This window comes from Triturus cristatus, chromosome 2_2 (genome assembly GCF_964204655.1).
Source record: "Triturus cristatus chromosome 2_2, aTriCri1.1, whole genome shotgun sequence".
Lineage (NCBI taxonomy): Eukaryota > Metazoa > Chordata > Amphibia > Caudata > Salamandridae > Triturus > Triturus cristatus.
Window position 1 is genome coordinate 260,662,816 of NC_140582.1, and position 72,089 is coordinate 260,734,904.

The 72,089-nt window shown below is 44.1% G+C and overlaps 1 pseudogene; it reads left to right on the top strand.

The window, feature by feature from the left end:
• The first annotated feature begins 27,068 nt into the window (after window positions 1–27,068).
• Window positions 27,069–54,993, top strand: LOC146862111 (uncharacterized; annotated as a pseudogene).
• Window positions 54,994–72,089: the final 17,096 nt, after the last annotated feature.

Sequence of the window (72,089 nt, forward strand, 5' to 3'; positions counted from 1 at the left end):
TTGGACCATTTCTTAGCATCTGAAACCGTGAGAGTACTCACGACGGCTGTTGAGATTGGGGTAGCTACTCTGTCGGATCACGCTCCTGTCCTCGCTACCCTTGCCCTCCCGCCCAGGTTGCAGCTGATCAGGGTTTGGTGACTCAGGGACACCTTATTGCATCGAAAAGACACTGCTCAATGCATACAACATGCTATTGAGGACTACATCTCACATAACGCAAACCCAGATACCACACTGGCTACGCAATGGGCAGCCCTGAAAGCAGTCCTTAGGGGGGAATTCATCGCGTTGTCAGTGGCTGACAATAGGGAGAGTGGCCGCAAACGGGAAGAACTCACACAACAGACCCAAGAGCTGGAGCGGATACACCAGAGAATGGGAGCCCCGAGGGTGTGGCGACAGCTTAAAGCTGTGCGCCACCAGTTAGCGGCACTTAACCAGGACAGGGTGGAATTTGCGGCTTTACAGCTGAAGCATGCGTTCTATGCAGGGGGGATAGATGTGGACGTCTCCTCGCCCATAAATTGAGGGAAGTCCATCAGAAATGTGGGGTCAAAGAGATCATCCGAACAGATGGCACATGCGTGTCTGAGGACGGTGCAATAGCGGAAGCATTCCGAGATTTGTACGCCACTCTTTACGCAGGGGACACATTGGATGGTTCCGAGGCGTTGGCTTTCCTCGACTCGGTTACTCTGCCAGCCCTGACTAAGGCCCAAGCGGACAACCTGGACAGGGATATACAGAAGGAGGAAGTCATAGCAGCTAGTTCTCGTCTTCAGTTGGGGAAGTCCCCAGGCCCGGACAGTTTTTCCGCTATTTTTTACAAAACATTCTGCACCGTGCTCACTCTGATTCTCACTCAATTGTTTAACTTCTTTACAGTCCAAGGGGCGATACCGGGGGATCTTTTGGAGGCCTCTATAGCGGTGATACCCAAACCTGGGAAAGATAGATCTAATTGCGGTGCGTACCGCCTAATATCCCTCCTCAACATAGATTTTAAATTATACACGGGGATTTTGGCTTCTCGGCTTGGCCCCCATATGCCTGACCTCATTGACCCAGACCAAGAAGGGTTTATCCCAGAGTGGCAAACGGCAGATCATACTAAAAGAGTTTTGCTTCTTATCGAGATAGCCACCCGAGTGCCAGGGGAGTTCATGATGCTGGCCATCGATGCGGAAAAAGCATTCAATCGTGTACACTGACCCTATTTAGAACAGGTGCTAGGAAGATTCGGGATGGGGGAGTGATTCCGCACGTACATACTTAATTGCTATAGGTTTCCTACTGCAACAGTCTGTGTGAACGGCTACACGTCCTCTAGATTTCATATTGAAAGGGGTACAAGACAGGAATGCCCATTGTCCCCCCTCCTTTTTGCCCTTTATATGGAACCCTTAGCTCAAAGAATACGGCAGAACCCACAGGTGCAAGGGATTAAATTTGGGGGCTACACTCACAAGATTAGCTTATATGCGGACGATGTGTTAATATCGCTTATGGAACCGAGGACTGCACTGCCGGCGTGTATAACAGAGCTAGACGCTTTTGCCCAAGTTGCGGGATTCAGGATGAGGCTCTGGACCTCTCTCTGGCGCGACTCACCCGGGATTACCCGCAAGCCCTGCTCCCCATCCAATGGGCGAAGGACACGGTTCCATATCTAGAGGATACAGTTGGCTCCCTCTCTCACTGCGGTGGTTGATACTAACTATGCGCTATTATGCCGTAAGATCGGTAACGAACTGGGCCGGTGGAAACACTACCCCTTGTCATGGTTAGGCAGAGTGGCAGCGGTGAAAATTACCATTCTACCACAGATACTCTATCTCCTCCGCACCATACCTCTGCGACCGCCTGTTGGGTGGATTCGACAGACTCAATCCAACCTGGCCCAGTTTATCTGGAATGGTCAGAAACCGCGAATGCGACGAGCATTGGCAATGCTTGCTCCGGAGCACGGAGGGCTGAGCGTCCCTGATCTTCAGCTCTATCTCCAGGCGGCACAGCTACGGTACCTGTTGGAGTGGAGCAGATGGGAATCCGAAAAACATTGGTTGTTTCAGGATCAGGCAGTGGCGGCTCGACCTTTGCAAGAAATTCCCTTTCTGCGCAAGGCCCACAGGCCTCCTAATTTATACGCTTCATATATTACACGAGTCCCCTTAGAAGTGTGGGATGCCACTAATGTCAAACACGAACTCACAACCTTTACGTCTCCGCTCACCCCGCTGGCTGATAACCCTGATTTTACTCCTGGGATGGATAAAGCGGCTTTTGCAGGATGGAGATCGGCGGGCTGCCGATTTCTGTACCACATTTATGGCGCTGACGGGGTCCACTCGTTTGCCCAGTTGAAGCAGGAATTTGGGTTTCCGGAGTCAGAGAGACTCCGATATATTCAGGTGAGGCACTGGGCACTCCAGCCACGGGTTCGCTCCGTGCCTGAGAGACGCTTCTCCCCCTACGAAAGATGGCTTCTCACTCGCACGTCAGATCAAAAACTTATTTCTGACCTTTACAAAAGACTGCAGATTTTACACACATATAATCACAACCCCAGTAAAGAACGGTGGGAGCGCGAGCTGGGCAGAACACTCAAGCAGAAAGAATGGGAGGAAATATATTACAGTGCCAGGCATTCAGCATACCATATAGGACTTACGGAGACACTCACGAAGATTGTGACATACTGGTACTACACCCCAGAACACTTGCACACAATGAATCACACCCGAGTAGCGACATGTTGGAGGGGTTGTGGCCAAGTGGGCAATCTAGCACATCTACTGTGGGAGTGCGTACACGTTCAACCATACTGGACTCAGGTGCTGGACGAGGTGGATAAACACTTTGAGACTGAGATACCGTGCTTCCCGGCCTATGTCCTGCTGGGGCTCTCCAACCCCTTGACCTATCCATTAAAATCTCGTAGGGGTAGGCAGATAGCTATTGCACTGGAGTCGGCGACACAAAACATACTTATACACTGGCGCACGCCCACTTCCCCACTTTTCACGGGTTGGTTGCACCGTCTGTGGCATGTCCTTGGGATGGAGAAGCTAGCACTCACCATGGCAGGGAAGGGAACTAAATATGAGGAGTTGTGGCGACCCTTTCTGTCACTGTTAGCTGTTTAATTTCGAGAAGTCACATGTCCCAGGTATCTCCGGTTGCTGCGACTTACAGAAGTGAATCGGGCGGGAGATTGAGGGGCCAGGTGGGGAAATCACTCAGCTTGAGTGGTGGACGTGGAGCATGTAAAAGGGAAGGGGCGGAGGGATGGGGCCCGAGGTTCAAGGGGGAGGGGGGGTACTCTTGCTTGAGTTTCTTTTTTTTTCATTTTGCCCTTTTCCCCTCTTTTTTTTTTTTGTTGGTATGTTACTGTTACATTTTATATGAATTACTTCGCAACAGGGCGCATACAGTGGGAGCTGTGCTTTAAAGGCACGGGACTTAGAGGTAACATTAGGGCTCCATAGGAAGACAGTTGAAGGTATATGGGTTTGTCTTTTGCTTTGTAAACTTAATAAAAACATTTAAACCAAATACGCTATTAAGGAGTCGCAAAATACAATGTTGATACATCTGGCCCCAAAATGCCAACCTCGCGTGTCTGGTTGTGGAAGAACAGGACAAAGTCAAGAGTTAAGATTGACCACAATAGAGCATAAGTCAGATACACAAGATGGATTGGGCCTGGTCTTGGCTGAACTTCGGACTGAGATTTAATTTTTAACAAAAAGTCCAGGAGATGGTAGAGTTCACCAGGCAAAGAAGCAGGTTGCATCCAAAGAGTAGTCATCATCGCCAGGGAGCGCTGGACAAAGTCTCGGTGAAGCCATTGACAATGGCAGAAAAAAGCCATGAGAAGAAGAAGCAGGATGTTCAGGCTGAGCAGTTTGTCATCATCAATGGGGAGCTGGTCACAATCAAGCAGGGTGATCATTTTTACCTTCGGACTTAGACAAGATTTTGGAAGCCAGAAACCTCCAGTGTGACAGAGCTACAATCTGTAGCAGAAGAGGGCTCCACGAGGCCAGACACTGCCATTGGGAGGTCCTGGTGAACAGGATTTGCTCCTGTGTGGAATACTGTAGCAGGAGCTACTGCAAAGTCAGACCGAATGGCAATTCTCCTTGGGCAGATCAACTGTCAGGTAGCTCCTTGTCTTCTGTCAGTTCTTCTTGTACTTTCAGTAAAACATTTTCAAATTCCCACATTTTAAGGCTAGGCAGTTGCAGGACCTTTAACACCACTTCCAAGAGTGCAAGACCTGGGAGGAACCATTTGATGGGGGGAGGGATTAACACTCCAGCAAAGATGAGATGTAGATTTCAAGGTCTCTGGAGCTTGTTATGCCCCTGTATCTCACAGAGAAGGCCAGCCAACTAACCCTTGGACTCACGTCTGGTGGTCCTGTTTTCATGGAGATGATCCAGTCCTCCTTCAAGCATCAAGGCAGGCCTCAGGCAGCAGGGAAGTCCGGTGGGAAGCAAGGCATTCCTCAAGCAGTAGAACAGTCCTTTGGTAGCAGCAGTGCAGACCTCCAGGAACCAAGGCAGTCCTCAAGAGCAGGGTGGTCCTCTAGCGGTCCAGGAAGTCATTCTGAAGTCTTCCGCAAGTTCAGAAATGTACCGAAGAGGTGTTCTGGGGTGCATAATTTATAACTCGTGCCAGCCTTTGAAGTGGAGGAATTTCCCATGCTACTCCAACATCTGGTTCTGGAATGTTCTTCCCTTAACCTGAGGAAATATGAATTTTGTGATCAGTTATGTCCCCTATCGTAGACCCCAACGGCTCCATGTGCATGCTATAAGTACATGTATGTTCCCTCCAGTTCCAGTTATGAAGACGCAAATATATGTGCGTCCACCGTCAACATGTCCTCTTTCAGATCCGCCATGAATGGGTCAGATATTCCATTCCTAAGTATGAAAGGCCACCGACTTTATGTGGTTCACTTTCCACATTTTACAGATTCAGGCGAGTAGGCCCTGAATTCTGCCATCAAGCCTTTTCCTGCCTTCTGCCTCTGAAAGCTCCAGTCCGAGCCTGCATCTGTATCCATGAACTTTGTCCTACTCCCTGCGCGGCTAACGGTGCCTGATCCAGCCTGTTGCCTGCCAAAAACTGTATTTCACCTTCAAGATTATCTGCTCCGCTCCTCATCCGATGCATTCCTGTCTAGTAGTTTAGGTAAACATTCTTCCAGCCACCGTGCAAAAGGCCAGGCCTCACTGTCCTCATGCAAGTAATTCATAGCCCCTGTTACCATGGAAGATTCCTGCCCCCTCGCATCTCATGTAGACACTTAGACGCTTGTACACGCACTAACAGTCAGTATAGAATAGATTCCATCCTAGAGACCTTTCCTTTTGGATAATACAGTTCTTTAAACATAAGATATTAGATATGATTTGGGATTAGGTTGACATGACCCCCCAGACTTCTGTCTCCACATGTAGAGCTAAATGTCAAGTCCCCTTCACCCTCTAGTTGCACGTCAATCACACGTCATGCGGCTGCGCGCGCATCTCTGCCAAATATTTCTGCTGACATTGCAGGATTCTCTTATGGATCCACCCACTTGTGACATCATGTTTAATGACGTTTTTAGTTACGCCTATGTTTACGCCTTTTTTCATTACGTATGTGTATCATTATCTGTACTATCAGTTGTTACGCCTCTTGCATCTGTCTTAATGTAATACTTTTCATATAAATATCATTACTTGTCAATAATGTATTGCCTTCCCTTCCTGAACCTTCGTGGTGATGGAATTTGAAGCCTGCAGTTCGAACTGTAATTCCTTTGTAGAGGAATAAAGCCTTTTAGAACCTCTAATACCACGGATTCTGCCTCTTATATTTACTGAGTTATTCTTACTAGACTTTACCGCATAAAAAATAGTACCGGTAATGAAATATTTACCACATAAATTGGCGCCCGAACAGGGACACTTTCTCATCTCACGCGCCGGAGGTGCGTTGCAGGCCCGGTCTCCTGCCACAGCTGAACGGACAAAAACGCGTACCTGCAGGATTTCCTGTATCTCCCTCCGGCCAAGCGGGGGCGACTGAGGCTGCGATCAACACCCAGACGAGGCGGTGAGAAGTGCGAAGTATCCCGACCAGAGCCTAGCTGAGAGAGCAAGATCCGAGGTATACAGAGGCCCACCAGGTTCCGAAGTTCCGAGTCCAGTCGAGTCGAGTCCAGTCCGGTCCAGTCCAGTTCAGTTCCGAGGCCTTCCGTTCCGCGCTACCCGGTGAGTACCATTGCCGGGGAGGCATTTAAACGTGCACATAGGTTGTGCCGGTCAAGACGGGTTTGGGTACACAAATCCGGTCTGCACTGTTTCAGCAGTGTATCTGTACTGTTTAGCAGTATATCTAGTATGTCTTGTATATAATTCAGTATTATCTAGTGTTAGTATTATGTCAGTAACTAGTTTCCTATTAATTATTATCGTTCGTTAAACTGTTAAATGTTAAATGTTTTAATACGTTCTACATATTGTGGTGTGAATGATTGTTCATTATTGTGTTTTTTGTATTAAGTGTGTTCAAGTAATAAGGTCTAAAAATGCCGCTCTTTTCGAAATTAAGACAGATCAAAACCAGAAAAGGGGTACTCGAAGAAGCTGTTCCCATTCCACCTAGGGACACTCCAGGATACTTTATGTATCATAAGCATGGCCTAGATGCCGTATTATTTCTTGATCTATGGGTGGACTACACCAAGGATTTACCAGAGAGTCAGAGATGGCCCGCAGCTGGGACCTGGGATGCAGATTGCATCATGAGAGTAGAAGAAGAATTATGGAAAAAGAAAGCCAGACAGTCACAGAAAGATGCCATTGAATTATGGCGTAAAGAATCATATAGACGTACAGAAAAAGCACTCAGACAGGAAGAGAAAGGTAGGGAGAATTCGAATAAAACCCGAGAAAATGTATTAATTGAGGAAGGTACCCGAGTAAAAGCAGAACAAGTAGATAGACAACAAAACACTCTTATGAATGGTATGTATCCTCTTCTGGCCGAAGGGTTACCTCAGGCCACCCCGGAAATACCGAAAAACTTGACACCCCCATTACTCCCGATAAAAGCACATCCCAAAACAGCAAAAGATATTTCCTCCTTTCCTCCTATTTAGATGACGTAGCTCCCGAGTATGCTAATGCCACACCACACACACCGCATGACGATGGTGTTCAACGTCAAGATCATCCGTCTGTATCCCCGCAACAACAAACTCCTACGCCCATTCCCACAGGTCCGTCCGTTTCTACCGTTTTTCCCGCATCTACAATTTCTATTTTACGTCCAACAAATCCTTTCTTGCCCAGCACCTCAGATGGTGCTACAGGAGGTACGACAGACATGTTTGCCACACCGCCGCGAAATAAACAGACCCTTAGAGATTTAGCACTCCAACGTACTCCCCAACTAGCGACATCCGACATGTTTAAAGAACATCTTGTGGATTGTAGATACGATCCAGTGCCAGGTAAACAGGACAGATTACTACTATCATCACTACGTATACCACGAGCTACATTGTATTTAATGACGATACCAGGAATGGTTGAACACCTAGACAATATATATCACTTTGTCCAAACAGGGCGAGGCCCAGAAAGTATTAACGAAGCTATGGAATACCAGAAAGTGGATGTACAAAGACAACTACTACGTTTTTTCATAAACTGCGTGATCAGAAACCAAGACAGGCCTGAGGCAGATCATGATACCATGCAAAAACTTGCCAAATGGGGTCAGAACATATCAGACGAGAAACATGATAGACAGGCGTGTATAATCGCCATGTATCGAAAGATCCGCAAGGAAGTAGAACGAATACATAAAGAAAGACGAGAAGCAGACAGAATTGAATCAGAGGGAGAGGAGGAGCAAGAATCAGAACAATTAGAAACGATAGCTTACGTAGGTAGAGGAAGACCCCATAATAATACTAGAGGCTTTAATGATCCGATACGTCCGATACGTCCAGAATGTAACAGACATTTTCAAACCCCTATGTTAAATACAAGGTCCCCTGAACACCTATTCCAAGCCGCTGATAAATTACTCCGAGATCGAAGGGGGTACCATATGCTCGATTCCATGGACGAACAAGAATTAGCCAGGTCAGCAGTACAATGGGCTGACAGTCCCAGCAAATACAGTGATGATGCACTAGCACACACGTTTCTGAATCTTGCCCCAGACGAACAGCGTTTAGCTAGTATATACATGATTCAACACCTCCTTATATTATATAAAAGCCAACACTCCGATCCTGGACCCTTACCTGACATATTGACAGAACTACTCACGAATAAATGGAGAGGGTCAGGTACTGATTTGATTAAAGAAATTCTAGAATTTCGAAACCAGTATATAGTTTTCGTATGCCCAGAACACGTTCCAGTTCCCACTATGGGAAGAAAAATGTATCACATAGATAGACAAAATCCGTTACGCGAAGTACACCCAATAAGAGGTGAAGATAATAACTTTACACGCGTGTTTGTGTACACGCCTATAACTAAAATTGAATTATTAGAAATGAAGAAAGTAGTACCCAGCCATGACAAAGATCCAGCAGGTTTCCACCGTGAGATAAAAGACATGTTACTCATGGGAGAGTATACCTACCCCGACATTATGAAAATATTGAAAGTGTTAATGCCTGCCGGTGTTTACGAGAAACTCAAAGAAAAGGAATGGGAGGTGGGAGACCAAAAGATAGATTGGACAGCGTTAGAAAACGAAGAAAAGGCCCGAGCTGCAGGATCAGGGCTTGGGGAAAAGACTACAGCACTACCAGGATTACTAGTGCAGGTACTGCCACGTTTATTAACTACGAAAAAGGAGGACTGGGGTGCAATCTCAGCCTGTAAACAAAAGCAAGATGAAGACACTAGTGATTTCTATTCCCGATTTGAAAAATGTTTTGGTATTAATAGTGGCATAAAAGCAAGTAGCGAGTCATATCCACATCTGTTTGTGACAAAATTAGTTGAAAATTCCCTGCCGCAAGTTAAGAATAGAGTATTGAAATTTGAGAGTACCTGGCAAGGTAACACCCCATCACAGATGTTACAGATGTTACAATACCACCACAATAGAATTAGAGAAGAACAAGAACATGAACAAAGACGTATGAAAGATACGAAAATGAAAATGCTTGTTGCCCAGTCAGTTCCAGCTGATGGTCATAAAAAGGGTGATGCCACAGGTCCGGCGAAAGGGACATGCAACTATTGTAAACAACAAGGTCATTATATACACGATTGTCCAGTTCTGAAACATAATATAGCCACGTGTAGAACACAGGAAAGACCGCGTCCACCTAGACAGGATCAGAATCAACAACAAATCCCTCAGCATGCACAACCTAGGTCAGCTCCGCAACAACTAGCTCCGCAACAGGCAGCTCCACAACAGATCGTAGCACCACCACAAGCGCAGCCTATTGCTGCAACACAAGCAACGACACAACAGATGTATCAGTATGCACAAGCTGATTATCCCGATTATCAGCGATACACATGAAATAGCCTAGAGAGGGAAGTTGGCTTACCCCTTATTGAGGTTCCTGTAGATCAAGAGGGACCTTATGTACATAGTGAACTATTAGGGGAAGACAGAAAGTTTTTACTTGATACAGGGGCAAGCAGAACAACTATACGACGCAGTGAAGTTCCAGGGGCACCCCTCTCAGGCTCACAGAATATTTCCCTTGGATTCTCAGGAAAGCCTATCATTAATGAAGTAACGCAACCCCTTCCACTTACGGTTGGTCCATTGACACGTACTACAGATTTATTGCTTACTAAGTCATGTCCAGAGAACTTGTTAGGTATAAAAACATTGAAAGCTCTAGGAGCTATAATATGTTGTTCTCCGGAAGGAGTACGATTATTTTTACGTGACTTCAAAGGTCACTACGTGTCCAGAGACATGGATCACCGGCTACAGAATTTACCTACACATTTATGGGCACAAGGCCCCACTGATGTTGGTTGCATGAACATTACACCATATCGAGTCACACTAAAAACAGGAGTGGTACTACCACGAATGCGACAATACAAGTTACCCCCAGATGCTGTTGTGGCTTTGCTGCAAATCATTGACGAGCTCATTGCACAAGGAGTGGTTGTCGAAACCGACTCCAATGTATGTAATTCCCCGATAATTCCGATTCTTAAAAGAACGGATCCAAAAGCATCACCAGTATATCGATTAGTTATTGATCTGCGCGAATTAAATAAATGTATTGTACCACAATACCCTGTGGTCCCAGATATCTCTTCATTACTAACCGCTATTGATTCAGAAGCAACGTTCTTCACTGTAATTGATCTCAAGAATGCTTTCTTTAGCGTCCCAATAGATCCGGAAAGTCAATATTTGTTCGGATTCAGTTTAAATGGACGAAGTTTTAAATTCACACGCGCTCCTCAAGGATTCACAGAAAGTCCCAGCATCTATAGCCAAGCACTGAAACGAGAACTTGACAGTATCCACATGCCAGTTAACACTGCCTTGCTTCAATATGTCGATGATCTACTGATCACCGCCCGAAGCGAACCTGAATGTGAAACAGCGTCACTGACGGTTTTGAAATTTCTGGCCGACAAGGGGCACAAGGTGTCCCCTTCTAAGCTGCAATTCTGTGTCCAGCAAGTTGTTTACCTTGGGAACTCGCTGTCCAAGGAGGGAAGACAGCTTACACCTGATCGCATCCAGTTAATCGCTAACATGCCACCACCCAAGACACAAAAGGAGGTGCGGGCTTTTATAGGTCTCACTTCATACTGTAGGCAGTGGATCCCTCAATATGCATTTCTAGCAAAACCACTCATCCAGTTGACAACACAGGAGGCAGCCACATCGACTGTCCTCCCTTGGACTCAAGAACATACACATGCCTTTGAAAGCTTAAAGAAAGCTTTATGCCAAGCACCTGTTTTAGCAACACCATGTTACAGTAAACAGTTTACACTCTTTGTTACAGAACGCGACGGTACTGCCTTGTCAGTACTCACTCAGGAACAAGCAGGATCACACAAACCATGTGCTTATTTCTCTAGTACATTAGATCCAGTAGCTCAGGCTCTTCCTGCGTGCCTGAAATCGGTGGCAGCAACAGCTTTAGCAATCAGACAAAGCTATGCCATAGTGTTAGGACATCAATTAACAGTACAAGTACCACACGCAGTAGAGGTTCTCTTGAACCGCACACAAACACAACACTTGACTATAGCGAGACTCACCGGTTATGAATTGACATTGTTTCAGCCACACATAGAAATCAGACGTTGTAATACGTTAAATCCTGCCACACTGTTGCCAGTAAACGGAACAGATCCATTAGCACATGATTGTATTGAAGTCATTACTATCACGACGAAACCCAGACAAGACTTGACAGACATCCCTTTATCAGATCCAGACCTGACATTGTATGTAGATGGTTCATGTATGAGAACAAGTACAGGAGAGTTAGTGGCCGCTTACGCAGTCACAACAGACACTGAAGTCATTGAAACAAATTGTATTAACACTTTGTCAGCTCAAGCAGCAGAGCTCATCGCTCTGACACAAGCCTGTATTCAAGCCAAAAATAAGAAAGTCAACATATACACAGATTCACGTTATGCATTCGGAGTCGTCCATGACTTCGGCGTACTGTGGCGAGAGAGAGGTTATTTAACTTCTCACGGTGCCCACATCCAACACGGACCCCTCATTCAAGCCCTATTAGACGCGATTCATCTACCTACTGCAATATCGATTATGAAATGCAAAGCCCATACAAAAGTTACCGATATCATTTCTCAGGGTAATGACCTAGCTGACAGAACAGCTAAACAGACTGCTCAGAACCAGACTCATACAACTGACGCGACAAAGACAATAGTTCCGACACCAACACATTGCATGACAGTTAAGGATCCCGCCCTTGATGTAATTGACATACAGACACATGCTACACCAGAAGAAATAAAGAAATGGACTGAATTAGGAGGGATCCAAACGGATCAAGGATGGATGACGAAGGAAAAATCTATATGGTTTCTTCCCGACTCCATGGTTCAAGTCATCATTAACACAATACATAGTCCAGCGCACCTAGGAGAAAAAGCTATGCTAGACAGTATTCAACACATTTGGTTCAACAAACACTTTCGAGCAGCGGCCAAACAGAAAGTACGTACCTGTATGATATGTTGTCAGTTTAATCCAGGTAAAAGCATCCCCGTAGAGCAGGGTGGATTTCAACCTCCCGATCATGCTTTTGAAGTCCTCCAGATGGATTATATCCAGATGGAACGATGTCGAGGATTCAAATATGTTCTCGTAGTTGTCTGTGCTCTTTCCCGTTGGACAGAAGCCTACCCGGTTTCAGATTACACTGCCCCGACTACTGCCAAACAGCTAGTTCGAGAATTCTTCCCACGATTCGGTTTACCACGTGTTGTATACTCAGATAACGGCCAGCCATTCTCATCCGAACTAATGAAACACGTTTCACTTCTGTTAGGTTACCAATGGAAATTCCACTGTGTCCGACATCCCGAGGCAGCAGGTCTCGTGGAACGCCATAATCAAACTCTGAAAATTAGATTGTCCAAAATATGTAGAGAAAAAGGTGTCGATTGGATAGTAGCCTTACCAGTTGCGCTCTTTTACATGAGAATGGTAGCACATTCTCGAACAGGGCTATCCCCGTACGAGGTGATCTTCGGTAGACCACCAAATATGTGGGGGACGCCTATACCTCGCAAAATCACTGATGTTGACTGTAATATGCTGACAGATTACCTGGCTTCCTTGATGTCTGCACTACAATCTTGTCGTTCACAGGTAGCTGCAGCTTTTCCCGATAACACTGAGGTGAAGCCCCATGACGTGGTTCCAGGTGATCTGGTTCTTGTGAGGAACTTCGACCGGAAGACCCAGCTGGAGCCCAGGTGGAAGTCGCCCAAACTCGTCTTGCTGACAACAAGGACAGCCGTGAAGGTTGAGGGACGTAAAGGGTGGTTGCACTCGAGTCATATCAAGAAATTTTATGGACTACCGTCCGATGTGAACACTCAGCCCTGCATTCCCTCACAGACGGACTCAAAGCTCCCCTTGGTTGAACAAACAAAACACGAACTCTATAAACTGAAGCTAAGGTCTAGCAAGTCAGACAATTTGATTGTTTAAGTCCTCTCCAAGGTGAATCGGTTGAATTTGTCTCTGACATGTATCCTCTAGACCGAAATAGAGAGAGAAATAGACAGATAAAGCTTAAAAAGCATGCGTATTGTAAATCACTTCGTAGTCACTGCACAGTAACATTATTAATTTTGTTTTTTCTAAGTTTTCTGATCATTATAACTAGTGTATTGCTTCATATGTATTACCCTATTTCTAAGCGTGCTTACAATGTTACTGCTGAACATTCTTTTAGCGAATTACCTCCGCATGAGTTGTCCTATAGATTTGCGCTGCGCAATAACACTTTTATTAGTATGTTACATCATTCCCATCAGACCAGCAATGCTACCAATTGTTGGATATGTGGCCGACTCCCTCCCTATCAGAACTATAAGGGAGTTTTGCCCCTCTTTCCGTATCCGTTCACACACAATGGCTCCTGTGGAGCATGGTTTAGTTTAATTAATTCCCTAGATTCAAATTCCGCAGTTTATCAAGACAACTGGGTATGGGGAAACCTGAACTTAGTTTTGCTTAAAGTCTGCTACCCTAACAAGGAGGGACTTCCCAAAAGAACAGGAACTGATCTAGAAAATGAAGTATATGGATTAGGTAATTTTACACTTAACCTCATGATTCTGAATGTTGAATCCGAAGCTACGCCAATCTTGCCCGCTATGTCAGTATTCCCAGTTAAAGGGGAATTATGTGTAAGAAAGAATGGTTCCATACACATGGGCCATAGTAAATGCACCACTGTAATAAAATTCAGTGATCAAGGCAAGTCTACATTTAGAGCTTCCCGTCATTCCTAGTTCATATGTGGCCAGACTGCATATATATGTCTACCTCTAGATTGGGATGGTACCTGTTACGTAGCATTCCTTCTACCACCTGTTTTCCTAGCCCCTCCTGACTATCACAGAAATACCCATTTAGTACACAATAGACAGCAGAGAGATCTCCCGATTGTCGATTACACTGAAACGGCATGGGAGCAATACACAGATTTCAATAAAGGTTTCTTTCCCTATATAGGTACAGTCACTAATAGTAAGCTGATACGTAGATTAACTAGAACCCTTGAAGCAGTAGTGAACGAGACTACTTCCGCCTTAGGCAATTTAACAGAAGAGCAGTCTGCTATGCGGATTGTTGTGCTTCAAAATCGTCTTGTCCTTGACGTCATCCTGGCCGATAGGGGCGGAGCTTGTAGGGTCATCGGATCAAGTTGCTGTGTTTTTATACCAGAAAATTCGCCGTCAGTATATAAAGCCATAACTCGCCTTCATAAGATTATAAGCCAGATACACCAGAGTCCAGGCACCTGGACTTGGTCCGGTTGGTTCTGGAGCGTGTTGTCAGCCTGGGGATGGAGGATCCTATCCTTCCTAGGTATTGGCTTTCTCATACTATTCAGTTGCTGCTTATGTCTACAATGTGGGCCAGCGATTTGTGGTCTGTGTGCCACATCGTGTATCCCACATCCAAGTTTTCGTTCAAGATCCCGGAAGAAGAAAGAAGAACAAATGATGCTATATGAACAGATCGATGGATTGATGAAGATCGATATCTCCTGAGGGTCCGTAGGGGACAAGGAGGGAATGAGGAAATATGAATTTTGTGATCAGTTATGTCCCCTATCGTAGACCCCAACGGCTCCATGTGCATGCTATAAGTACATGTATGTTCCCTCCAGTTCCAGTTATGAAGACGCAAATATATGTGCGTCCACCGTCAACATGTCCTCTTTCAGATCCGCCATGAATGGGTCAGATATTCCATTCCTAAGTATGAAAGGCCACCGACTTTATGTGGTTCACTTTCCACATTTTACAGATTCAGGCGAGTAGGCCCTGAATTCTGCCATCAAGCCTTTTCCTGCCTTCTGCCTCTGAAAGCTCCAGTCCGAGCCTGCATCTGTATCCATGAACTTTGTCCTACTCCCTGCGCGGCTAACGGTGCCTGATCCAGCCTGTTGCCTGCCAAAAACTGTATTTCACCTTCAAGATTATCTGCTCCGCTCCTCATCCGATGCATTCCTGTCTAGTAGTTTAGGTAAACATTCTTCCAGCCACCGTGCAAAAGGCCAGGCCTCACTGTCCTCATGCAAGTAATTCATAGCCCCTGTTACCATGGAAGATTCCTGCCCCCTCGCATCTCATGTAGACACTTAGACGCTTGTACACGCACTAACAGTCAGTATAGAATAGATTCCATCCTAGAGACCTTTCCTTTTGGATAATACAGTTCTTTAAACATAAGATATTAGATATGATTTGGGATTAGGTTGACATGACCCCCCAGACTTCTGTCTCCACATGTAGAGCTAAATGTCAAGTCCCCTTCACCCTCTAGTTGCACGTCAATCACACGTCATGCGACTGCGCGCGCATCTCTGCCAAATATTTCTGCTGACATTGCAGGATTCTCTTATGGATCCACCCACTTGTGACATCATGTTTAATGACGTTTTTAGTTACGCCTATGTTTACGCCTTTTTTCATTACGTATGTGTATCATTATCTGTACTATCAGTTGTTACGCCTCTTGCATCTGTCTTTATGTAATACTTTTCATATAAATATCATTACTTGTCAATAATGTATTGCCTTCCCTTCCTGAACCTTCGTGGTGATGGAATTTGAAGCCTGCAGTTCGAACTGTAATTCCTTTGTAGAGGAATAAAGCCTTTTAGAACCTCTAATACCACGGATTCTGCCTCTTATATTTACTGAGTTATTCTTACTAGACTTTACCGCATAAAAAATAGTACCGGTAATGAAATATTTACCACAAACCTACCAAGGCTCCAAGAAGTCTGGGATGAAAAAAGGCCAGTGTCAGGTTCCTTGGTGTGTGTTCTGGAGACAGTCCTTTGAACTGTAGGTGGGCAGGGAACAGCTCTGCCCTCAGCTGTCCTGGCAGGGTGGCCATGTCCGTCAAAACCGAATCCCCTTTTGTCTCACTGGGAGGAATACACAAAAACCAACAGTTAAGTAAATCACAGTCATGTGACCAGCCAGCCAAGTACCACGCATCAGGCAGTTGACTAATGCATGTCAGTGTGGTGGTCCGCATCTCTGCACTGAATTGCATTATCATGCATTTATAGTGCCTCCTTAGCAAGCCGGAGCTGAACGCTGCAAATTAAGCCACACTGATAGAGTAAAGCCTGTTAGCTGGCAGCAGCGCATCTGCACTGCTTGTGGTTGGCTTTGGGGCTGATTCAACTCACTCAGCTGCCTCCAAAGTATAACATGATATTCACTCGACACTCCGGCGCAGCACCTTTGATTAATGCAGGACGTCACGAGCGCCATTGCTTAATCGCTGCTGCAAGGAAAGCCTTGCAGGGCACACTGTGTAAGACCCACTCCTGTAGGCCGCAGGTGCAGCACAGTTTAGTTTGGAAGCTGGGAGCCTGCTGCCAGTGCTGCAACTCCCATTGCATTGTACTTCTAGAGCCGGACGGGACCCAGCAGCATAATGATCACCCATACGGACTCCCAGCTTGCTTGTGGCTTCAGAGCCTGGCAGCTTTCTGTAATGTCATTCCTTTTGTAATTCACATATTTTCCTCTGATATCCTACATATTCCTTTGGGCAAGGATTACATTTTTGAAAATATTTTTTACATCAAAATCAGTCCACCCCAGCCCCCCCACCTGAGACAGGTAAAAACTTCAATACAATGGACATAATTGATCAAGTGTAGTACATTACATCAGTAAGAAAAATATCCTCCGGAGAAAATATCAATACATTACAAATCCGTTAAAACACAGCCTATGTGGCGTCGCTAACATCCTAAAGTGACATGTGCAAACCCCCTGTAACAAAATAACAGCCATTTTATCACCCAAAAACCACAAGGGAGAATACAAACATATGTTCTATCATACCCTACTTTGACCTTGACTCCGCATACACAAGGGATCCCAAATTTTCATGCCTTTTTGGCATAAGCAATTACCTTTCCGCTTATATATTGCTGATTCCAGACTACATGTTGCTAATAACCTGGCTAACCATTGCTGAAATAGGAGTGATCTAGAGTCCAGCCAGGTGGAGGCAATACAAAGCCTTAAAACCGCAATAGAAATAAAAATCAATTCATGTCCCTTCCCCAACCGATTTAGTTCAGAAATCCCTAAAAAAATTACATCATTTGATAATATTATTTCAGTTTTTAAAACCTCTAATAAATAATTTGATATATCCTTAATTAGATTTTGCAAAACATTACATGATGCAAAGATGTGCATGATATCTGCATTATAGAGAGCATAACGTGGGCAAACTTTTCCCTTTCCAGTCCCCCCATTTTGCTATCTTGTCGGGTGTATAATACAGGACAAAACAGATCTTATAAAACTGTGCTTGTACCCTAGCGGACATCAAAATAGATTGTGAGATCTCATACGCATACCTGAAAGTCTCAGCTGAAACCCCCACTTTAAACTGCCTTCTTTGAAAACATTTATCCAAATCATCCGGCATATCAGCATTTATAAGGCCATAGATCTCCCCGATAGAACTTACTTTATCTTTTACTATTCTTTCAATGGTTTCAACTCTCTCAAACTTGGCCCGTCCTCCTCCTTTTCGAAAGAGAAAATCTCTGATCTGGAGAAACTTAGAAAAATCCCTCCAATCAAGAGTATATTCCTTTTTCATCTTGCCAAAGGACTGAAGTCATGAGGGAGAGAAAAAACAGCCAATCTGATCAATGCCTGCCCTAATCCACTTTCCCATATAGAAAGCTCCAAAAACTTTCGGAAGATTGTGATTATTAAATATGGGTGTATAAAAAGATAAGGCTTCCTGATGTGATTTTGGTCACTGTGGTGCCCCAATACACTACGGAGGCCTCAGGGTGAGCCTAGAAGAAGAAGGAGCCAGTGACAGGTGAACCTTGGGAGGGGACGCAGTGCATGCAGCCTCTGCTTTCAAATCATCGGTGTAATGTAGCACCCCCTCACTTTGTCAACGTAGGTGCTGCGGGGGCAGAGTGCATGATCCTGTAACCTAGTCCGGTGTCATTCAATGGTCTAGTGGAACCCTTGCTTACCTCTTAGAGGCAAGAACCTCCACTGTGCAGGACTGGGTCCCCCGTGGCCTGGCTCCACTTGAACAACGCTGCCAGTAGAACTCTGGGCCAGTCTGTATACATGTGTAGCCCCCCAACAGCAGGATCCCTCTGCAACCACTAGAAAGGTGAGAGATGCCACAGATTAGGCAAGGGTTGCAAGCAGTAGTACTTATGAATAAGGGCAGTGACCTGTCTGTGATGTTATATGTGCAGAAAGCGAGAACGGTGTACTCCAATTAATAACACAGAGATCTAGCGGGAGATAATTTGGTAATAAGGGTCCATGCATGAGCAATAAGAACATGTTGGGTGAATTCTTTCTGGGAATAAGGGATACGCATGCTTTAAAGAACCAAAGAATTAGCTACAATGCACGGTGTCAGTAACATGTACAAATAGGCTCTCTCATGAGTACACAACGTGCAGAGCATCATGTTTCGAATAACGGAATACATGACATGTTGTCTTGTCTTTAAAGCAACTTTTGTTTATCATTACGTAATCTGTTGTATCAAACATCTTCAGTAAGGTCTGTCTTTTTAGTCAACAGTACAAAGAAAAGTTAAACCATATGTCCCAGAATGCAACTTTATATTGGATAAGAAATGTAGTAAATGGCTGATATTTATCACATTATGAGGCTACTTTTGGAAAGTAGTTTACCTGCCTTGGCACAACTTAATGTTGCTCTATAGCCATCAGCTCAGGTCTAATTCCCTGCCCTTCACATGTGTGCACCCGGCTCCCGAATGTATTCAAAATCAGCAATGCAGCTTTTGTACTTTATGCTCTAGTTCATATTTGAATATTTTAGAAGATATTTTTTCCTTCTGCTTGTGCTAACATCACTAATCCTGCAGTCTAATAATATCATGATTATACATTTATTTCACTACAATGAAGTTGCAAAGTCACCAATACCCTTCCATTTCTCGTACTTTAAAGCAGTTTTAAAAAAAAACATATTTTATTGAGTTTTGATAGTACCAGTTGGGTGTGTGCCTGAAATAAACCATTTGGAGACAGGATAATGGCAAAGTACCAAGAATGGAAACATCATTGGGTGCAGGTTGCATATATAACAACAATGAAAACCAAAACTCTGTGCAGACTTTCCCACCCCACCCACATTGGCAGGCATGTTTAGATATCAATGTATGCACCAATAGAGAAAACAATATAAGGTACATTATGGCCCATAACAACCGATGAAAACTGCTTTCAAGAGGTTTGTGAAGGAAGATAGGGAAGGTCTATGCCCCGGTATGTAGCAAATCTTGAACAGATGTTCCTGTGTATCGGAGGGCAACCCCGCACCTGGAAGACTGCTATCTCCGCACCCATGCATTTGTCTATTTCCTTTCGCCATTTCACTATTGTCGTCGGGAAGTTCCCTTCCATAACTGGGCTATATCACGCTTAGCGATTGTGAGAGCAAGGAAGAGCAAGTGTTGTTTGTATCAATTCTCTCCTATGTCGTCAGTTCTATGGAGCAGGAATAGTCTAGGGTCATGTGGGTGATCTCAGGACAGCACCTTTTTTAGACAGGTCGAGACTCTGTGCCAGAAGGGCTGTATTGCGGTGCAGCACCATACTGTGTGAAAAAATGTCCCCTCCTCCCTTTCACAGCGTAGTCATTGAGGGGATACAATAACCCCCATCTGCCAGAGACGGAGACACGTGTAATACACACGATGGACATATTTAAATTAAATAAGACGGTATCTAGAAGCTTTAAAGCAGTTTTAAAATCTTTTTAGAGTTTCTTGTTGCTCAAATGGCCCATGGGTGTAAGTCGTGATATTTATATATGTTTCACTCATCTTCATTGTTTGATTTTGCTTGCAAAAAAGTGTCACTCATAGTCATCAAATGTCACTCATAATTACACTGAGATTATGAAAATGCCACTCATAAGCAATCTGAAACTTTGGCAGCTATGTATGAACCAGGACACAGGCAGCAGGCACAAAATGCTCTACCTTTCTGCTCATCTCTGCTCTATCCTGATATTTACGGCCAGAGCTGTCGACATTGGAACTGGGTATCCAGGTTCAAGTCTCAACATCTGGTCAACATTGTAGGATTCTGGGCAACTCACTTACCCTCCCCATGCCAAAAGAAATATGATCATGTTTAATGTAAATATTGCTGCGACAAAGCACCCCAAGGCCTTAGCGTTGAGTTTGCGATATATAAAAATTGGAGAAAAATGCACAAAGAGGTAAAAACCAAACCATAACATAGTAAGGAGACAAAATTATACCCATTTAGTGACTGATTTTCACGAAGTAAAACCAGAAAGCCTGGAAAATTCACAGCTTCATTTTTAAATTTTGAGATCTTAGGCATATATTTTATTTTACAAGTATTTTAAAATACGTGAATTCAGAATACCAGCTTCACAAAAGCCTACTGTGTTTTATTCATTAGACCATAATGTTGCTTGATAGTGATCTGGGACGCAGACAGGATTCACATAAAAACTGTCCTGCCTCTTATTTTACTAATGGCACTGTCACCAGTGTACGGGCAGGGGAGAAATGGTTCTAAATCCATGCTTAAGAAACTATCCCTTTTAATAAGTACTTCTAGGTGCAGGACTGTCATGTTACCTCTAAATATCTAAGCTTCCAATTTTAATACAAACATTTTCAAGGTCCAGCTCGTGCACGGGCTCTAAGAACCAAGGCAGACCCTTGGCTCGGCTGTCCATGTTAATTGGTTTTACAATCATCTCGGGGTTGAATAGAGAATCAGAGATGTGTCATAGAAGATATCACCACCAGGCACGTCTACATGCAAATAAGGAAGGCTTCTGCGGTTTCTGTCCATGTAGTATCTTTGAGGCTTTGAATATGTATTTTTATTAAAAAGCCAAAATGCTTTCTTTCTCTGTTTTCCTGCCATGCATTCTCTCTCCTTCTTTTTCAGTCCAGAAATTATTCATTGTTCTATCTTTAATTTTTGCATTACTTCCTTGCTTTTTCCATTACTGTGATACTTTCACCTCCCTTTTAATTATGTTTATTTAACTTGTGGTGATTTAATTCCAAAGTTTTAGTTTCGTTTTGTATTCAAGATATTCCTTTATTTTTCTCTTTTGTTTTATATGTACTTAATAACTCGAGGCTTTCCCTTCAAATAGTCGGAGGTCACAGCAGAGTAAACAAATTAAATAGTTAAGTTATTTATTGACACCTTTTTTGCATGTTCCAGTATGGTGGGCCCCAGGGGAAGCAGAGTCGCAGACTAGTCTTCCCCCGGGGTCTTTCGTGCAGGAGGGCCAGGCTGGGGGTCAAGGGGTTGGGTTTGGGGTATAAGAATGCAGGGGAGCAATGTGACTTCCTCTTTCTGCATTCTGGCACCATCGGGAGGGTTAGGTTTAGAAAAGAGTGTTTTAGGAGATAGGCGGGGACGGATCACAATGGAGCCACTGGTCGGTGTTTCTGGCAGTTTCTGTGGGTTGCGGTGGAGCGAGCGGGGCATCCGGAGGACCGCATAATGGCAGCCGTGTCTGGAGATGAGGTGAGGGAGGCCCTCACCTTGGGCCGCGCCGGCCGAGAGGACCTTCTTCGGCCTGGCGTTTTGTGGGGAAACATGGGTGGGGCTGTCTTGGGCCCTGCAAGAGGTGCATCTGGGAGGGGGCGGGACGAGCCTAAGAAGGAGTGGGCACCGCGGGGAGGCTGGCGCCGGAGCCTGCCTCTGTGCCTAGGAAACGGTCTGGGAAAGGCGGGAGGGCCCCAGGGTGGTGGGGGATAGCCAGGAGGGTTGCAATGGCCCTGGGGTGGGGACACTGTTTGCGGGGGCGGGCCCTGGTCGTAACACGGGACCTGTGGGGTGCCTGGGGGGGCGCGAGAGGGGCGAGTGGTACTCAGCTGCCCCTACTGGTGCCGGGGATCCCAATCTAAGCAGCAAAGAGGGGCAATGGGAGAACGCTCCCATTGACCCCTCACAGGGGGCTCAAGTGAGCGGCAGCAGGCTCGAGGGGGGCGCAGTGAAGGGGCTGGGGGATGCGGCCCGGGTGGGGGACGGGGGGTCTCTAGGCTGGTTCCTTCTGGGGCGGGGCCCGTGGATTTGGAGCCTGAGGTGGGGGCAGTGGGGCATTCACCTCCCTCCCTTCCCCGTTGGGTGGGCATGTCCCTGGCTGAAAAGATCAGGGAGTAACGCCTGATTATTATTCAGGAAACTGAGGCGAGGTGGGCAGCGATGAATGCAGCTGGGGGTGGGGCGGTTTGGGAAGAGGAGGCGGAGGGGCCCCCCACGCCCACCTCTGAGGAGGAGCAGTGGGCTGAACAGGAAGAGAGGGACAGGGAGACTAGGGGCAAGTGGGTGTGGGTAGGAGAGGATGTGAGTTCTCAGGCAGCGGCAGGGACAGCCAGGATGGCTTTGAGGCCCGATGGTGCCGGGGCCCGCCCAGTTTGGAGCGACCTGGGGGGCAGGGGGGGATCCCAGCCGGCGGAGGTCGGCAGAGTGTCAGGTGGTCAGGTGGGGTGCAAGCCGGCCCCGGGACGCCAGCTTGAAGCAGTAGGGGGGTCCACGGTGGCCTTCGTTCCGGCGCAGGAGCGGGCAACGGCAGCGTGTGTGGCAGGTGGTAGTGGGTTGAGTGCAAAGAAGAACAAAGGTGTGAAAAGAGAGGTGCGAGAGGTGTTGTGGACTCCTGTTGAGGTAGAGCCTGAAGTGGAACTGGATTATGACACGGAGAGTGAGGAGCTTGAAGAAGAGGAGGTGAGGAATGACAAGGACAGGACAAGGGGGGTGAAGAGCAACAGCAGACTTGGTGTTTTGCAGGTAGCGAAACCAACAAAGGCAAGGCGAAGGTGGATAGCCAGAAATTGAACAGCACCAAAGGAAGGACTGGAGAGACACAGACGGCCTTGACAGGTGAGGGGGCATGGTGGGCGGCTTGGGATGGTGGGCCAAAGGAGGGGCGGAAGAAAGCCTGCTGGTCGGTAGGTGTGGGAGATGGGTCAGTGAGGGACGCAATAGTGATACTGCAGGGTGGAGCAGGTGGGGGTGCTAAAGCGGAGGGGGCGGGCAAGAAGGTGTCCGTAGCGGGAGTACAGACTGACAAGACGGATGGGACTGATGATAAAGGGGAGAAAGGCATCGACAAGCATCACAAAACATTGCCGTATATGGGACTGGCCATGCCTCTGGGGTCGCACTTATCGGATAAGACTAAGAATAGAATATGGAAACACGAATATGTGGACGTGTTTAAGCTAGTGCACAGGGAATGGGAGCTTAAGAGATGGCCTAGGGTGCCGGTGAATATGGAAAACTGGACATCGGCTTTTCACATTTATCCTAGTATCTATTGTGAAAAGCATCTGGACAGGGCCATAGCGCTCCTGAAATATATGGATATCATTAGGAAAGCCCAGATGAATTTTGGGGGGTTTGCCTGGCTGAGTTATGACGAGGAATTCCAGGCACGGATCAGCGTGAACCCAGATAAACCTTGGGGTGAAGTTGATCAGGGACTGTGGATGCAGTGGATGTCATCCACGCAATCATCAGCATCCACCCACACAACCAGTGGCCTGCCAGTCACTTACCGGTCCTTTCCGCAGCATCCCGCCCACGGTGGGGCGGGAGGAACTAATGCCAGTTCTGGGAGTGCAGGGCCACCTTCCGAACCGGGAGGCAGCAATATAGGAGCGTGTTGGAGTTACAACAGGGGTGATTGTTCCCGTTACCCCTGTAAGTTCAAGCATGAGTGCTCCAAGTGTGGAGGACGACATGCACTTACACAATGCTTTACCTTGGCCACGCCATCAGAACAATGGCCGGCCACGAAATGGAGGGGACAGTCTGGGTAGAGGGGCGCCTACACCATTTAAGATTGAGGCGATGGGCCCTTTGCTCTCATGTTACCCCTACAGGGAGGTGGCATTGAAGATTCAGTGGGGTTTCACAGAGGGCTTTCAGGTGGAGTATCAGGGCCCTAGAGAGAGGAGATGGGCGGATAATTTAAAATCAGCCAAGGAATTGCCAGAGGTGGTGGCTGCCAAACTGAAGAAAGAGGTGGACGAAGGCAGGATAGCGGGCCCATTTGTCGACTGGCCCGTGGACGATTGATTATCTCCCCACTTGGAGTGGTGCCCAAAAAGGAGCAGGGTGAGTTTTGCATGATACATCACCTCTCGTGGCCTGAAGGCAGTCTGTGAACGATTTCATCGCTGAAGCAGACTCAAGAGTGCTCTATGCCTCTGTGGATGACGTGGTCCACCTGGTGCGGGTGAGTGGGCGGGGGCGTAACTGATGAAGTGTGATGGGAAATAGGCCTTCCGCCTGCCCATACACCCTGCAGATTTCTCCCTCCTGGGGATGCATTTTGCAGGTGCCATGTACGTGGACAAGGTGCTGCCCATTGGGTGTGCGCTTTTTGCGCACATTCCTGCAATGGGTTTTTACACAGATCAGCGGGCATCGGGAGGTCTCTCACAACCTGGATGACTTTCTCTTTTTGGGAAAGGTACATTTGGGGGACTGTGGCAGGGTGCTGTCATAGTTTCAGGAGATGACATATCGATTTGGAGTCCCTGTGGCGCCTGAGAAAATGGCTGGTCCAAGATGTAGGCTGACATTCTTGGGAATTGAACTAGACTCGGTTTTGGGGTCTTCTGGGATGGCAGGTCGTGCGCGGAGGACTGGCCGGCTCATTGGGTGAAGCAAGGGAGAATCATTGCGTTTCTTGAATTTTTTCCCCTGTTGGTAGCACTGGCGGTGTGGGGTTCGGAATTTCAGAATCGGTCGGTACTGTTTCATGTGGATTACATGACTGTGGTCGACTTGATCAACCGGCAGAGAGCAAGGGATTTGAGAGTGCTGCGACTGTTGCAAAGCTTTATGCTGAAATGTCTGAGATTGAATGTGGTGTTTCGAGCAAAGCATGTCCCTGGGGCGAATAATTACACTGCGAATGCTTTGTCTCGTTCGACCGGCACCTGGAGCAGATCAGTACAAGACCAAGCTGTCGGACGGCATCTGGGCCTGGGGGGAGTGAGGGTGATAGGCCTGGTGGAGAAGTCTATAGCTGACACCACGAGACAGACCTACAGATTGGCCTGGGCGGCGCTTGGATCCTTTATGGGCTGGTGTGGGGAGACGGCGACCCGAGCCCGCCAACTATGGAACAGGGAGTGTAGTTTGTCTTACATTGCATGGACCAAGGTCTGTCTTTCGCGACGATTGCAGGGATGTTGGCAGGGGTGCCTTTCTACTGCAGTTTTTTTGGAGGGTTTCATCCCACAAAGGATGTGATTATTAGCAGGGTACTCAAGGGTTGGAGCAGGGGGGGGGGGAAGGAGTGCTAAGGGAAGCGATTACTTTTGAAATATTGGTCAGGTTGGTTGAGGCGTTGCCTTTGTGTTGTTATGACAGTTTTGGGTTGCGGTTTTCTGTTTATGTACGGTGTGGATGTTTTTTGGGGCTTTCAGGGTGTTTGAGTTGTTGGGTAAGAAGGGGTAGGGGGGGGAGGTATGAGGAGGTCAGTTTGGATGAGGGTCGCCTGGGGATTTGGCTGGGGCAGTCCAAGACGCATCACTTGGGGCGTTGCAAATGGGTTTGGTTGAGCGAGAGTGGTTGTGTGTGAGCATGTCCGGTGGCAGAATTGCAGAGTTTTCTACAGGCGACAGGAAATCTTTTGTCATGCGTCTGGGATGAGGGTGACGGCGTCACAACTATTGGCGGTTTTGCGCATGGCCTTGCGACGGTTGGGGATTAATCCGGCGGGTTTTTGGGACTCATTCTTTCCATATTGGGGTAGCGATGGCGGCAGCGCGTCTGGGGTGGTCCTGGGATAGGATTTGGCAGATTGGGCGGTGGAATTCTAGGTGCTGCGAGCGCTATGTGCGTAAATGAATGGGACGGGGATGGGTCATTGCCTGGCGGGCGGGAGATGGGGGTACAAGAAGTGTGGTACTAATGCTTTTTTCTCGCCATAGGTTGCGCAGGTGGACCGGTGGCCAAGACGGTCAAGTAGATTGTCGGTCACTCGTTTGTGCATTGGGCCTCCAAGCATGCAGAGCGACAGGTGTATGGCCGTAACCTGGGACTCAAAGGAAGTCATCATGAGGTGCATCGGTGGGGGAAAGGGGGCATGCGATGGGGGGCATTATTGCCCTGGTTCGCGAAGATGGTCTCCCAGAAAGGACATGTTAATGCTGCATTTGGGAGAAAATGATCTGATTCGACTGTCGGGTTTGGCGCTCTTACAGCTGATGCAAAGAGACTTGGAGATCATGAAACAAAGTATGGCGGGGACCTGCATAGCATGGACAGAATTTGTTCCCCGGAGAGTTTGGAGCGGGGCAATTAAGCATGGGGCTGTTGAGAAAGCCCGGAGGAAACTTAACAGAGCGATGAGGGTCTTTTGTGGGGAGAGAGACATCAAGGTGATTGCTCATACAGGACTGAGACTGAAAGAACGATTACTTTTCAGGGATGACGGTGTGCATCTTTCGAGACTAGGAAACGCTTACTATATGATGGAAATGAGGGACGTGGTCAGCAAGTTGTGGAACAAGGCTATTTGATGTAAGAGGAATGTCTGAGTAGGTAGTCGAAAGATGCAGTTTGACCCGGGGGGGCAGGTAACCAAACTAAAGGGGGTTCCCTGGTTGTTGGGAGGGGTGGGGGAGTCACTGACGGGCGCACCCATCCCTCGGGGAGGGAAGAGTTAATGATGGGGGGGCTGGAGGCATGAGTGTAATGCCAGGTGATACAGGGGAGGATGCTAGAAAAGAATGAAGAAGTGGATGAAGAACTGAACGGGGCATGGATTGGAATGAGAGGTGAGTTTGGAGTGGTGTGAAGGGAGTGAGTGGATGAAAAGGTTGATGTTTGGGGTTTAGTATTGGTTATTTGATGTTATTGTTATTTAATATGTTGTGCAGCCTTGTCCTAATAAATGGCCTTTTACGCTTAACATCAGTGTGGACTGGTTATTGCGCGAAGCGCTAAGCCGAGAGATGTGTGCATTAGTGACAGCTGCTCGGCGCGCTGCTGCTTCTGTCTGCTAAAGCCGAGGCTCGCCTCTGCTCTCCTGAGGTGGGTGGGGATGATCGTGGGCTCCTCTGATCTCGCCAATAGGCAGGACGTCTGAAGTCTGCCAAAGCTAGTGGATACACGATCCCAAGGGGATACCGAATATTACACAACACCCGGACTGATCCTAAGTTTCCTCTTTGCGCATTGAGCAATTTCCCCATTAGATGTGCAAGCATTGCTTTCCATGCACCCACTTTACTCCCACTCATGCCCCCAAACCGCCCCCAACCATGTATAAATCCGGTGGTTGATTACACCAAGGAGCCAGTTTTGTACCCTGGGAGAATGTTTGCGAGTACCCATGGAGATCGTCTTCTAAAAGTTTGTAACCAGTTTTGAAAATCAATGCTTGTAATTATTCTTTAATCCACTGTGTGGCGCCTCAACTAAAGACTTCAATATTTTGTCGGAGCCATTTTAAATTCAAAGCATAGGGCGGGCCTTCTCACAAAGGTGACATAAATAGAACTCAAACAGGATTTATAATTAAAGACCATGGAATGGAACCAGGGGAGAGTTTATTTAAAGTTTCCCATCGAGTTGTGCAACATGCACCAGTGACTGTGTATGCAGCAGCTGATATACTGAACTACATTCCTATAAACGGACCACAGGCGAGAGCTTTGCTTGGGACGTTAATTGTTCAAAAGAGTGTATTGGCACAATGAGAGGGTTTCGATCCAGGGGCCCCAAACAACTATAAATTGAAACCTAGGGCCCGATTCACAGAACTAACTTAAGACAAAATCCTAAACTTACTACCATTTTGGTATTTACAGAAGGCACTTACTCATTTTGGTATTCACAGAAGGCACTTACTCATTTCGGTATTCACAGAAGTTAGGAGTCCTGACTTTAGGACTCCTAAATGCCTTCTGTGAATACCGAAAGTCTAAAAGTTAGGATTTTTCGCAGTTTAGGAGTAGTAAAGTTAGGACTCCTAACTTTAGGACTCCTAAATGCCTTCTGTGAATACCGAAAGTCTTAAAGCTAATGGTCAATGTAATTAAGGGCGTGGCTTAAAAACACATAAGCTACAAATCTGTGTTTAGCATTGTGTGCCGCCCGACTTGTATTTTGCTGTTTCTGTCATTGCATCCAGATATATGATACAACAAGTAGCATCATACCTACATGTCCGGACTATTGGCTTTGTCGATGTTTGTCAGTTGTATGAGATAAATAATCAGCAACTATGGCTTGTATATAATATTTAAAAAGCTTCCACTTAAAACCCTGGTGACACCACGACAATGTTGCTGCTCCTAAGTCTCAAAAAACCGAGGGAAATCCAGAGAGAAAATGACTCTCTTTAAAGGATTTCCCTTCCCCTACAACACTCTCCTGGCATGATGGCACGCTGTAACTTCTCCACTAGTGAGAAGTAAGTAGTGCGAGCACGCGCACATCGATGTGCTGCTGTCACTACAGTCCGGAAAAACGCGCACATCGATGTTCTGCTGTCACTGCAGTCCGGAAAAGAACATACGCCTGTGCCAGGGCACAAAACAGAGCCCGATAGGGACCCGTTTCGAGGCCCCCTTAAAAAACTGATGAGACCTGGCCCACTTAAAGCCCTGCAATGGCTAATGCAAGGAAGGAATATGGACCCCACGCCCTGATTTGGTAGTAAATAACAACCACTAATTAGACTGGGCAAGAGGGCCCCTTGAACCGATTGGCCCGGATGCCACAGCACCTGCTGTACTATTGAGATCTACACTGGCCAATTTGTGTAAAAGGATCATTGTGGTAATGTGATCCCTGGCATTAGTGGTGACTGGTACTGGGCACCAGCGCGACACCGGCCTCTTTTATTAGCATGGTCACCTGACTGGAGACGCCAGTGTTGGATGGGGGAGAAGTGGGTGGTAGCACAGCCTCTAGGGAAGGGCTGAGGCATGACATGTCCTGCAGAACTCTACAATAATGTATATGGAAGAAATGAATGTGGATCGTCCGAATCAGCCATGAGAGCTATGGCCTTCAAGTCCCTTCCTTCTACCTAGGGTAAGTTTAGATGGGAAGATGGCATATGTTTGGATAAGATTATAAAAACAGGTCTCAGTATTCATAATTCAAGAATTTTTATTTTAAACCAGTCCCATGAAAGCTTTACAGGTGAAAATGATCCAAGCTGTCATTTTTCTAGAATAAATACTCGCCTCAGTGCGGCTGTCACAGAATACAACATTTCTTATTTTTCGCGTTTGAAAGTTTTTCAGTGAAGTATAGTTCATTCGACCTTGGGAGACCTAGGGTGGCACAGTGGTTCTTCAATCAGCTACATACAATCTTTGTGACTGATACAATATTATCAGAAAGTGCTGCCTGCTGGGATATGTATAACACTTTTTGAGTAATGAGTGCAATAAAGATTAAAACTCTGGAAGTCAAAAGTAAAAATGCACTTTGAGCTGCGCTTGTACAAGGTGCAACGTGCCGTTGCTGGCAGGATCTCGTATAAATGGGTGCCCAGCCCCTATGGGAGCTGAGCCAACAGGAAGATGTTCCTTTGCTAGGAGTCAATGGTTGTTCATTAACCCACTGCTTTCAAACTGCATTTTCAACCACTGCAGCCGCGAAGAAAGCCATGAAATGACGTATGCAAACCATATGCACTCTATAAAAAGGGTGGGCGGGACACATCCACCAAACTGTAAATAACCCACTCGATCTTTAAAACTTCATCTCCTTTCTCGTCCTAAGTGGGATAGATATGCCCAGATGTGGGTCCTGTGTTCACTACACCACCAGATTCAAGCTATCCAGGCTGATGTGGGGTGAACCTCCGAAACCGGTCCATCATCTGTTCGTTTTTGTATTTGTTGCCCTGAGTGGGACGGTTATGCATCATACACAGAGCCTATACTTTCCCAGGCTGTAGTCTCCCTAGTGCTATGAACGAGCCTATATCATGCATATGTGTCCCATGTCTATGCCTTCAGATCTATAGCCATAAATTCTTCCAACATTGCGTTTCATTTTAATGAAATGGGTATCTTTCGCAACCCCCTTTGCTCCTCCCACTTAAGCTCGGCTCCCTCCGCTCTACCCCATCTGATCATCAGCGATCAGGCGGCCTTCCATCTCATAGTTATGTTTCTTTTAGCTAATATCAATGCCAGATTAGCAAATTTGCGGGCAGGGCTTCCCTTCTTTCCCTTTTGTCCTAATCCCAGTAGGCAATACTCCAATGTCCTAGTGTTCATTACTGGGGCTACACTATTCACTAGTTCTTGTACTGATGACCAGTAATGGTTCAATCTCGGGCAGTCCCATAACATATGCAGTAAGCCGGTATTTGAGCAGTGGCATCAGAGGCAGTTATCCGTTACATCTGGAAACATTAAGCTTAGTTTGTGCGGAGTCAAATACCTCCGGTGAACAATCATAAGCTGTATAAACTTAAATTTGGGATTCCTGGATACTTTTTGCGGGTGTTCCAGTAGTGTCTCCCACTCCCTATTTGTGAGCGCATGGCCAATGTCCGTGTCCCACTTGTCACGGGTTGTCTGAAGTGATACCAAAGTGTTTGTACGAATACCCCGGTATAACCATTTTGTCAGGTGACTACCATTGCCCCTCAAATATTGCATATATACCAGTGCGTGTGTTGACGGTTCCTCTCCTTCTGGGGCCCATACCGTTCGGACATAACGAGAGATGTGTGCACTTTCTCCAAGATGGCCGAAGGAAAGGAGGTCTGAGATGGAGCTCCGGGACACCGGGATCACTTTTCTGTGTAAATCCTGGTGCCCCCCCCGTACGAACACACGAACATGGAGACAACAATGATAAAAAAGCAAAGACTACAGGAACTTACCGGACAACATTGTCTCACCGAAGCATGAAGTAGAGGGGATATAATGAAATGAGTGGCGTGCCCATGGCAGAAAACGGCAGTGGATGTCGATCCACACGTCATTGCCTCCAGGACTGGAACAGATGCCCCGGAGGTGCGACCAGTAAATCACACAACTGACGGATCCAACTCTCCCTCAGATCGATCCAGCTAGAGTCCCGGAAAGCTGCTGACTGAGGGGCGGTCATGGCAGGCTAGAATACGGCAGCGGATACGGCAGCTAGAAATTCCAGTGAGACCGAGGAACGTTGGACAGGTGGCGCCGGTAACGCATGAGGAGAAGTAATGTACACAACTTTGAGTGGCTCCAGCATTGTCCCCAGAATCGATAGAATAAGGAGCCCCTCCAGCGCATTACGCCTCCCACTCACTTGCAACCAGAGATGGAAGATGGCTCCGGTGACTCGCTTGCAGCCAGAAATGGAAGACGGCTCCGGTGAGTGAGGAAAAGAGTAGAGACGTCGAGTAATGCACCGGATTCCAGGGGCGGCCAAGCGCGACGCACGGCCAGCGTCTGTACAAAATACTCCTGCACGGATCCAAAATATCCTGGATACCTGACCGCAAAATGGCAGCTCCTCAGGCTCAGGCAAAAAACGGCTGCAGCGTCCTCTACAATGAAGAGGCACGACTTTATTAGTAGAGCGCAGCACGGCTCTCCTAACTGAGTCATGACACCGATCGCTTGGAGACACAAGGCAGCACTGTATGTCTATGAGACAAGGTGGTCTCAATATAATTTTGATGCCTGACTTTAAGATGGCGGCTCCTCGAATTTGTTTACCCACGTCAAGCTGTCCCTAACAAATGCATGCAGAGCGGTACTCGACCAATGAACATTGCTATAAGGTGAGCGGAACTTTGATTATCTCTACCTTGAGCTCTACTCAACTTGTGATCCTGAAAGCTTGGGTGCCTGACAATTAGAGAATCGCTCATTATTACATAAAGGCCCTGACCCTAAGATGGTGGCTCGTCAAGTGCATTCAATCCATTGCATGGTTCTTAAATTTGCCACAGAGCGGCATTTGGTCACTTCTTACTTCTGTATGGAGAGCGGAACTATGATCAGTTCTTTTCTTTAAGCTCTAGACGGAGGAGTACCTGCAGGCGTAGAAACTGTGTTGCCTGGCACTTAGAGGGCTGCGGAGACCTTCCGAGTTCTTTCTCATCTCACTGTTTCTTAACAACCACGCGAGGAGTGACACCTAAACACCTGATACCTCTGATTTGTGAGCTTAACTGTGATCAACTATATTATGAGCTCTAGCTTGAGGCCTACTTGCGGTCATATAAACTTAGGTGCCTGACACTTAGATGAACGCTCATCAGAACACTAATACCTGACCCTAATTTAGCAGCTCATCGAGTCCTTTGACATCCATACCGCCATCCGAAATGAAAAGCGCGAGGAGCGATACCGGATTACAAACCCATTCCCGGAGAATGTGAAATTTAATGATTACAATAACCAGGAGGCCCTCTTGAAAAATCCTCAACTGCTCAACTCCCCTAGAGATCGCCTCATCAGGTCATGAAGGGAAGGTGGGCAAAGGCTCACCGGACACCTCCTCACAGCATCATTGGCGCCGCAGCAAAAAGACAACCGTCAACCTGACATCTCCTGAGGACCAATCCTATACTAGACAATGCAATCTTGACAAGACAAGAGGACCATTCTTATATTTGACATTGCAATCTGTCATAATACCCACTTACTGGAACAACCACAAGCCTAACGTTCCTCACTAACTCGATCACCAAGAGAAGAAAAAAACTCAACCCCGCCTCCCAGTCTAACCCTCTATGACCGACAGACTGAGGTAAAACCTAGGTGGCAACCTACACTGACAACAGGGACAAAATGATTCCGATCACCTCATCTTCCCTCCGCGCCCTTACACCGAACTACATGAAACCCCACAGCCACAACTGTTTCTCCATCCTCTTCCCCCTAACCTCTCACTCAGAGCGAAAAGAAACTTCAAACAAAGGATGATCAGACAACACCCGGAAAGATTATTCGTAGATATTTATCACTGCTCCTCCAAAGGCCAGCAGAAAATGGATCTCATATTCCACACCCTGAACCCCGAGGAATGGAATGCCATTTTGAGAACCCACCTCCACATATCCAAAACAACCAGCACCCCTCTCAGCTGCAAACTGACGATCTCACTCTTCAACCGCCCAAAGCACAGAGGCAACACCTCAGCAACCATTTACAGCAACGGTACAGTATTGATCCAAGCCAACAATGACATTCTTGACTCATTCGATGCCCTCTTCCCCACACTACACAATCCCCTCACCCATCTCCGACATGCCCACTCGAACAACCCCCTAGCCACCAACAGACTGACCCCCCCTGGAGAATTCACAAAGCAACCCCATGACACACCACACCAACCCCAACTTACACCCCCGACTCCACCTTCTCCCCCTTCCACTCCTCCCCGGACTTGCACAATACATACCTCTCAGCCAGAACCAATCAACAGTACGCCACAGCCGAAACTGTCCAAACCGATGCAGAACTCCACCTCCCCACATCTCCACAATACTATTCCCAACAAGCAGCTAGCGTAATTAACCCTCAGTCATTGTCTCCTAACCTTCTCCTTTCACCAACTCTCAAAAAATTGACGCGTGAATCACGACGTGCCTTCCCACGCCACATGACCTCGACCACCCCCAAGGGCAACTTAACAAACACCCACACTGTGGGACACTCTCTCTCCGGCAAGCTATCTCCATCCCTGGACAGACCCATTTGGGAAAGCAGAAACCTGAACTCCACCATCCCCTATTCTTTGATCATGACTCAGAGACTGACGAAACTAGAAAACCAACAAGAGACGGTAATACAGGGCATCAACAATATCATATCATACCTCTCATCACCTCTGGAGCCTTCCCAATGCCCTCACAGTTACCAACATTAAACTCACAAGACGACCCAAGGATCAATGGCACAGCTGGACTACAACTCCCCTCCTGAATGAGCCTCGAAGATCCAAAAGAACAACCGCAGCAATGTCCATGAGTAAGGCGTTTGACCTTGCCAACTCCTATAACGCATCCTCAGTGGTCAACTCAGGCTCCAAAATCCAGGTGATCACGGGACTTGGAAGAGAACGCTCCCCACCTAGAACTCTGAGGCCTCCAGCTGTCCTCACTAATATCCCCATGATCCCCCAACAAAGAAACTCAATGACAAGGGGTTGACCAAATGCATGCTCATTAATTGTAGATCGGCCACCAAGCATGCCACTGAACTGCGAGAAACTATCCTCACCAATGACATAGACATCACATTGATTACTTAAACGTGGTTGAATGAGTCCTCCCCCCCAATCATGGACATGCTTGTCCCCCCGGGGTTCTCAATCATCAATAAAGATAGAACGAACCACCGGGGTGGGGGCATTGCGATCATCCATAAGAGCAACATCTCCGTAATGGAATCTGACTCTTTCAAATATAACTCATTTGAATATCTAACGGCCATGAATAAGACGAGCGACAAAAAAAACCTAAACTGCCATCTCCTCTACCATCTTCCTGGCAACACCCAGGCATTCGAAGAACACCTTTCAGACCTGATAACCCACTGCTCTCTCCTAGACTCCAACAACATAATACCAGGCAACATCAGCTACATTGGAACGATGAAGACAACTCGCTTATCCAATCCCTGAATGAACTTCTTCATAACAATAATCTTACCCTGCACTGCACCGCACAAACCCATAACAAGAGGGCAATTCTAGATGCCATCATAGCTCACGAAGACACAATCACTATTGTACATATCCTTCCTGTTGACTGGTCAGAGCACCATATCATTCTATTCCACATCAATCAGACATGCCACCACCTACCATGTACACAGGAATCCCCACATTGGGTGAGAAATCTAAGACAGATCCCCCTTGCCGACCTAGAAGAAATGGTAAGCTCACTCCTTCCCATTACTGCATGCGACCTTTCGACAACTGAACTCATCCTGCACTACAATGCAACAATGTCCTAAACTCGGAAAGAAGAAAACTAAGAGCTGCAGAAAGACTCTGGAGAAACAACCCGACCATACTCCATCTCGACCTACTCAAGTCCGAACGCAGGGAATATAAAAAACACATCACGAACGAAAAAACCTCATTCTTCTGTAATGCACTAAACAATGCCAAAAATCAACCCAAAGAACTCTTTAATATCATCAGACAACAAACTTCCATGCCCCCCTCTTCCTCACTGACGGCCACCAAAGAACTATGCAATTTCTTTAATGAGAAGATCACCAAGATTGAGCTCTCTTTGGACGTCAACCGCAGATTGCCCAACATAATCCCGCCACCCAGCAAAGAAGACCACAACCTACCCAGGCACCCTCCCATCAACTGGAAATCTTTCACTCCCATCTCTGAAGCAGAGATCACCCATCAACTGGAAATCTTTCACTCCCATCTCTGAAGCAGAGATCATCAAATTGATTACCAGTGCCAAACCCTCATCACACTTCTCGGACCCCATTCCTGCGCAACTGGTTAAGCAGCTCAAACTCAGCCTTGCTCCACTGTGGACCAAGATTATAGATAGCTCTCTATGAACTGGATATATGCCAGACTGTCTCAAAATTGGTCAAGTAACCCCACTACTGAAAAAACCGGGCTCTGACCCCCACGATCTCAACAACTTCAGGCCTGTATCCAATCACCCATTTTTATCAAAAATCTTTGAAAGATGTGTCCTCCTGCAACTAACCCAACACATCGACAGCAACAACCTCCTAGACCCCCATCAATCAGGCTTCAGAAAAGGGTGCAGCACTGAGACAGCGATCCTGTATGTCATTGATGATGTTCATAAATCACTAGCCACTGATCGATGCTGTCTACTCATTCTCCTGGACCTATCGGCAGCCTTTGACACAGTTGACCACAAACTGCTCATCAATGTACTGCGGGAAAGGGTCGGAGCATACGAGGTGGTCCTACAGTGGTTTTCCTCCTTCCTGCAGAACCACACCCAAAGAATAAAAATTAAAAACTGCACGTGAGCAGGGGTGTCCAGCAAGGCTCAGTTATCTCCCCATCACTATTCAACATTTACATGGAGCCCCTCTCCATTATACTCAAAAAAGCTAACATCTCCTTCCACCTATATGCGGATGACACCCAGATCTACCTAGAAACTTCCTCCATTGACGACATACAGAGACTAAACATCACCCTAAAAGAAATCAAACACTGGCTATCCCTCAACCACCTGAAACTCAACTAAGACAAAACGGAAATCCTCATCATAGCCAACAAAGACCAAACCCCTCAAGTCACAGAATGGTTAAAAACCATTGACGCTCTCAATTGCAGTCTCACCCCGGCAGACTCAGTAAAATGACTGAGAATCAGTCTGGACCCAAACTTAGACATGGTCAAACACATCAAGAAAACGGCAAAGAGCGCTTTTTTTAACCTAAAACTGCTCAACAAAATAAAACCATTCATACCTACTAATGACCTCAAACAAGCAACTCAATCCCTGGTACTATCTAGATTTGACTGCGGGAACGCTACCCTCACAGGCACAGCAAAATCCCACCTAGCTCCCCTCAGAACTACTTTAAATGCAGCAGCCAGGATGTTCACTGGAATAAAAAAATATGATTTCATCTCTCCTGCTCTTAGAGAGCTAAAATGGATCCCAACAGAAATGTGCGCCAGCTTCAGACCAGCCTGTCTCACACACAAAGCCCTGCATACCGGTAAACCTGCATACCTGACATCTAAACTTAACAAAGCCGGTCAGACGAGGAACCTCAGGACTAACACTCTACTTCTCATTCCTCCAAAAACTCGCAAACAAAAAGCCCTATTACGCTCCTTCTCTGGAAATGCGCCCAAAATTTGGAACTCCATCCCAGTCCATAGGACTAACCCCTCCTTTCCAAAATTCAAAAGCCACCTCAAAGACCTTTTTCTCAACCGATCTCTCCCGAATGGATAGCTGACACTCTGCACTGTATCTCACTCAGGGCAGCACACACTCACTTTGCTAAGAGAACCTATACGTCACCTAACCCTTGTCTCATTCCTTTGTGTATTCGTCAAGAACTCTATGTGTTTATTTGTTACTCTTTATGTCTAAACTGTACTCGTCATGAATCAATATGTTCTATTATGGTCACTTGACATTCTGATACAATGTTGTAAAGCGCCCGTTTACCCTCGGGTCTGGCCAGCGCTATATAAAACTCTCTAAATAAATAAAATAAATAAATGGAGCAGAAATAATCTATTCGGCACTCCCGTTTCTCTCACAAATGTATCATGATTCATTAGTGTACTGTTCGTAAAGAACGTGCCTAATGTGATCAGCCCCGTCTCCGCCCATGCCGCTATATGCCTAAGAGTTACCGTCCCCGATGGCAGAGGGAGTCCCAGTAAGGGTATGTTGGAAGCGCAAGCCGCCGGTGTCTTTGCCTTCCTCCAATACAACAAGGCAGTCTGCAAGAGTGGCGGCGCCATTGAAGGAATTCTGCTGTCTGGTAGCAGCAGTGCGTGTAGGTCACCTCGTTCCCATGCTTGTTGCGTCATAGTGATTTCTCGCAAATTGGGGCCTGCAATCCAGTACGCTAACCATTGCAGTTGGCCTGCATAGCAGTAAGTTCGCAGGTCTGGAACTCCCAGTTCCCCTTGTTTCGTAGCCAGCTGTAAATTGGGAAGGCCTATGCGTCTACGTCCTGACCCCCATATTAATTCAATTAGAAGAGTGTCCAGTAGCTTAAACGTCTGTAGTGGAATAATGATAGCGATACCAAAGGGGATGATGGATGGAACGTTTGACAGCCTAGAGAGCATCCCCATTTTTTGATTTGCTCAAACGCTCCGTCCATTATCCCATTTGGTATCGCTTTGTTCGCCCTAAGTTGGCAGGGTATGCCCAGACGTGGGTCCCTTGCTCACTTTGCCACTGGATTCAAGATAGCCTGGCTGATGAGGGTTATGAACCCGAAAGCGGTCCCAGGATGCTTGTTTACGGTCCAGAGAAGACATGGCTTGGCAGTTCCGGCTGGACTGTTCCCATGAGGCACAGGGTCAGACTGATTTGCATATGGCCATGTCTGAACTGGGGTGGTGGAGTGAGCTAAAGAATGTTGATGGATTAAGCCCAGATCAGTTGACTGGGGCTGAGTGTTTGATTTGCTCAAACGCTCCGTCCATCATCCCCTTTGGTATCGTGGAATAATTATAGGCAGATTGATGAAGTAATATAACAGCCTAGGGAGCATCCCCATTTTTGCAATGACTGCGCGCCCCTGTATCGATATGGGTAAAGAAGTCCAGAACCTTAATTGTTTTCTAAGCGTTGTAATAGCTCGAGTCAGATTCCCGTCTAGCATAGCTGCCACATCTCGATAAATCTGGACGCCCAAATATCTAAAAGTAACGGTCGCAGTTTGAAACGTCCAGCGTCCAATGCGAATTAGTTCGGCCCTGGCCATGTCATTAAAAAAATATACATATGATTTGTTTTCATTAATGTAAAGCCATGAAAGCCATTGGAATGTGTTAAAAAGAGTGGGTGTTAGGTCAATTTCTTCATACAAATTGTTGAAGTATAATATGAGGTAGTCCGCATATCCCGAAACGATCTGCACCTCCCTGTTTATACGTATCCCTCTGTTTCCTGCCATGGTACGGAGCTTAAGTAAGAGAGGCTCCAACGCTAAAATAAATAATAATGGTGAGAGTGGGCAGCCCTGCCTAGTACCCCACACTATCTGGTATTGTTGTGAGATGTGGTCTCCCGTACATGCACGCGCTGTCAGGTTCGTATACAGCAGTTACACCCAGTGCACGAACTCCTCCGGAATTCCAAACTTGGATAGTGTACTCAACGTATAACGCCATTTCAGGTAGTCGAATTCTTGACGTAGGTCCAGGGAAATGTAGCCCCGTGGATGAGCAGCTGCGGGAGTATGAGACATTTGTAATTACTATTTTAATAAGGAAGTTGGCCTATAGGATTCTCAAACCTTGGGATATTTATTTTATTTGAGAGTTATATTGATGGTGGCCTCGTACCATGAGTGCGGAAGGTCCTGTCCTTTAACAAACACTCCATTGAGCACTTCGGTTAGAATGGGGATCAGCTCATCACTCAGAGTCATATATATCTCATTTGGGAGTCTATCATGTCTAAGGGTGGGCAGAGTTAACGGAGTTGGACTATGCATAATTCTGCGTAGTTGAAAAAAACTCTGTGGAATTCAGCGGAGTTCCGCTCCACCCTGCACTCACCTCGCAAGCTTCTGCGTTGCACCTGACATGGCGACTTGTTGTCGTGATCTCGGTCTCGGGACAGTTTGTTGGCAGAGGCACCTGAGGCCTCTGGACAGTCCCTTCTGCTCCACACAGGAGGATGTGAAGCACACTGCTTGTCTGGTTCCTGTTGCATTTTGGATGCCCCACAGTGATGTCCTCACGTCCACCCGGTGCCCGTAAAAAAAAAGAAAAATAAGATCACCTAGGTTCACTTCCTTGTTAAGCAAGCCAGAGAGCCGGAGTCTTTGGAGCAGCATGTCCGAGAGGATTTTTGCGCTGACAGAAATGTTTCTACATGGTGGCCGCTGGAGCCTGGACAACAGCATTGGGGAACTTCAAAAACTTATACACGGTAAGCATCCGCGTCCTAGAAAAGTGTGTTGTGGTTGTCGGCGGTCGAGTGGTGAGTGACAGTTAGGCATCAGAGGAGCATTGGTGCGTTGGAGGTGGCAGAGCTGAGCTGCCCTGAATGCTTTGAAGGCCGCACTGGGTGAGACACATCACATTGTTCCCTGCGGACCAGCTGGAGGCCCTCCGATGCTGACAATGGAATACGGGGCTCACCTTCAGACTGGCGCGGGTTGTGAGGCCAGGGAAGGAGCCTGCCTAAGCTTGTAAAACTCTGCTCCACTGACGGTAGATGGAGTTGACTTAACTCCGTTCTCCAAGCAGACCACTGGAGTGGCAAAACTCTACCAGCGAAGGGGAGTATACCACCCATGCTTAATCAGGTCCAGCTGCCTTCCTTCTTTTTAATTTCCAAATGATATTGGAAACTTCTTCAGCACTAATCTCAGAGTTCAATTCCGCCTTTGAAGCTACTTGTATACTCAGGACTTCTATCTCCTCAAGATATCTATTAATCTGCTCTCCCGTCACTCCTAGGTTTTCTGTGTACAGAGTTTGCATGAAGTGTGTAAAGGCCTGTTCTATCTCTGCATCCTCAGTGTGTAGTTTACCTGTGACTTTATATAGAATAGACTTAATAGTATTTCTGGTATGTTCTACCTTGGTTTTCCAGGCCAGTAGCTTACCACACCCACCACCCTGTACTCATAATAGGAGAGTTTACTAGCCTCCCATTTTTTCCTTGTTATTGCCTCTAGGTAGATTGCCAACTCAAGCTTTGAACTTTTTAGCTCTTCATTTATCAATGTCTGTTTTTGAGGGTTATGGGTACTGTCTGCCTCTCTCAGCAAGCTCTGTATTGTGGATTTAAGTTTACTTAACTTAGGCTTGGTCACCTTATCCTGTGTTGCAGATAGGCCAAATAATCTGCCCCTTATGAAGGCTTTATATGAATCCGAAACAATATGTTGAGGGGCTAAAAATGTATTTAGAAGAAAGAATTCCTTTGTTGCTTCTTTCAGGTTTTCTATTATTTGTGGGTCTAAGAGGAGTGCCCGAATTACTGTCCATCTCTGGGTATCAGGTGCTTTGGCTAACATAATCTCTAAGCTGACCGGTGAGTGATCAGACGGATGCTCCACCTTATGTTCCACTTTTTTTTTTTTTTTTACTAAATCTACTGTCCACAAGAAATAAATGGATTCTTGAAAAATGCCCATAATTTGTGTTATGGGATGTAAACCTTTGCACTTTGCTTCCCTTTAACCTCCAAATATCAACAAGACCTAAGTCCCCCATTGTCTGTTTCACTAGGGCCCTCATTTTAGGTGAATTGGCCATATTTCTAGTGGTGTATTTATCTTGAGTAGGCTCTAATATTACGTTAAAGTCCTCTCCTAATATTATTGGGAATTTAACTTCTAGAAACTGTTTATATAGTGCTCGAAGAAGGGCAGGATATTCTATATTTGGCCTATAGTAACCCACAAAGACAAACCAAGTTGCTTTAACTATTACCCATCTCTCCCTGCGGTCCACAATGGATTTCCCCAGGGCAGCTTTCTTTAAAAGTACTGCCACTCCCTTAACACAGCATGACTGGTTAGTACATATACAGTGTTCTACCTATCTTTGTCCCTTTAAAATGCCTTCCCATTCCTGTTTTAACATGTGAGACTCCTGCATAATTATAACTTCACTTACCAATGTTCTCAGATATTCTGGAATTCTTATCTTTCTACTTCTAACCCTGAGGCCATTGACGTTCCATGTTAAGATCCTTAGGGGCCTAACAATTGGCAGCTCTGTCATGAATTAACTTGGGGAGGGGGGACTGAGTTATATCTAACTGAGTTCCTGGCACGACTACATGATATCCCTTTAAAAATGAGGGCTTGAAAAATTAAATTTTTTCCCCACATGCTCACACACCCAGTGATTATAAGAAACAGTCACTGTTGTGAGTTGTTGTTGTGACCCTCCCACCCTGGGGGGGGGCCCTCCTTGATCCACTGGGTATTTATGAGAGAGCTGCCCATTTGAACTCTCTTTAATACTCGGCATTAAAAGATTTTGTTTCTGGTGTGCTTTGATCTGTTCCACTAACATTCCTACTTCCTTAGGGTCCCTTATATTGGCAGGCAAATGCATCTGTGCTGTAGATCCTAATTATCTGAGTTCTTGGATGTATTTTCCTAACTCCCATTGCCTCTCTTGCGCAGCTTTGGAGATATCCGAACTTATTCAGAAAGACCCATCACCTTCCGCAAAGCTCCCTGCTTTGAGAACGTATGATTTAAAATGTATCAAAATTCTTCTTGAGTTCTTCCTGACTGGTCCTCTAGAGAAAGAATCTTGATGGATCTACCCTGTATGTCTTCTTCTAGAGTGAATGAATCAGTTCCAGGAATGAAGTCCTTCAGTAGGTTAATCATGAAACATTTGATATTCTCTCCCTCTCGACCTTCCGTGACATTCAGTACCCTGATAATATTCCTTCTCGCATTATTTCAAAGTGTTTCAGTTTTATCACGGTGCTCTTTATCTCCCATTTTGAGCGACTGAATCTCCTTTTGTTTAGTTTCTACCTCCCTGTTAAGCTCTTCTAGGTAAGTTTCCATTGCCACATACTTTCCATTAAGGAGTTCATCTTGAATTCTAGAGCATCACATGCTCCCTGAATTTTTAGTTGATTCCTTCCAGATGCCACATATTTCTTTCTGACTTCATCTGGCAGAATAGTGAGCATCCTCTCCACCCCTAGCTGACTTTCTTTCCCTAAAGGTTGAGAGCTGTGGTTTTGAGTTTGAGAGACAAAAGACTGTGCCTGTTCCTGCTCATCTTCTACCCACGTAGCTGGAATCCCATTCTAGCCTCAAGTGCCTCCTTGGCCTCAGATTTTTGCTTCCTCCCCCCTGTGACCCCCCATTTCATCCCAGTCACTTTGTGAGCTTAGACCAAATCCTGCTATGTGGTCCTGCAGGATGTGAGTGGGTGGGAAAATATGAGACTCTTCTCCTTTTGACTGGACCCTCAAATAGGAGCACAAGGAGGGGGTAATCTCAACATGTTCTACTACTTTACACCATTCCGCCCTGCCTCTTTTGGGTTAATCTGTTCACTGGGGTGTTTTCGAGGGTGAAAAAGGGAGAGCTGGTAGGCTGAGTTCCTTCTTATAATATCAGGTTTCCCCTATCAATTAGTTTTTGTAGGTGGGAGTGCAGTTATTGAGTGTCATCCCCAATAAAATGTTTGTTTTTGCTAGAGCTGTTCTTGCACAACCATGTATTCTGCATTTCAGCATGGTAGAACACTCAACCCATGGTAGACAGTTATTAATAGCTAATTATTGTTTTAGAGGTACAAGACATGTTCATGAATCCCTCTTGGGGAGGTCAAATGAATGTGACTAGTGGTATTGTAAGTATATAAGAAGATACATATTGCTTGCCAGGGGCTCCCCATGGTAGATTTGCTGTTAGCTAGCTCCCTTTACTCCCCAGCAGGGCCGGACTGGCGGCAGCGTGCAGTGGGCATTTCTCCAGTGGGCTGCCAGGACTGGGTCAAGTTTTGGGCCCCTGGGGGGCCGATTTTGTTACAGGGCCGTTTTTGCAGCTGTAACGAAACCTGTCCCGCTTTCATCCCAGATATGTTTGTTCCTTAGAGCACGCCTGTTAGTTTGTGGTTCTTGAGTACTTACCTCCAGTTCTGGTCCCCCCGCTACTAAATAAGTTACCTTTTTACCTGTAGTCTTTGTACCTGTAGCAGGAGATCTGGAGACACCTCGCAAGCAATTTCTTCATCGGCTCTTTTTTCTTGCGGCACGCATGTGAATCTTGGGACCATTATCATCTTCTTTGCCTTCAACGTACGCTCTGACAATCGGCCAGGATAGGAACAAAGAAACACCCATTCCTCTGCTGAAGCTGCCAGAGATGCCCCGGAAACAAATCCTTACTGAGGCCTACAGGCCTTTGTTGAGCTGCGACGCAGCCTCTGCCCACACACTCGTACCACCCCTAGCACCAGCATCCACGAGACTATCCGGGTTCCACTCCATGCCTGTGAGATTGTCATGTGCAAATTTCCATTGAAGACCAAGGAAGAATTCTGCCAGTAATGCTTTCACTACACTTCAAGGTGAAATACCCTAATTTCCTCTCCTGCACACTTGCATGTCGTATCGTGAGTCACAGAGGAGCCTAGAGAGCTCCAGACCATCACTACCTACTACCTACCAGCCGCCATGTTCCCCCTGTCTACTGGTCATTTTCCTTTCATTATCATGAGCAGAAGGATAGCTTTTATGAAAGGTAATCAGCGTTGGCTGGTGACATTGAGATTACAACATTGGTCTCAAGAAGTGGTTATGGGTAATATTTTGAACGCGCCCGAAAACTACAGAGTATCAAGACAAGAAGTGTGGTGCTAAAACTTTTCAACTGTAGAAGGGACAACTTTTATGTGTGAAGTTGCCTACTAAGGTTAAGAAGAGTAAGAGTACATTTTCTGAGGGTGTGGAGTCAAAAGATGCTGTGGCTCATCTACTTAACTCCAACACTGCAGCAAGCTTTCACACAAGTCTGATGAATGGTATCATTTGAAATGTTATCCATACACAAACAAATAATAAGGCTTTAGTCTAGTATTGCTATATATTTTAAGGTATCACCTCACAAAAGCTTTTTATATCACAACCAACCTTTAGTTTTGTTGTCAGTTCTTTTTAGATAGTCCATAGAGGTTTCTTCATCAAAGTTTCACCACTGTAGTGAGTATTATTTCAGCAACAAACCCACAAGCTCATTTGGACAGGGTTAGCTTCACCCAAGTCCTTTCTGGCAGAGCCCAGCCAAGAGAGATTACAAGTTGAACAAAAATACTGGATACCTTGTCTGCAAGCACAATGTTGCGACTGAGTTCAGTGCGTAACGATCAAGTCTGTTAATGCTTCTCTCCTTTTCTTCTTGTTTTTCCATCCAGGTGCGAGACTGATGTGGGACGTCCTTTGCGGTGAGGTCAAAGTGGAAGGAACAAGGGAGCTTGTAAGACAGAGTCCTGGAAGCCGGGAAACAGGTAAGTGGCAAGCAAAGAGGCTAAACGAACAGGGAGGAGTGTGGACTCTTTTAAATAAGACTGCTTTAGAACAGTCATAAAAGCCACATTCTAATTGTTTGTAACAAGGAAGAGGTGCAGATAATGAACTTTATGAGGCTGCCTTCCAGAAAATGCTTTAGAATGTTCACAAAGGTCACGTTTTAATTGCTTATAGCAAGGAACTGATGCAGATGATTAATTTGATGAGGCTGCATTCTAGAAGGTGTTTTAGAATGTTCACAAAGGTCGAATTCTAATAGTTTATAGCAAGGAACAGGTGCAGATAATGAACTTTATGTGGCTGCCTTCTAGAGGGGTTTTAGAATGTTCACAAAGGTGGTGTTCTAATCGCTTATAGCAAGGAACTGATGCAGATAATTAATTTGATGAGGCTGCATTCTAGAAGGTGTTTTAGAATGTTCACAATGGTCGAATTCTAATCACTTAAAGCAAGGAACAGGTGCAGGGGATTAGTTTGATGAGGGCTTTAAAAAGGAAATCACAAGGTTGTTTTTTTTTAATGCAGATCACAGCCAAAGGCTTTTGCTTCGGCACACGCCGCAGGATTATAGATATGGTATGAACCTTCATACTCACAACGCTAACTGAATTTATAAAAAGGACAACACATTCCATTAAATTTCTTTCTGTGACCCGCAATCAAATTAAGCAACCTTGCAATATCCTTTTTAAAATCAGCACATATTTTGGTGGATACCTTAGAGATGGAAGTTATAAATAACTTACGCTATATAAGGTACGTCCAACAAACAAATCACCAGATTACATTAGTTGAATTAGAAGAACATATCCATGAAATCCTGAAGAAGTCATAGGACGAAATGCGTTGGCTGCATTTGAACTGCATTAAAAAAGAAAAAGTTCTTCTATTCAAATTAGGAAGATGAGCATGTATAAATAAAGGAAGTTCTGTGGAACAAATTTATGGAGTCTGTGCATCGTGTCAAACAACAGAAATATATGGGGCATTTTAAGATTTTGTATATCATAATATTGTGCTGAAACAAGGAAGTTCTATAACTTGCATAAGGAAAGTCTTAAACTTTCTTAAAGGGGGGACGAAAGGAGCTGGCTCTTCAGGTCCGTGCACTATTGTTGTTCACAGTAACTTGGTACCCACAGAGTGTTAGGTGGGATCGTAAATTGTTTAAGCCTCTTTATGTAAATTGTCTGCTGTCTTTTAGAAGGTGTTTTAGAGTGTTCACAAAGGTCACATTCTAATTGCTTATAGCAAGGAACAGGTGCAGGGGATTAATTTGATGAGGTCAGTCTTCCGAAGGTTTGCATTGAGGTAATTTATGCCGGTTGCTTGATCTGATGGGTTTTTTGTATGTTTCTGTGGGGCCTGAAACCTGAACTTGCATATGAATGGTAAAACATTTGTAGAAGCTATTAAGCCTTTTCAAACAAACCGGGAAACACCAGCTGCAGCTATCTATTACCAACAGCATGTATTATGGTCAAAAGTCAGGGTACAAGACATTTGTTCATTCATAAGTGTTGGGAGGAATGATATTAGTCATGCCGGTATATTGTGAAAGTCAAGAGATCTGAGCTGTGGCAGGAATCCTGACACCCAGCATATTTACGGGACTTGTATAAGTTGCATTTTTCACTTAACCTTTGGTTTAGTTTTCTCTATTTCTAGTTTGTACATAATTTTAGTATATTTATTTTCATCATTACTTTATTTCGGTTGATAGACCATGAAAGTACATAGCAACGCTTCATAGTAATAAAAACATGTTGTAATAAAAATGGAAAGACCAATATAATACAGGCAAAAATGAAGTGCAAATTAAATATATGGTTTGGCAATAGAGTGTCAACCACGACTTGCACTGTTTATGTAAGTGTTTTATTAATTTTTAGGTTAGTAGTTTTTCTATTTGAGTTTGTACATTTTTTTTCAGTTTATCCAATATTTATAAGAAAGATGTGTTGTGTTTACCTTTAACTCTTAACTGTGTACAGTAGTACAGAATTCTCACATGTCATTTAGAAAGTAGAATGTTGATGTGAGGAGTTTCGGTTTATCCTAGATGCTGTAGCTGTGCAGTTGTGTTGGTCATTTCTTTGAGAAAGAACTGAAATAAAAGAAACATACCTACTTGTATGTATGAGGATTATTGACAACAATTGTAAATTAAAAATGAATTCCTCTTCTATGATAATCTCAACAATGAAAACCACATTATAATATTTGCTAAGCAGATAACTTATTAAAACAAACCCAATGTCAAACATAGATGATGTATATGACATTCAAACTATACATGGTGAATATCAAACATTAATATATCCATTGTTTACCCTCTACTACCTAATTAATTAAATAATACTTATTATGAACTGCTAAATCACATTCAAATTAAAGCAAACAACTACTAATTGATTTTGAACAAGCCATGATCCAAACTATCCTTAAAGTATACCTGCACATAGTCATACAAGATTCTTATTACCATTCTAACCAAAGAGTTAGAATATAGGGGATATAGAATAGGGGGAGTGGATGTAGTCTAAAGGCGGTCAACCTCAAATCTGGGAACTGGGTTCGATTCTCGGCAATGACGCTCAACATCCTCTGATTCTTGGCAAATCACTTAATCTCCCCAAAAATTAATGTGTCCTTATGGAATGCCACTGATGCTCATGGAAAGCGCGCTGATACCTGATACCTTCGGATCAAGTTTGTGCTAAATAAAACTCTGGAAAAAAAAATATTATATGCAACAAACAGACAATTTGTCTAGGAAATAAAAACAAATGATTGCCCTTGCCTATGTGCCTGTAGCAGTGGTAGCTAACCACTACAACTTAATTATAGAAAGTCCATTCTACCAATAAAATGAAAACAAATTTAGGGCCTGGTTATGAGTTTGGGGGTCTTAGCGCCATAGCGCCGCGGCGGTGGTCCCAAGTACACCATGGACTTGGCGGTCTTTCACCCGCCCTATTACAATGCGCGCAGCCTGAACCGCCGACCGGGTTGACAGAGTGTGTCCCACCTGTGATGTGGCAGACTGCAATTCGTACTCCCTTGCTGTCAGAGTCGCGGGTTCCTGGCAAGCAGATTACGAAAACACAGTTGTACTGGCGGTCCCCTTGCAGCAGTTCCATGACGGAGGCTGTCCATCACGGTATGCTCTCAGCAAAGCACCATAACAGTGGACAATGGATGAATACTAATACAACACACCTGATGGCCATTGGCCAAGTGAATACACCTGCAAATCAGACTATAAAACATACCCCAATTCAGTCCATGGTCCTTTGCCACACAGCTGAAGCACAGCAATTCAGAACCAAGTTAAAAATATATTGTATGATTAATTAAAATCTTACAATTAGAACAATCTTTAATACACACCTTTTAAAACATAACAAAAAAGTCTAAAATTCTTAATAATCTTATTTTGGACAATTTCCTCAAATAGTACTAAAAGACCCATAGGCAACAACTTAGTATGGATAGTAGCAATTATGATTTCATTAATTATGTTCAAATTCATTTGTATAGTGCAAACTTTATCCCTATCTACTTAAAACTTCCAAATGTTCTCGGCATAATTCACTGGCGTCCAATTTCTTTTTTGCAAGTATCAAAAATTTGGTACAATTAGCGTTCATTTTAATGTCCATTGATCTAAAACAAACGACCATAGCATGTCTACATGTTCGAACACCTCTATCACTGAAGCAGTTTTTCAGGTATCGCTTTCTTTCAGCTGTCATTGCTGCACAGATACAAACCAAATGGATAACGTTTTCTTCCTATAAATTGCATAATCTGCAGGGAGTCGGCATGGATGGTCTCAACCAAGGCATCGCATGTTTTAAGCCTGGCAGGTTGCCGAATCTTTCATAAATATATTTTTGGGTTTGTACTATCCACGCTGTTTCTCGATATGGTTGCACTTTAAGAGTTGTGTATTCATTCACTATCATCCATGCATACGATCGCTTAATCAACAATTCTTTGACTTTCAGAAGCGATAGGTGTTTTTCTGATTTGTTAATTATTTTCTTAAGAACTTGTGGGGTTAAAGACATTTCCCAGGTCTCATGGATTGACAATTCTTTCAAAGCCATATGAACATATTTATAAAAAGACGACTTTTGATTCCGTTGAATCTCTTGCCACAGAAGACAGCACATGGGATTATTAATATTGGTTTTAATTTATTTTCATGTCTTTACATATTGACCCATCCTTGCAATCTGTTGGTTGCAGAAGCCAAATTCCAGCCTGATCTGAGCGATGGGATTCATGGCCGTGCCTGGATTGTGATTCAAATGCATATCTAAAAACTTAACCCATTCTGTTTCAGCGACTGTTGAAGAAGTAGATTTCCTACTAGCTCTATTCAAATTATTGACTGGAACCCAGAAGTCTCTTGCGTTGATCCTTTTACAAGTATATAAAGCTTTTGCCCATAGCGCTTGTTTTCCTTGCATTTTGTCCTTCCTGGTCAGTTTCCGTGATTCTGCGTTTGTCCTTTTAAGTTTTTCGCCATAAATTTGATTGCCTAGGTACTTCTTTTCCAGTCTTAGGGTTCTATTACACTCTGTTTTTATTAAATGACATTCAGTGGATATTTTAACCACTGCCAGTGATTTTCTTTTCTGGTGCCCTTTATTACCATCTTTTTAGACTGACTAGAGATTAAATTCTTTGTAAAGAGGGACCATTTTTCAATAGCATTAGAGAAGTCTCCTTCAAAATATGTCTCTGCCATTGCTTGTGCACCGGCTATGAATGAATCTTTCGTATATTCTAACCATTAAAGTTTCTTATAATTTACTATTTGTATGTCTCCCGGAATTGTCATATATTTTTCATGCCTTATACCATTTAAGATTAACTCTATAATTTGTTGATTATGATCACTCTTGTCCGTTCCACCTATCTGGTAAGACAACATTTTGTGAAGTAGGTCCAACAATGCTATTGCAAAATCTATTCTCGGCTGATTGCCGCCTGTGTGATACATCCAAGCGGGTGGCGAGCCTTGCTGAAATCGTCCGTTAAGCACCCTTAATCCTATAGTTTCTAAATCTTTTAAAAAAATCTTGCCAGATTTTTCTATCTTTCCTCCCCTAATATCCGTTGGAAATGGGAGGCTGGGGATTGACAATAAATGGTTCTGTTGTTGAACTTCTGCATCCCTAACATAACACCACAACATGTTCATGTTAAAGTCACCCGTGATGATGATCTCTGGTTGGATGTCATTATCCAATTGATGCAATATCATGGTTGACATGCCGCTAACCATAGTTCTTCGTGAACCAGTGTCACGGTGAATATATAGGTAATTATTACAAGACTTTTTATCTTTTGTTCTTTGTAGCGTATTTTGACAATCAACCAGTCGTTTAGGCTTTGAGCTCTCCATTTTTAATTCAGTCGATATGAAAATAGCCGAACCTCCACAGGATCTGCCATATTTACTTGTTTTCTTGGCCATCGAATAGTGGCCCTTGTAACCTTCTAGCCTAAAAGGTACAGTTGCCCAGGTCCCTTGTAGACAGATGATTTGAAAATGGTCTGACAGGAGGGTAATTGCTCATTTTGGATCTTTGATTGTACGCCGTTTATATTCCAGGAGCAAATTCTATCTCTATCTATTCGGATTGTTGACCCCCTTGTAGGATCCTCAGGTATGATTCGTCAGTCTTCCCTGACATTATGTAGAGCTGCAGTTAACCAGCCAAATGTTACGGTATCAGACGGATCACCTTTGTTCTCTTCCGATGCTCTCAGTGTTTGCCCATTTGTTACACCAATCAAATTTATTAATATTGAGTATTTCTGGGTATTATCTATTCCCTTTTGCAACTTATTTTTTAATTTTGGTGAGATAAATGGGCTAGGTAAGAGGGTTGGAGTGGGATTGTTACTTTTATTCCCCAGGCTAAAAAAAGGTTGTATTCTTAATAAGACCAGCAGTGGTAGGTGTGGTCCAAGTTACCAATGTTGATTCTTGATTGTTGTTATTACTTGCTAGAAATTCAATTGATTCTATGTCAGTACTTCTAATTCTTTCCAAGGAAGGTATTGCCTTGCACAATTTTAAGATGTTTCCTCGGTTGAAGATATCGGTGTTACCCCTAGATTTATATCCAGGCGTAAAAATTATCTGTATTGCTCCCTATTTTTGTCCAGGATTTTGTAACTTAATTTGTTGTAAAAGATTTTTGTCTTTTTCTTGATCATACACAATTTGCTTCTCAATATGTTTATGTAATTCCTGAGACCATATTTGTTGTTTAAGTTTTTTTTTCCCTCAGTTCCCTGATCCCGTGGAGAACTGTTGTCCCTCCGGTTTTCTGGCGATTCACTACTCTCTTGAGCCGATCTAGTGCTCTCTCTTTTTGACCTTTTCTTTTCCGGTTGCGTTTGGTTTCTTTTCACTGTTCCTTTACTTTCTTCCACATACGACATACCTGAGAGGTGATATTTTTCCTTATCACCCTGATTTACATTTTCTGTTGGTTTGTTAAAGACTTTGTTTTTTATGCCTGCATGTACTTCTGACAGTTTTTTATTGAATAAAGGATAGAAAGGGTTTGCTGGTACCATTTCATTGACATCTTGTTCCTGGTTTGCTGTTTGTTCATATTTATTTCCTCTATTTGTTCTCTCGACTTCCCAGATAATTAAATTTTTTGTTACTTTAGAAACTATTTCTGGCTTTCTGTTGTTATTTCCTCTGTCTTTTGGTTAAATGGACTTCTGGTGATGCCTCTACAGATGTTGATTGTGATGAACATGGAATTATCCCTGCTTGATCATCCGTTTTATCGGCTATTGAATCTTTCACATTTTCTTTAACTACAGGATTATCATTACTTTTCGTCATTTCTTTAAGTAAGCAATCACTCCGGCTGGCTTGATTTCCAATGTTGAGTAAATTCCCTTTCACATCATCAATTATTGCTTTCAAAACATCAGGAATTGTGGCCAGTTTATTGATTAACGGGGCACAGTTGCACTCCATATGAGAAGATATTGGTTGTGTTTGTGCCCTTATTATTTGATTGTTTAATGTTGCTATCTTCTGGTCAATTCCGACTACAGAGGATACCATAGTACTCAAAAGATCTATTTGCACTTCCATTTTGTTGGACTGATATGTTAAGGCTTCAAGAGTTAGTTGCGAGGTTCTAAAAAATAGATCCAAAATTGACTCAGAGTTCCAGTTTCCTATTTCATGTACTCCCGGCCTTTGGCTTTGACCATTTATAAATTAGTCTTCTTTATAGGCTTTGCTTACAGGACTTTACTGATCATGCCCCTTATCGCATAGACCAGTGAATTGTACCCTACTATTCCGTTTAATTTTTTGATTGGGAGCGCTCCAACGCTGCAAGATTTCTGATTTACTGATATATTCATCGATATTATTTTGAGACCCATTGTTGTGCTTAGAATTCTCCTGGTCCAACTTTTGGATAATATTTGTTCTGGACAAATTAAGATCCACTTGCTGGTTATTGGGTAGGATTTTGTCATCCCTTGTAGTTTTAGCCCAGTCGACCCCTACTTTTGGAGTTTCTTGCTGGAGTTGATTTGATTGGGCTAGATTAATTGGGTCCCCTACACCGTTGGCTTTTCTTATGTTTACTTGCACTTCAATTGGTATTGGCAACCCTGTTGTTAATAGTTGTTGCGAGTCTCCCGACAATTGCTCCACGCTGTTTGGGACTTCTTCAGAACCAACATTTTGGTGAGACCATGCAGGCCTCTTTTTTTGCCATCCTTTTTACCACTCCACACACTTTTTCTGTACATTTTCTTTACATCCCTTGCTGTATTTTTGTTTGCATTGTCACTGACTTTAATTTGGGAATATAGCAAGGCAAAAAACTCCACGTTTTTTCAGTGGCAGAATTGTCAGCCATAGTGGATGAAATCAAAAGAGTAGAGCCACAATTGTTTGGAGCCCAAGCCCAGCATACTACTCTCAGTCAGCAAGGGAAATATGGACCCAAATAGTAGACCTAGTGAATGCTGTAGGTACCACCTTGCACACACAGGAGGAAATAAGATAGAGGTGGAACAATCTGAGGGAGAAGGTGCATTGCCTGGTCTCCAGCTAACACCTGGAGGCCCAGAGGACTGGTGGTGGTCCTCCCAGCACCCCACTACAAATACTTCCCTGGGAGGATAAGGTCTTGCAGATCCTATATTCTGAAGGCTTGACAGGAATACCTGTGGGAGTAGAGTCTGGTAAGGTATACCTCACTAACTGTCACAATACTTCAATGTCCTGTTTGCTCTCATCTCAGCTTTTGTCCATTGTGTTGTGTATACATTTCCTAACATGCAATACTCAAAGTATCAAAGGGATTGAATTGTCTGTATTAATGTATATTGTTGAACAGAAGATCACATATATCAAATCGCATTCCATGCCACATGTTGTAATGGTGTCTGTACGTGTATTTCAAAAAATACATAATTTCAGGGCCCATGACATGTGTTGATATGTAAATGTATGGTCCATCCCAACTGTATTTTGACAACAGGTATGTTAGACTAACCATTTTGCAAGTATTGGCAAGTAGAGGTTGAAATCACTACAACTACCTTGATGCCCTGTTTCTGTAAATCAAAACAAGATAAGATTTTGATGCTGCTCATTCTCACTTGTCTGACATATTAAAACTGATGTTCCATTCTCACGGAAGGCGCAATCTACATACAATGCTCTATTCAGAGACATTTCTGCCTACCTAGCTTTATGTTGTCCTGGTCTTCTCGACTGAAACTATTGATGGCATGAGTGACACCGCACCAAATGTGTAGGTCACATATTTGTAAGGCATGAAGTTAACACTGCTATTAAGAAGTTTCAGGTGACTTATTGGCTCTGCACTGCTCACATGATGACTAATGCTAAATATACAACCAAGTTGTGCGGTCACCTCTTTTGTTGACAGCTGGGCCTTGAAATTGTCAAATACATACCTCTCCACTGCGTTGGCTTTAATGTTTGGGAGATGTCATGTTTATTCCTTAGTCCAAAATTTACTATCTTAGGACATCTAATGAGCTGCATAATTCAAGTACATTAATTTAATATCTTCCAATGTCTTGTTAACAAGTTCAATACCACTGAAATGTATCAAAATAGTAATCTCTACCTAGGTTTCTACTTACTGTGTCACAAAACATTTGGATGTAGATGCCACACTTCCACCAATAACAATGTTCTCTATTTCACAACAGGTGTATCTGGCAGGGCACCTGTCCAGAGCGAGGCCACAGAAGAGACACCTACTCCACCCCAGGATCAAGTTCTCAGTGATGACAACACTCCTGGTGATGTGCACGAGGATACCGGTGCTGGTCCATCTGGTCAGCCTGGGCAGAAGGCAACATTGAGTCTTACTGGTCCCTTAACAACACCTCCCACCCCAGCTGCAACACCTCGGCCAACCTTAGTCCGCAAAACCTGTGTACCTAGCACAGTTATAACCAGTGTGTGCCCCACATTCCTGGATTCTGATGTGACAATCACCAACCAAGATAGAGCGGAGCCAGGACCCAGTGGGAGAGGGGACCCTGGGCCCAGGGCACAAGCTCGTGGGGGTAGGGGTCATGGAAGGGGTACTGTGGGCCAGCAGAGTGAGTCCACTGGGGTCACTCATACCCAGGCCTCCATCAACCAAGTCTTGGGAGCCTATCATAGCCCCAAGGCATGATGGGCCAGGTAATCACCAAAATCAGGGAGATAAAGCAGCTGTGGAGGGACATGCACCATGAGATAGAGGCCCACAACTCAAAAATGAGCTCCCTAATTGGGGTGCTGCAGGACATTCACACACACCTGTGAAGGGCTTTTCCAGCACCAGCTACTTCTTTCTGTGGTCCGACAACATCCAGCCCATCAACATCTGCTGCAGCCACAGGAAGGGAGGCCCTGCCAAAGTAGGACACACTAGCAGACACTCCTGTCCCTGCAGATGTGGATCCCCCTAGCACTGCCAAGCAAGGTCATCCGCAGAAATGTTTAAACAATGTAAAACATGTCAATAAAAGTTATATGAAAAAGTTATGTAAGTATAAAAAATATAAAACTATAAAAAATAATCAATATAGTATTTATTATATGCTTAAAAATGCTTTCAAAATTGTTAACAAACATTTATGTGAAACAAGTGTATGTACTTATAAAAAATAAATGTATCACACGTCAAAAAATAAAAGCACCATTTTGAAATGTACAACACTGTTCAAAAATGATCTACATATTTTAATTAATATTACAATTATACTAAAAATATTGTTTAAATATAACAATGAAAATGTTTTTCTTATGTGTACAAATATATATGTAATTATAATTGTATTCATATATATTACATAAATGTTGAATTAATATAAATAAAAAGTAGAAACTGTTTTATGTACCTTTAATATTTTTCCAAAAAAATATGAATAATGTATATGAGAAATGCAATACCAACTACTATCTAAACCATTTAGAGAAATGTGTTGCACACTAAAGAGATTACATTGGCTATTTCCACTCCAATCTAAACCATTTTGGGGAAGGTGTTGGACACTAACGGGCTTACATATACTGTTAAAATGCAGTTTGGGGAATTACATAACAAATGTTAACTTAAAAACAAGTGTACGTTTTTTGGAGAATCAGGCCCACTATACCCACTCCAATGTACACCACTTTGAGGGAGGTGTTGTACACTCAAGGAGTTACATTTACTATTCCCACTGCAATGTAAACAATTTTGGGGAAAGTGATAAATACTTAAGTGTGATATTTACTATCCCCACTCCAGAGTAAGACATCTCACATAAGTATTTTAATAGTAAAGAATTTAAATAACTTATAACCCCCTGTTACCAAAAAACATTTGTGCTATAATTAACAGTACAAATTATCTAAAGAAATAATTATTTAATGGATATCATTAAATACATTATTTATCATATTCAATAATATTACTAATTAATAAAAAATATGCATATGATATAAAATCACACATTAACAATATGTAAACAAATGGCAAAATTATGCTTATTATTTTTAAATTATACGTTTAAAATACCATGTTCCAATTATAATACGTATATAACATATCAGTATTTTTGATTACACACATTCATATTTGTAATATATGGTCAATTACCTAGTTATAACAATTAAAATACTTTTCTCTAAATAAAATTACAAAATAATGTATTAGACTAAAAATATACAACATAGTTATACAACTATCCATTATTTTTGTTTAAAACCTAAATTAATTTTAACACACAATAATTACATGTAGAGCCTAAATAATAATTATGTAAAAACGACATTAAATTTGTCTTAAAATGTTATTTTTAGAATTTAATAATTACTTATTGTACACACAAAATAACTAATAAAAACAAAATTCTTATTTCTTCCCAAACTAAAACCATGACATTATGGGGCCGATTCCGATCCTGTATTTTTTTTTCCCGTACGACTCGTATCCGTATTTTTTTACGTATGAATCGTACAAGTACTGTACAAACGGTGAGGTACGATTCGTACGGGAAAAATACATACGAATCGCCTCGGGAAAAGTCTACGAGAAGTCCCCGGACAGTTTTACGTACGAGTCGTAAAACTGAAGTCCGAGCGCACAAGTCCGATCCGTACCGGCGTTGGCGTTCCGAATGCACAAGTGTATGGAAAACGTCCCGTACGAAGCGAACTGTGTACGACCCCTACCCCGGGTACACTTGTGCCCGGGGTATGAGTCCCCCAGCCCCGTATGTACATGCCGTACCCTCAGCCCCGTATGTACGTGCTGTACCCCCAGCCCCGTATGTATGCGGCGTACCCCCAGCCCCGTATGTACATGCCTTACCCCCAGCCCCGTATGTATGCGCTGTACCCCCAGCCTCGTATGTACGCGCCGTACCCCCAGCCCTGTATGTATGCGCCGTACCCCCAGGCCTGTATGTACGTGTCGTACCCCCACCCAAGCCCCGTATGTACGCGCCGTACCCCCAGCCCTGTATGTACGTGCCGTACCCCCACCCTAGCCCCGTATGTACGCGCCGTACCCCCAGCCCCGTATGTATGCACCGTACCCCCAGCCCGGTATGTACGTGCCATACCCCCACCCCATCCCCGTATGTACGCGCCATACCCCCAGCCCCGTATGTACATGCCGTACCCCCACCCCAGCCCCGTATGTACGCACTGTACCCCCAGCCCCATATGTACGCGCCGTACCCCCAGCCCCGTATGTACGTGCCGTACCCCCACCCCAGCCCCATATGTACGCGCCGTACCCCCCAGCCCTGCATGTATGTGCCGTACCCCCAGCTGGAGTGGGGGTACGGCGTGTACATACAGGGCTGGGGTGGGGGTACAGCGCATACATACGGGGCTGGGGTGGGGGTACAGCACGTACATACACGGGTGGGGGTACTCCTGGGGTACGGTGCGTACATACGCGGGTGGGGGGGGTACGGTCCGTACATGGGGGGGTGGGGGGTATGGTCCATACATATGCAATGTTGGGGTATGCACCATACATGATGACACGTACGATGTGGGTGATGGCATGTATGTCGCATAGCAGGCCCCCTTTTCCTTGTGCGTCACAGCTTATTTAACTTTTCCGGCACTTTTTGGCAGATGTATGACGATTCAACGCAAACAAACACAACGCACACCACTACATCGCATTCATTACATCGCACACACCGTTACATAGCATGCATTCACCACGCAAACCACAACATCGCACGATGCCTTCACACGCATGCAAAAGACATTTACAACGCACACCAAGACCGCGCATTCCAGCACTCCGCCCGACACTCACGGCAAAACAGTACCATACACTAACATAAACCCTAAGCCCTAACCCTAAAGCCTAAAACACGTACATACACGCCCCCTAACCCTAAGCCCTAACCCAAAAGCCTAAAACACTAGCCTATACGCCCCCTAACCCTAAGCCCTAACCCTAAAGCATAAAACACTAGCATACACGCCTCCTAACCCTAAGCCCTAACCCTAAAGCCTAAAACACTCCCATATACAACAATTAACCCTAAGCCCTAAAACACCCCCCCCCACTACCCATAAACTACCCTAAACCCCAAAACAGCGTCGACCTTACCTGGTTCCAACGTTGTCTCCCCTGCCGCCCGTGTACCCGCGCCTGCGTTCTACCAGCACCCGCGATGCAATGGCACCCGCGATGGAACGTCGTGCGTAGTGAACGCACGTGGCGTAACGTCGCGTGCGTTGTGATGGCATGCGATGTAAACGCATGCGATGCGACGCATGCGTTGCGATGGGTGTTCCCTTTTTTTGGCTCACGTAAAAAAATAGCCGTGCGGAGTGCTGTGGGTACGAATCGTACTTGCTGGTCCGTAAAACGCTGCCTGACTCCGTGCGGACGTCGCGTACGCGCTGTCCAGGATCGGAATTGTATGTATTTTTTAGCCGTACGGTGTTTTTTACGATTCGTACGGAAATGGTATTTCTGTATGAATCGTACTGGCTGGTTTGTAGGGTGGAATTCCCTGGTACGAGTCGTACGGAGAAAACGCTCCGTACGACCATTTGTACCCGGGTTTTACAGGATCGGAATCGGCACCTATTTGTTGTGATTAAAATATATGGAAAAATACATATAAATGTGAATTGTAAATCTGAACATTAGTAAATAATTACAACAAAATTCCAATTATTTTACTTTAAACTTAAAAAATATTCATTTTCAATAAAACATATTTATTGATAAAACATATAAAATATACATTTTTGTAAAATAAAATATAAAAAATTGTAAATTACATACTCACAAATGTATATTTCCTATACAAAAGTACATATAATCCACATAAGTACTAGCATTTTAATATAAATTCAAAAAAGAATAAAAAATAAAAAAATTACATTTTCAAAATTAAATCATCTATGTTAAAACATTTTAAAATATTTAAATAGTGTTTAATTTATTAAATAAATGTAATATACGAGTAAATGGATATTCACATAATTTAACAATCTCCTTATTCTTTGGCCCTAAAAACCCAACTTCCCGCTACTATAACATAATTGCATAAAATGCATTAATTAAGAACATTAATCAAATTTATAATAAAATATTTATTTTAACTTTTTTAAATTACTAACAAGATTTGCAAAACACACAATAAAATAAAAACAAAAATCCTACTTATTCTGCACTTACAACCGTCCACCCCAAGTTTCATAATTTATTCACAGCTTAAACAGGGTTACATCGCAGACCAGGTCCAGGTAGCCCCGCAATTGATGTGGGTCAGCATATGTACTAACTCGAAGGCATCTTTGTGCAGGGACATCATTTTGGATTGTCTCACCGTGGAGAAGGATGCCTCTATTCTGTGGCTGAGTTATATCCACAAATCACTAGACACCCCTGGGTTGTCCCTTCTGTGCAATGATCCTGTTCACATTAATAGTTCAGCCAAACTAAAGGTTAAACCCACATTTTTTTAGCACTGTGAAGAAATCAGAATGGAAGTCTAAATACCCAAACATACTGTGCTGAATTATTTTAGATTTTTTGCTTCAGTGGAACCTGTTTATATTTAACCTTAGATCTCTCTTGATGGGAGAGATCGCAGTTATTTCACTTTAGAGCATGAATAATACATTAGTAAGGGCACCGTCGGTGTAGAGAAGCCGAGTTCACCTGCAATTACTGAGTTCTTTTGATTTATGTTTCAGAATGACCTCTTTTTAAAAATCTGCTATTAGAATGAGAAAATCTGGTTGGCTGTCTCGATTGCATTATTATGATGCGACGGCACATGGTGCTTTCGCGGACTCCCATTTCTCTATGGGAGCTTGAGCAGTGGTAGGAAACGGGCCGCAGCAGAAGCTCCCATAGTGAAATGGGAGTTTGTGTACATCCCTGCACCCTGTGAGAGGTATCTCACTGTGTCTGCCACACAGTGTGGGGATTTACAGGGGGCATCATGAGGGCCCCCCAGGGCCACAACCATAGACCCCGGAGGAGAGGGGGCCGTGCTAAGGAGCCCCTAAAGTTGTTTTCTGACAGCCTTTCCATGTCGGAAAGGCCGTCATGGAAAGGCTGTCTGAAACTGACATTGTAATCCCAACGGTGGAAAAGCCGTCCTTTTGGGATTATTTTGCGGTTCCCACTGGCCAACAGGCTCCTTGAGCCCATCATAAGCCAGTCAGACCGGCCGGTTTACACTCCGACCACCTTCATTGTAATAAGGCGTCAGACTATAAACCTTAGTTGTCGATCTGAAAGTTGACCGACATCATTATAGGGCCCTTAGTATCATTTGAGCATCAAATTGATGAGGACAGAGCAGTGACCCTTGGACCAAATGAGAGAATGCTGGATATCCCTAATGTAGAGCTGTTAACTAAGGAAGGAGCCAATGATGACAATCTGAAAGAGCATTCAACCTTACCTAAGGATAAGCTACAGGGCAATACCATTTTGGACTGTCGTTAACTATACTAGAAGCACGCCAGCCCCGCATTGGCTGAAAGATATGAAGGGAAGGGAGGAGTTACAGGCCTTTATTTCCTCACTGCCTAGAGGATCATTTATTCTCTTCTTACATGAATAGTTTGCACAACATATTCTTTCTGTAATCAAGCTGCTAGCCAGACAAGTAGTAAGCCAGGGTGTTAGTCTGTCAGTACTTAACCAGTCTACTGTAAAGCCTAACTCCAAGGGGGTAAGACCAACCCCTGGTAGCAGCAATGAATGCCGCAATTAAATGAACTAAAACAAAAGGTGTGTGGGGGAGTCAAGTAGAAATACTGTTATTTAAGAGGGTAGTGAAAGTTAGGTCTTTAATTAAAACAACTAAAGGGTGGCCAAGTATGTGCTATAAGTCAGATGACAGAAGTGGCAGAAGATATTTTTTGGTCTCAATTCTCAGACATCCCTAATAATGTCACCTCTCCAGAGCCTCAAGATGAAGGGAAGTAGAGTTTGAGGGAAAATAAGTTGATCAATATTCCTAATTTTTGAAGTTCATGAACACCCTAAGTCAGACTTTTTTATTTTTACCAGGAGGAAAAAGAGATTAAAACTCAAACAAGTGGTTTCTTGAACAGGCTGATGCCGCTGAAAATGAAAATACTCCTGGGTAATACTGGTCACATTTGCAGCACTCTCCCTAAACCTTTATGTTTCCTCATGCTTGCCGGAGACCAAAGATACAAAGGGGACTATTATGATGGCGGGATGACACCGCAACGGCTAAAGGGACCACCCGCCATAGGTGCGGCGGTGCCATCATGCAGATCAGGATGCGCCCGCCACACTGGCCGGAGCATCCAGCATTTTGTACATTGCGGCGGGCGGTACTGTAAGCAGCACCCGCCACAATGTATAAAATGCATCTAGTGCATTTGCATGCACATCATGGCAGGCACTTTTTATTATTGAGCTAGGTTAGGGTGAAGCCAGTGGGGCTATGTGACTTTGGAGCAGGGAGAAAGAGGAGTGGTGGGCACCGTACGTGCGTATGATGGTTTAGCCGACTGTCTTGAGCCGGCCAAATCGTCATGCGCACATAGCATTTCTCCACCTCGCTGTGTTGTACAGCCAAGTGGAGAACTGACACAGGCTCCCACTCCCTGTCTGAGTGTCGTACCAGGGCACTCGGACCAATCCCATTGCTTCCCTCATGCTGGGAATAGCATTACCAGCATGAGAGCAGCGCTGGGATTGGTATCTGGAAGCCTGTTCAGTGTGCACCAGCTGCCAGAGTCGAGGATCAGGAGAGAGGACCGACACAGCGACAGTTAAGTACAATGTTATTTATTTTTAATCATGTCTTCTTGTTTGTATTCTCCCCTCTCCTACCCACCCCGCCCCACCACTTTGCAATGCTTGCAGCCACTACTGCTAAAGTCACAAGTGCACATGGGCCAGACAGGATTGGGGTTCCAAACGTAGTAAAAAAAATAACATAAAACAATGACCGGTCAATTTAGTAAGTCTGGTTATTGCCTGTAAGCAATCAGGCAAAGTTCCTGTCTCATGGCAGGGAAGTTTATTTACCAAATTTACAAAAAGGGCCTTTGGAGGATGCTGCTAGCTACGAATTGGTTTCCGTCTTAGACATGTGCAGGAATTTGTTTGCCAGAATACATGCAACAACAAATGAGATATTGGATGGAAGCTAATGGCTTTTTACCAACGCTGCAGAAAGGGTTTGGAGCAAATGCTCCACAGTCAATAATGTGTTAGCACCAAGAATGATCCTGAACAAACATACAACCCACAGGAAGCAGAGTATGTATGTTGCCTGTTTATTTCTAAAGGTCATTCAATTCTGCAGATTGGAGTTTTCTTTGCCTAAAGCTGTCACAGTTAGGCATTGTCTGTCAGCTTTCTTGCAACTACCTGGGTACGCGTCCAACTAAAAGGCCAAAGCAACTATTCTACACAATGCCAGTAGTGAATGACCTAAAACAAGGATGTCCAGTTGCTCCTTTACTAGGTGCCCTGCACATGGCAGGGGTCCCCAGAGTGGCAGGGCAGTGCTAGTCCTACTTGGTCAAGTTGGGAAGTTGGGACATACATGTTCTAAGATATGCAGATGATCTTATTTTGCTGGCTCAATCTCCTATTAGTCACCCCAGTGAAAACTTTATCAATCAATTAAGTATATTAGGGATAACAACTGACAGTCACGTTAAAATCCTTCTGTAGAAGGTCTACAACCAAGGAAAGGGTTTGCTTGGAACATTCCACTCCCATTGTGTCAAGAGACACCCTAAAAGCAAGATAATGATTTATTCGTGAGGTGAGGGGAAACCTAAATTCAAGTGGCGACTCTAAAAGACCCTGCTGTAAGTTGTTAATGAGTACAGATATTTAGGGATGCTGGTTTCTACTAATTCATCCAACTCAGCATATGCCCAGAAGCAGTATAGATTGGTAAGCTGTATTGGAAGAGGCATGTTGGTGCTGCACACACCAATGGGAAGTGATAGTAAACAAGCCTATACAACAATAAGTACCGAAGCACACTTTAGTAGTCCATTAGTAAAGCTAAATCATGGCAAGTAGAAACTCTAAAGAAGAAAAGGCAAGTGTAATCCGTAGTATTTTCTTCATCTTTTACGCATAGTTTATTATTCGTTGTGTGTGTCACACATCTTGATACACATTGCACACAAAAAAGGCAGCAGACGCGCGTTTCGTCCTTTGGACCATTTCAAGGCCAAAGTGTCTTATCCAGGAGGGAAAAGACCAGGACCTTGCTGGGAAGGGGCTGTTGTTGTTCGGGCATGCTGATTTCAGCTACGTCTGTGCTTGTGCGGGCATTCTAGTTAAAAGAAGAGTAAGTTCTGTACCTACGTTGAACGTGTATGGGGAATAGTGATCCAGAATCTGGGAAGGTCATTCAGCGAGCACCTACAGGCGTAACTGGCGAGTGGCCCCCAAAGTTCGAGGCTAATAAACATCCAATCTGTAGGTAGTCAAAAAGGCAGTGAGAAGCCTAAAAAACCTTTCTCGAGTTTGACGCCGAACGTGATATGGTTTATCCCGAGAGTTCTTTCTGGGGAGTGTACCCACCGGGTGGCTCGGGGGCTAGTACCATGAAAGCACCATAATTACTATTTTTGGTTAATGGCTACACCCCGTAACTTTGTATTAGATGCTCATTTGTTTCTGGCAGAGCCACTTCCTTATTTTATTCAGCCACATAATAGTATACAAGCTATAAGAAACATTTATGATGCAGAAATACCTCCGATGGCTATATATTGTTGAATGTGTGTCTTCAAAGAACCATCAAATCCCAAACAAAGTAGAGTGGAAACTTTGGAAGAGCTTTTAAAATCAGACAAAGCCTTGAAGTAGGCATGCTTAGCGTCTCCTTTTAAGCTTGTACGAAATCCCAGGTTTATCTACCAGCTGTGAAAGGCCCCCGTTGATACAGTGGGCAGCCTGATACACAGAGCTGTAAGGGGCTCTGAGGAAGATTTCTCATTTTACCCAACTTACTTTCTGGAAACTGAGGTAGTTTGATCTTGCCAGACAGAAGGTACTGGTCAATTTGAAGCTTTGCTCTAGAAAGCTGCAAAAGAGCAAATGGCACATTGTATGGCGATTAAGGAATTATTGTATGTTTGTCACATATCTAAAATGCTCTTCCCAGTATCATTGAAAGGCCAACCCAGAAGCTTATCTTAAGAGAATTTATTTAAACTTAAAATCGGGTGGACTTCCCTTGGCAAAGGACAGAGAGTCATGGAATGGCCAGGTAGCCATTGGCCTATTGTACCCACTATGTAAAAAGGGTGTCCAGGACTTGCCACACGCCCTCTTTGTTTGTTTGACCTTGACCGTAATGTTTCAAAGGTTTATGAAGCCATTATTGTGAGAGGATAGGATAAGATCTGCACAGGCAGCGATGGCCTTTCATTTTACAACTTCAGTATGTAAATGTTTGCTTCCGATTATTTAGATTTTTTAACATGATTTTACTAGTTTAAAGTCAGGCTTTCCAGACTATTGCAAGTATGTTTGCAGCATTGGATACATATGTTCGTCATATGTTCCAACACACAATAACACCATAATAATGCAGGATATGTAGTTGTATTAAGAGTTGTGCAATGGACGAGAGTTTTCTTGTAGCCTGCCCCTGTGCAGGCACGGGTTGTAATGTTCCATTTTGTCTATTTGTCTAATTAAATGATGTTTTACTACTATATGATGTTTATATTATATAAAGGTTCAATGGGTGTATCACAAAAATGTGACTTCTGGTGTCACTGAAAAGCAGCAGATCAGCAAGAAGCCAAGGCTCGTAAGAGCTGATTCACAAACTGCTCTTTGTAGTACTAAAAAACGTGCTACAAAATGTACGTTTTATCTATACTTATATGTGCGGAGTTCTCCACTCCAACTGCGCAGTCTCTGCACATGCAAGTATATATTTTAGTTGTAAATGTGGGAAGGACACAGGGGAGTGGGTGGGAACAAGAGCAGAATTACTACTAAAGGAGATTGGATTAGGGCAGAGTAAGAGGGGTTTTGGAATGTAGAGGGAGGGGTGTAGGGAGCAACGACACCCAACCACACACAAAAAAGCCAATTAAATTGCTCTGGGGGTGTAACTTACCTTGGTGAGTCAGGTTCCTAATGTTTATGGCTATCTACATTAATACATTTTTCTTCATCTGGCACTTTGATGGCAATGGAAGGAGAGGAGTGATGGCATGCCTGGAGCTGTGTTTCTTGTGCACATTTATATAAGGGATAATGTACCCCCTGCTCTACATTATACCGCTGCTGCAAGTCCCCGAGAATATCCATAACCATATAGAGGAATCAGGCTGAAGGCTGAGTTCATTTATAAGGTTCTGAAACTCTGAGGTGACTTACAATATTCTTAATATGTGTGCCAGGAGGTACATTATTCCATATAATGCATGGTCACACCATCACCTTTCCCACTAACCACTTAAAACCTGGTGCAGAGCTCTTTCCTAAGAAAGAGTGAGCCTGTTTGCAAACTGGAAGAATAAAAATAAAACAGCTAGTGCAAAATTAAACACATCGAATACCTGTTAGATATTTGTTGAATGTATGAAGACAGAAGGTAGCTAAGGATTAATTACTCTACCTCACCACCTATACGTTCTACAAAATATATTCACTTGCTGCTCACCTCTAAAGATTAGCCAACAGATTACCCAACATAAAGATCATTTTTGGAATTTAGAGAGTCAACTCACAAAGTAAAGTTAACAAATAATCAGATTCACAGCACTGATCAACAAGTTTCTTTGAATTATTTATTTTGCTTCACACACAGTTACTATATTTGGTACAAATGATGCCAGAAGCCTGACTGTTGTTTTACACATTGACTCTGAGGATGGTCGCTTTGTGGAAATGTGCTTTTTAAGGGGCACACCAGTGCAGAGGTCACCCTTCTCTGCCCACGGGTTCTTAAACCAACAAAATAGAGATTGGCACTGAAGCTGGAATTCAAACAACAAGTTTATTATTCACTCATGAGTGGGACTACGTCCACACAGCACTCTCAAGTGCTGCCTGAGGTAGTACATGGAATACAGAGTTGTTGCAGAGTAAGCATGTAGTTACAAATAGAAGGTACAAGCATACACAGAAATAGTTACAGCCAGACATGGGCAGATGGGAAATCACCTAGTTAGCAAAGTGGGAGGGGGAACATAACTGCTTACAGTTGCAAGACACAGTTGACAGTTTTGTCTTTAGTCAGGTGCATTCTAGCAGCTACAGGCCTTTTCTCAGCACATATACATTGCTTGAGCTTAGAATAGAAGGAGTTAACTAAAGCTGATGACTCAAGCAGAATAGAAAAGCAAGCAACAGTGAAGATGGAAGAATCACAAGGCGAACAAAATGGATGCTGCAAACAAGATGGCTTCAGCTCATGCTATCAGCAATTATTTTCGATTTCCACAGACGACCCTTTTAGCATTAGCTGAAGACATCTCTACGACTAAGAAGGGGCACGGAAGATATCCTGTACATCTATTCTCATGAGTTCATTAATTTCCTGGTCCATTGCTAGGCGGGCGTTTACATTCTTGACATTTTGTTTAATTGGTATACATGAGGTACAGGTAGAAATACAAAGGGAACAGAGCATTGGGCCCCATTGAATACATAGGCAACAAGTGAAAAGAATCGCAAAAAATATACATAGGGCTGACTATATTTTACAGCCCCATACAGTGAGCATAGTCCATAGCCATCCAGTCAAAGTCCATGTCCCTGAATCCTGATGGATTTCAGTGGCTATTTTGTGCATTTTGGAAATTGATTTCCACAGCTTTTTGCCATACACGGCTTGGACTACCAATTTCTATGAACCTGTGGAATCAAGGCGCTGCGGGCACCTTTTGTAGTAAATATAGTGACCATCGGATATCCAATAATACACGTTTCACATATTTTTGAGTGCTCTTAATTGAAGGTTATTGTTTTGTTTGCGCCTTCTACACTATCTCTGCCTTGATTTTCAATTAAATGGACCATTTGTAGAAATTCTGCTGTGAAGTAGCTCTATTTGGTCAAAATGCGTTGTCTGCACTTCTGTTTGTGTGTGAAGAAGAATAAAGAAGTCAAACAATAAGAAACCTCTTGATCACGCTGTGAATCTGATTATTTGTTAACTTCACTTTGTGTGTTGCCTCTCTAATGTACACATATATTTTTTTCAAACAGGTATTAGAAACAGTTCAATACAAGTCAGTTTAAAAAAAAAAGAAAAAGCTGCAGTAACTCGGAATTTGTAGAAACATGCGGAAAGAGTCTATATTTTTTCTAACTATCTAAGGAGTGCCAAAAAGAAACATGTTCTCTTTGCTTGTCATTGCAAGCTAGAAAAATAGAGCAGAAGAAAGAAAAGCAATGTTTAATTTTCATTGCAAAACAGCTGCTTCAATTATGCTCTGTGACCTGACTTACCTTTCACCTCGGCTGCTGGCTTTGGCAACAGGTAATGCGACATCAGAACCCGACTGTTCTGAAATATTTTCTTTATAATCGGCGACTGGGTGCATCACAAGTCACCGATTATAAAGAAATTAGGCACAAGTGAATATAAGGGATTACAGGCTCCCATGTATTATTATATAATTATACATATATTGAATTTTAGCATGATGAAGCTAGCCAGAATTATTTGTCCCTGCAAACAGTCACCGTCTTCATCACTTTTGTTCGCATATGCCTTCATAGCCATTGATTTCATTCTTATATTTGGTGAGACATATGTGGAAGTGGACATATACAAAATAAACACTTTCAAAGAAAATACGTCTGCCTTATAATTGCAAATGCCTGGATGCTTCCATATAATGACTCAGTCACTCATCCATGCACTCATTCATCCATTGATCCAATCAATGATTCATACTAGCATTCACTCACTCGCATATCCATTCTACCATATGAACATAGTCATCAAGCAATGAGAGTGATTCCGGGAGTAAGAGTGCGGCTAACCTGTGAGAGATATGAGAGTTCTATTGATAGTGTGAGAGTATGGGATGCAATGTAGTCACTAAAATTCGGGGGCTGGGGTAATCTCAAATGTTTCAACTAAAAAGGTGGTGGGGCACAGGGTGGAGCAGTGAGATTGCCAATAACTGCTCCCATGAGGAGCAGAGTCAGTACTTATTTGAAATAGGTGGGTCTCTTTCTAGAGTGGCAAAATGAAAAACAATGGCTTGGAATGCTACCCGAGTGATTGCTAGTGGTTAGACTATTTGCAAGCATTCTTCCTATCACCTTTTGGGTGCTAGATTATCAGCAGTATGCCTTGAAGCCTGAGACTGTCAGTTTTCCAAGCCTACTACTGCCAATATTGTCAATTCCAGGAAGAAGTAAATTTGCACCCATTCAAGAAGTACTTCTGTGGGTGCAGATTTACAAATTTTTGGGGAAACCAGTCACTTTATATATTTAATTTCCTGATCCAAAAAGTGAACATGATAAAACCTGTTAGTGAAATGAGAACTACAAGAAAAACCAACAACCCAATACAGACACAGCAGACCTGACTGAAACCTCCCAGACCCAACTACCAAATAATGAATGCATTTATTTTGGGGATTAACAACCCAAACAACCTCTCCCACTGAAAGCTACAATACAGGTGAGAGTACTACTCTGAGGAGTGTAAGAGTGTGTGAGGGAGTATTGAACTGCTAGTCTGCTAGGTGTGTGTGAGGGCTGCTGGTAGTGTGAGATTGCAACTCTGTGAGAGGTGTAAGAGTGCTATCTGTATTGTGACTGCTGGTCTGTGAAGTGTGTGATAGTGCTGTCATTAGTCCCAGACTGCTACTCACTAACGAATGAAAGAGTGCTGTCTGTAGTGTGAGGATGCTGCTCTGTGATATTTGCGAGTGAAGTTGGTGCTGCTACTTTGTGACAATTGTGAGATTATAGTCTGTAGTGTGATTGCTAGTCCTTTGAGGGGAGTCAGAGTGCTTTTAGCACTGTGTGACTGCTACTCTGAAGGGATAGAGAGTGCTGTTGGTAGTATTTGACTACTAGTGTGAAGAGGTGTGAGGGTGATGGCAACATAAGGAGACTGTTACTCTCTGAGGGGTGTGAGAGTGTTGCTGGTAGTGTGAGACTGATGGAGCAGGGTTTTGAGAAAGTATGACCTGCTCGGATTGACTCCTCCGTAACATTTATTAACAGTGTGCTGTGAGATTAAGGTGCACAAGCACAAAACCACGGCAAAATGCTTTGTGCATGCATGCACAAATACGGAGACTAATGCATGCCATACTAGGCCGCATTTGCGTTCTGCTTCTAAATAAAATAAAGATAATGCTGCTTTTGCACATTAATGCTCTTGCTAGGAACATGACATGGGATAGTGCAATGGTGGGTGGTAAACAGTGAGAAGTACATTTTGTGACATTAATAATGTCTGTGTTATATTCATTTTAGAGAAATGCATGAGTCTACATTTCTGCATGCATGTAGAGAATTAATAAAAGGATTATTGAAAATAAATTAACCGAAAATCGAGTTTCTGTAAACATTTCAACTACTGTGGGTTGAACATGTAGGTTTTAGGCTATAATTGAGTTGCCCTGGAGTAAAATAGGGGATCTGGGACCATGCTCATGCGATAATTTTTCGAGGCAAGATACTTTGCATTTTGTCATGTTCTGTGACTACTATCTGCAGATTCGCAGGCAATTTATTTTTCTGAACTTGAAGGTCAAAGGCTTCATGCAGGTCAGGCTGGCCTTAACATATCTGCAGATGTTGAATAGCCCCATTGGAAATTTTTTATATCGCTAGTTTTTTAGCTGCTGCAGTGAGATTAAAGAAAAGAAGGAAATAATCTGAGTGTGGGCCCATGGGTTTCAGCTTTTTATTAAAATAAAATTTGTAAATGAGTCTTTTTATATTATATGTATTTTATAATATTAGTTAGCTCTGGCATTTCATTTTTACTGTATAATTGATTCCTTTTTTAATATGTATTTTATATATGTATTTTACCTATGATATATTTGTGTAATATTTGGTTTCATATGGTGGGTATTTTAACATGCTTTTATGGTTTTGAATAACCAATTAAAGTGATTTTGAGTGACTGACTGACTGATAAAGAGCATTAAGAAAATATGAACGTGACTATGGTGGTGTGATAGAACACCCCCCGAATCAGCCAATGAGAGACTGAGTTTCTGTGAATGTTTCAACTGCTGTGGGTTGGACATGTAGGTTTTAGGGTATAATTGAGGTGCCCTAAGGGGGTGTGGTTAGGAAGCATTGGGGAGAGTGCGAAGAGCTTAGAGGGAGATCGTCGCTGTCCTTCGGTTTGCTGACGCCTTCTTGTTTCCTGTTCCTGTCCTGTAACCAGTATATTGACAATCTATGTTCCCTGAATCTATCTCAGGGGACCCCCTACTATCTCCGTGGCCAGGGGGTGGCATTTCCTTAATTTTCTTAGGTTAGTATTAGCTAAATGATCCGTACTTTGCATTATTATTTGCGAATGTATTTTGTCTCTGAAACTTTTGGCTCTACGCCTATCCACTCCTTCATATGCATTTTATTCAGTTGATATGAGTTTGACACTGTTTGCATATGATACATGTTCTCTCTCTCGCTCTCTGTGAATAATGCATTGTTTGGCTTGTAAATATGTACATGTTTAGCTCTTATTTACTACATTATTTTGGTGATAAACATTATTAACTTTACATTGAGTTTGTGGTTATTCAGTAATAAAGATAGACAGATAGTTATTATTATTACCATCAACTTCTCAACTTTATGGTCCATCGACCAGAGGAAATAAATTGGTAATTTATTTATTTATTTTTATTTATTTTAGGATTTATAAAGCGCGTAGCTACCCGGGGGCGTCCCAGCGCTGATACTCAACCTGCCGAAACCAGGAGGGGCATTGACGGGGGATGGTCATAGTGTCAAGATAAAGAGAAGAAGACTTTTTAGGGGAATAACCAAGTTTTTTATCGTTTACGGAAGGATAGCAAGTCCGTTTCCGTTCGGATGGAGAGGGGGAGGGCGTTCCATAGCTTAGGGGCGTTAAATGAGAAGAGACGGCCTCCTGAGCGTGCTCTTCTTATTCTAGGGATGCTGGCCAGGGAAAGGGTATTTGACCTCAACTGCCTAGTGGATTGATGGGGTTTGATGAGAGGTCTCAATATAGGTGGACCTCTGCCATAGAATATTTTATGCGTAATGCAAAGGGTTTTGAAGGTAATTCGTTCCTGGATTGGTAGCCAGTGAAGTGATCTAAGGGCAGGTTTCGCAGAGCATCTGGATTTTGTCCCGGTGAGGTGCCTAGCGGCTGCGTTCTGGACGTGCTGCAATTTATTGATGACTGAAGTTGGGGCACCTAAATACAGAGCGTTTCCGTAGTCCAGTCTTGAAATAATCAGGCCTTGAATTAGAAGTTTTCTGGACTGGGGGGGGATTAGGGGAAAAATCTTCCTCGCTGTCCGCATAAGGCCGAAACAGGTACCGGCGGTGTTCCTTGCTTGAGCTTTGAAGTTAAGGTCTTGGTCCAACCAGATGCCTAGGCTCTTGATTTCCTTTTTTGGAATGGGGGGGGGTCCCCATACAGGGCGGCCATGAGAGAGAAATGGGAGGTTTGCGTGGGCCACCAAGTAATAGGATCTCAGACTTCTCTCCGTTGAGTTTAAGGCGAGAGTCACGCATCCATTTAGATATGTTCTGAAGGCAGGAGGCCAGGTTCTCCATACAGTGGGCTGACTGATTTAGAGAGACGACTAGTTGTGTGTCGTCGGCATACATGACTACCTTTATTCCAAAGGGTGACACGATGTCTTGAAGGGGGGACATGAAACCGTTAAAAAGTGTGGGGCTCAGGGAGGAGCCCTGTGGGACCCCACACTGGAGGGGGAGAGCTCTGGAGTGTACATGTCCGTCAGCCACCTCGAAGGTCCTGTGTTCCAAAAAGGATTTAAACCAGGCCAGGGCG